General features: G+C 34.4%; 2 protein-coding genes and 1 pseudogene across 2 annotated transcripts; all 3 read right to left on the bottom strand.

Annotated features, from left to right (window-relative positions):
• Positions 1-34,371: 34,371 nt before the first annotated feature.
• On the bottom strand, positions 34,372-40,760 carry LOC134281059 (uncharacterized; annotated as a pseudogene).
• A 10,665-nt stretch (positions 40,761-51,425) lies between these two features.
• On the bottom strand, positions 51,426-54,497 carry LOC134280111 (uncharacterized). Its single transcript, XM_062762844.1, has 4 exons — positions 54,350-54,497; positions 53,917-54,247; positions 53,078-53,758; positions 51,426-51,639 (listed from the first exon to the last, which is right to left on the bottom strand). Exons 2-4 carry the CDS (start codon positions 54,230-54,232, stop codon positions 51,518-51,520), a joined length of 1,119 nt encoding a protein of 372 aa, XP_062618828.1. The 5' UTR covers positions 54,233-54,247; positions 54,350-54,497; the 3' UTR covers positions 51,426-51,517.
• A 26-nt stretch (positions 54,498-54,523) lies between these two features.
• Positions 54,524-58,963, bottom strand: LOC134282046 (uncharacterized). Its single transcript, XM_062764775.1, has 4 exons — positions 58,408-58,963; positions 57,118-57,295; positions 56,415-56,491; positions 54,524-55,146 (listed from the first exon to the last, which is right to left on the bottom strand). The coding sequence occupies exons 1-4, from the start codon at positions 58,961-58,963 to the stop codon at positions 54,863-54,865; spliced, it is 1,095 nt and encodes a 364-aa protein (XP_062620759.1). The 3' UTR covers positions 54,524-54,862.
• Between the last annotated feature and the right edge of the window lie 13,126 nt (positions 58,964-72,089).

The raw sequence follows: 72,089 nt of genomic DNA, 5'->3' as shown, positions 1-72,089 counted from the left end.
GATTGCAACTTAAAAACCGCCGGATATAATTGCAACTAAAATACCGCCGGATGTAGTATTTTCCATTGAGTGTGAAATTTTCATGTATGTTACAAATAAATGGTAAATATTATCTGAGTCGTCAGTTTGATCTCAGTGAGCCATATATCGAATTTTGAAACAAACTCTTTAATTCACTGTAGTTCAGTCTATTTTTAATTCCACACACATTTAGGAATAGGAATCTAAGACCATTGTTCTGTTCTCCAACGTGTCTCTTATTTGATTCCCGTGCTTACAGTGGCTTGCGATCATTCGGCGTCCTATTTATCCAGCCAGGGGTGCTGTTGTCACTGATCCACTCAGCTGTAGGAGCGGTGGCGAAATCCTAATCATTAATTGATTCGCGCATTTAGCGCTCGCGCGCACTGTCAAGAATCATTTAGACGGTGATGTAATGGCTGGTCAGACGGATGTAGTGGATATCGATTTTCTTGATGCATTGGACAAGGACATTGCCGATCTTACACTCTCTCAAATATGTGAAACTCTAGAGAATGAAAATTTGGCATTTAAAGGAATATGTGATTTATCGCTGAGTATGAAAGAAGAATATTTTTTGGAATGGTTAGGGCGCTTTAGATGTAAATATGGACACTAACCCTACCGTCAAGACTGAGCTTCAAGCGGAAGAAACTACATGTATTCGCTTTAGGACACCTGTAACGGATGAAGAGCTTAATATGCTATGTCCGAGCAAGAGAATGCGAAGACAAAAAGCAATACTAAATGGGCAATGAATGTATTCGAGAAATGGCGCGAGAAACGGACTGAAAACAGTCCGTTTCTTCACGTTATGGACTCAAAAGAAATTGTTTACTGGCTTGAAATATTCGTGATAGAAAGGAGAAAAAAGGACGGGACGGAGTGCCCACCGAAATCAATTTTATCTGATATGCAGACAGTTAAGGTAGGACCTTTATTTTATCGTAGGGGTTATCATTTACCAGCCGTGTCTTTTATCAAAAACCACAGGCAGCGGTGTCCTCTGACACCCTTGGGCGATGGTTAAAAAATGTTCTACGGCAGAGTGACGTGGACACGAATGTGTACTCTGTGCATAGTACAAGGGTTGCCGCCATGTCTGCTGCAGCCGTTAATGGGTGTCCTATAGACGATATAATGTTCAAAGTCGTTGGGACAAATGAAAAGATATTTGTGAGATTTTATTGTAAACTTTTAAACATTAAACAGTTAGATGTGAAAGTATTAGAAAATTTACAAAATTAGTATTGTATGAAGTAGCATATAGAGCTTGGTGTATTTAGATAAACATTGGGAAATATCTTGTTACTTGAAATTCTGTTGCATTTTCATTATCAACTGAAGATGCAATGGAATAAAAAAGTCTCAGAGCTTTAAAGTCATATGGTTCTGGAATGACCTTGATAGTGATGAAATGCAGTTGAAAATTAAACGAGACTTACCTGGAAGTTAAAGTTTGATTGTAATTCTAGGAATCACTGGAAAGGAATGGAGGAATCACATGCCCGACCCGATACTTTTGATTTCCGTACTCTTGTTATTAATTTTCTTCTTTATCGGCCATTAAATGGTTTTTAAACCATTCCGGCCAGATAAGCTAGCGCTATTACATGTGAATCCTCCATTCATTTCCAGTGATTCGTAGAATTAAAATCAATCTTCAACTTCCAGGTAAATCTCCTTTAATTTTCAATTTTCCATTATTTAACACTGGATAGAAAATAAAATGGTTATAAAAGAAAGTTTTTCATCATGCTCACCCTTCTATCCATTTTGTACATTGCTGAATGTTGTTACAATTGAGTGCTCAAAATTTCAAGTCATTTTGCTAGTAGTTTAAAAGTTCGATCAAGATTAATATAAGCAAGTCATAACGTAAGCTGATTAAGAAGGCTGTTTTTATCCCTACCCCCCTTGCATATGATTTTTGGGGAGTATATCTGAATTAACAAGTGATGTCCAGCTGTCCGTAGATATGATTATTACTGTTTGAATTCTATTTGAAATTTTCAATAACTAGACTGTAGTTAAATTGGATTTTTTGACATTTCGAGAGCTCTAAGGAGTCTCAAGGTATTTCCTCCTCCTCGTATGATGTCAGTGATTTTTGCAAAAAAAGTATTAATTTAAATGTATACCCAATAGAACAATATCTTTTGTAAGAATGTAAGAATATTGTTAAGTTAAAGAATTTAAAAGATGTATAATTTCTTTATATAATCAATTTTAATCTTTAAAAATGTTGAAAAGGGCAATAACTCCTTCTAAGGTATCTTCATTGTTCTTCTAATGTAAAATAGTTTCCCTGATATTCACAATTCAAAGTGTATAATAAGTAGCAAGTACCGGTATTTTGAAAATTTCAGCATCAGATTTATGCATGTGAACCAGTTTGTACATGATTTTTATAATACTGTTAGCAAATATTATACGATTTTTTATGATGACATATATTTCTGTATACATATGTCTCCCATCGTAAATAATATGGCAACCTATACTTTTTCTGCAACAATTGGTAAAATTAAACTACATTAAATGAAAATAAATGCAGTTCTTTTACTTTAAACCATTAAAATTATGAGGGTGGAAAGACCTTAAGAATTACTTTTCTTCTGACAATAATTCTTATTCTATATAACTTTATGAATACTACTTAAATATTTTTGAAAGGTTCCTCTGCGATAAAACCAGAAAAAAGTTACAACAAAAAGACAAGTTGCCACCAAAGATATACAACCAGCCTCAAAGAAAGACTCTTTGCATAAAGCCATCAAAGATTCCGACTTAGAAGGTAAGGCATATAAAAATATGTGTCTGAATGTTTTGTTTGCTGTAGAAAGTGAACATTATGCTAGATACACTGAAAGTATAATTAGTGATTTCTCCTTTTATTTATTTTTTTTTTTGCTTTGTTCATTCATTTTCTAGTAAACCCTGAATTTCAGTGTCTGGACAAGTTGCTACCAAAGATATACAACCAGCCTCAAAGAAAGACACTTTGAATGAAGCCACCATAGATTTAGACTTACAGGGTAAGGTATATAAAAATATGTATCTATGTTTTGTTTGCTGTAGGGAATGAAAATTATGCTAGATACACTGAAAGTAAAATTATTGATTGAAAGAAGAGGTGTTTCGTTTTTTTCTGTGTTCATTTGTTCTCTAATAAATATTGAATTCCAGTGTCTGGACAAGTTGCCAGTAAAGATATACATTGTCAACCACCCTCAAAGAAAGACTCTTTGCATGAAGCTAACAAAGATTCAGACTTAGAAGGTAAGGCATATAAATGTTATTTCTTGAAGATATATTATTTATTCTTTCTCTGTTCAATCTTCAATCCATTTTTGCCTTTAAGGTTTCGTCAAAGGTCAACGTGTGTAAAAAATTATTTTTCCAATTGCTCCAAAACTATGTGAGGTAAAATGTTAAACCTTTAACAGTTTATAAATATATCATGAATTATTAGATAGAAAGTATCACTTGAAAACAAATATTGTAAAAAAGATAGTTTTGAGAAAAATTGAATTAAAAAATGTGCATATTTTAAGAAAAACGCAAATTCATAATTCTGTCCTTTTTGTAAAAACCATCATTGCAGAAATAATATATGTTTATCAATGAAGGGCAAGTTGGACGTGAATGGTCTCGGGAGTTGTTACTGAAAGAATGACATCAATAAACACAGGACCCCTATAGAATCCGCCATTTGCAATGTACTTTCGCTTTAAGTATTAATATTTGGACAAAGTTAACACAGAAAACTACTTTACAGAGGCTATCCAAGTCTAACTTGTCCTTCATTGATAATTATTTTAATTTAGTTTCTGCAATGATGGCTTTCACTAAAAGCACGGAAATAATTAGGTGTATTTTTCAAAACTAAATGCATTTTTAAGAAGAATTTTTCTACATAAATATTTTGTTGTAAGTTTTTTTTATCAAGTGATACTTTCTATCTGTTAGTAAATGATATATTGATAAACTGTAAAAGTTTTAAATACATAGCTCACGTAGTTTTGGAGCTATTGTAAAAAAGATGTTTTGGAAATGTTCATTTTGACGAAGATTTCTCTCATGGTCACTTGAATGGCAAGTCCATTTTTTCATGGTGATCACTTGGTTCTACTCAATTAAACGGATATTACTTTGTTAGTATTGATCTAGTCTGAATTCTTTTCTTCACTCTGGTTGAGAGATTTTGGATTGTGTCTTGCAAAAATAACTCTGATTAAGAAGGATAATAGTCTAGGAGCCAGTTATGCTTTGGATGAAGAAGAATGTGTCATTGGAAGGTAATTAAAATGTGCATATTTGGGACAAAATTAAAATTTTGTTTGTTTGCCCTTAGCCGACCGACCCGTGAAAATTAGCCCGACTCAAAATATTTTATTCTACTATTCTTTTACATTTTTTTTTATTTATTTCTTTCCGTTTTGGGGGGCTACATGATTTTTCTTTTTCTCAGTCGCCTGTTGATGATTGAGATTAGGTACTGAATGAAATTGCAGTAAGAAAAAACATTCGCAGAGATAAATGTACTTGATCTTGTTGATGAATGCGCTGACTACCACGTTCATTAAGTTAAGATAATTGGCGGTCGTTGTGAGCTCTCGATGCTACTAATCGATTTCAAAATAAATGTCGCCGGCATCGTTGACAAAAAGTAAAATTGTCATACTTTAATTTTATTACCAAATCTAAGTGGAAAGAGCACAAAAGTAGTTATAAATGTTGAAAACGTCAAAGGACTCCATGCCTTCAGCCTCGTTAATATTTTGACCGCCATAATTAAACGTGGCGTCAGACTAATAACAGGAAACGGTCAATATTGCGACGTTTTACTATACTAAGGAAAATATTTTTCGTCTAGACAATGCGGAAACGTAATTTAAATAAGAAACACAAGTCTTATTTTTAAATAAGAACTTTAAAAAATGTGTAATCCCATGAACAAATACATTGAATGGAGGGTGGGACTTATATCAGTATTACACCCATTGGAATGGAATGGAATTAAAAAAAAATAAATTCCCACTGTTTCCTCATAATGTTTAAAGTAAACAAAATATTTTACAATTTTAGCTCATCTGAGCCGAAGGCTCAAGTGAGCTTTTCTGATCACATTTTGTCCGGCGTCCGTCTGTCTGTCTGTCTGTAAACTTTTCATTTTCGACTTCTTCTCAAGAACCGCTGGGCCAATTTCAACCAAACTTGCCACAAAGTATCCTTGGGTAAAGGGGATTCAAGTTTGTTCAAATGAGGGGCCACGCCCTCATTCAAGGGGAGATAATTGGGAATTAATGAAAATTTGGTGGCATATTTTAAAAATCTTCTTCCCAAGAACCACTGTGCCAGGAAAGATGAAACTTATGGGGAAACATCCTCAGGTAGTGTAGATTCAAGTTTGTTCAAATCATGACCCCCGGGGGTAGGGCGGGGCCAAAATGGCCGACCACAGTTTTACATAGAAATATATAGGAAAATTCTTTAAAAATCTTCTTCTCAAGAATGACAAAGCCATAATTCATCATATTTATATGGAAGCATGCTCAAGTAGTGTAGATTCAAATTTGTTTAAATCATGAACCCCAGAGGTACGGCGGGGCCAAGATGGCCGACCAAAGTTTTTAAAGATATATATAGGAAAATTTTTTAAAAGTCATTTTCTACAAAATAGCAAATCTATGATTGGTCATGGGACTACTTTTGGATTTAAACTTTACAATAAAAAGCCATTTTCTACTTTTTCCTACCCTTAGTGCTCAGGTGAGCAATGTGGCCCATGGGCCTCTTGTTTAAAAGAATCAAAGTACTGAGAGTACTGATAAGCGGAAGCATGATTGCAAGTTCTCATGTGCAAAACTTGAATGACACGTATATTTGAACCATAATCTTTTTTAAAGGTGGGGGGGGTGATAAATATTCTAATGGATTGTAGTATTGAAACCAAGGAACATGAATAAACAATATGACTCCCTTTTGAAGCGGAGACATGAGAATAAGTGAACTCAATAGCAATATGAACATTTTAACACTTATTATACCCCCCGCTTTAGAAGTTGGAGGGTATACTTTAATCGGTATGTCCGTCCGTCCGTCTGTACGTCTAGCAGTCCGTCCGTTTGTTACGCTTTGGGGTACGCATCTCTTATCCGCAACTCCTCTTATACCACTGAGTGAAATTTAATGAAACATTTACAGAATCTTTATTACATATTGTCATTGTTTACCTCCTATTTAACTTTTTGATCCGACACATATTTTAGGTTTCCCGGGCACAGCAATACATGGACTTTTCCATTATAATCATATGGGGGGCGGGGTATCATTTAGTGAGCTATTGCTCAAAGTACCTCTAGTTTTTGTCAAGTATAACAAGTTCAAATTGAAATGCAAGTTGCAATACATAAAATTTGTAAGATGTGGTTTTGGGGAACAAGAAATGGATACTTATAAAATTTCACACAATAATGAGTACTAATGAGTAAAAGAAAACAATAAATATTACAACTGCGTTTGGGTTTTTATTTTGTATTAAGTTTTAGTACCAATGAAACAAAGTCTTGTTATAAAACAGCAAATTATATAAGGATGCAGCAAACATAGAAGACCTTGCATAGATTTACAATCAGCTTGTGGTTCTATGAATTGTTTTCATTCAATGCATGTATGGCCCAGGTAAAACAAATCACACAAGTCTCTAATGCTGATGACAGGTGAACCCTGTGTCATGATGTCCACAATAAATGGAATATGTTTTCAGGAGAGCTTCTACCATGGCAGGCCCTTGAACGCCAGAAAATTTTATTTTTATTCCTGTGAAAAATTTGTCTTTGATGATTGTAAAATATTGGTACATACATCCCAATATCCGTGGTGATTTCTTATCTGGAGATTATCTGCACCATCCCCCTCATTACTGTCTCTTGGCAGAATTTTCTACAAAGTGTATAATTGAAAAAAAAGAATATCTGATAATGTTTATTTAACAAAAATTATTTTACAATGTATCCGACTTTCAATAAATGAAAGCAAGGACTTCAAATAACCTTTTATGATATATTTTAATACATTTTCTAGGGAAGTCAACTTTACCGAGTACTCGATCCAAGGTCCAAGTATAGAATTGTAAAAATAGGTACTCGGTTACTCGGATGTATATTATTTCTTATTTCAAGGTACACATCTCTTTCTCTTATCTCTCTTTGCCAATGCATTTTTATACAAAGTTAAGGAATCTACCCCACCGCCCCAGCTCCAAACCAGGGACAAAGAGAAACAAACATAGCATCAGAATATGTCTTTCTGCATATTGAACTACCATACCAAATTTGATTTTAATTGGACAACCATAAAAAAGTTATTAGAAAAAACAGAAAAAATGTGGACGGAAGAATGGCAGACGGACAGAGAGATAGACGGACAGACAGAGTGATTACTATAGGGCACCCGCAAATCCTTGCGGGGCCCTAATAATGCTGATTGACGCATTGACTGTTCAATACAATATACAAGCATACTTACAGGTTGCACATCTGCGGAATGTTGTTCTTATATTGGGCACTGTCTGGCCTGGTATTAATGGCGGGGAAAATAAGACCGCGACCTCGCATCTGCGTACATAAACTTCAGTCACAGGGTCATGATCATGGGGCCCTGTATGTATCCAAACACAATTTCGTCTTGCCTCTAGGCAATTAGCCACATTGCCAAAGATTCGACAATTGTCACATTGTGCATTTACTACAGACATGACATACATAATCATTGTCAGTAAACATGGTAAAATACATGTGCATGACGCGCGTGGCCTCTTCCTCTCACTCTTGCATTTGCTAGACCTACTAAAAGCGCGCCGAATGACTTTTAAAAAATACCCATTTTGATTTTTTTATTTCCGGATTTGAAATATGAAAACGCAGTTATTAATAATAATAATTATAATAATACTTTATTTAGAGAAGGTAACCCGATTAGTGCGAACACTAGTCTTCCTCGGGGCCTTCTTTAAGAACACATATACAATGCATATATACAATAAATAAATTTACAATAATGAGACAATAAAAAATCAATCAGTATGTTACAAACAAATAAAAACATCAGCATTTCAGTATAGAGAGAAAGAAAAAAAATCACACAGAATCATTGCGTTTTATAAGCAGAAAATTTTCAACACTTTTTAAATATTGCAGGGGATTGGGAATTTCTGATATTAATTGGTAACTCATTCCAGATAATAACCCCTGAATATTGTAAAGAATTTTTAAATAAGTTTGTTTTATATTTTGGTAGTCGAAGTTCGGAATTTGTTTCTGAGCGTAAAGTGTATGATCCAGAACTTTGAGATTCAAAAAGATCATGCATATAATCGGGAGACATTCCATGAAATATTTTGTACATTAAAGTGCTTTTCTGTAAATATAAAAGTTCATAAACTGTTAGCCAACCTAAAGTGTTAAATAAAGGCATTGAAGGTGTGTCATATTTTTCATTTAAAATAATCCTAGCTGCTTTTTTTGCAATCTGTAGATTCTGTCCATGTGCGTTTGAGGACAATTGCCCCAAATGGATAGACAATATAAAATCGATGGCAGGATAAAAGCATTATAAAATAGTTTTCTAGTACGCATTGGAAGAAACTTTTTGAATTTTCGTAAAGTAAATAATTTATATGTAAGAGTTTTGCAAACTGCATCTACATGACAAGTAAATTGAGGTTATGATCAATGTGAACACCTAATAATTTTTGCATTTCTACATTTTCAAGGGGATGATCGGAAAGTTGTAAATGAAAATTAACGTTTTCTAATTTAGATTTCTTTTGGTGTGTTCCCATTAACATACACTTTGTTTTATCAGTATTTATAATCATCTGATTTTGTTGACACCATTTTTGTATTTGACAGAGTTCATGATTAAGAGTGGTTTCAATACGCGAAATACTATTATCATGAAGATGCATCGTAGTGTCATCAGCAAACATATCAATATTACAATGTTCAACAGACAATGGTAAATCATTAATATACAATAGAAACAACAAAGGACCTAAAATAGAGCCCTGAGGCACACCTGCTGTGACTGGCAGTGATTCAGATGTGTAAGCACCAATTTTAACACTTTGAGTTCGATTATATAAGTATGATTTAAACCATTTAATTGATATTGGATCAAAGTGATAGCATTCAAGCTTTTTAATTAGTATATCATGATTAACAAGATCAAATGCTTTGCTAAAATCCAGATATGTAATACCTACAAAATTTCCTTGATCTATTGCATGCAACCAATCATCAGTTAGTTTTGTGAGAGCTGTCTGGCATGAGTGAAGTTCTCGAAATCCAGATTGTGCTTTCATTAGTAAGTCAAAGTGAGAAGTAAAGATACGTATATTTTCTGCTACATGCTTCTCTAAAACTTTCGATATAGTTGGTAAAATCGAGATTGGACGATAGTTTCCTGGGTCTGATTTATCGCCCTTTTTAAACAAGGGAGTTACTTTTGCGACCTTTAACTGTGAAGGAAAAGATACATTGATTATGCTAGAATTTATTAAGTGTGTTAAAGGTTTGGATATTATACTAGCTGACAGTTTAAGCAATCTAGGTCCAAGAAAGTCTATACCAGCAGATTTGTTTACATCAAGTCTTTTTAACATTTCCAATACCTTTTCTTCATTAATCAAAGGGATTTCAAAAAAGTCTTGATCTCCAAGTTTTGTCTCCGTGTATCTTTTCAATTTTTAGGTCACCTGAGTAAACTCAGGTGACCTATTGCTATCTGTTTGCGTCCGTCGTCGTGCGTCGTCGTGCGTCGTCCGTCGTGCGCCGTGCGTTAACAATTGAACATTTTCAGCTTCTTCTCTGCAACCACTCAACCAATTTCAACCAAATTTGGCACAAAGCATCTATGGGTGAAGGGGAACAAAAATTGTGAATTTCATGGTCCCTGCCCCCCTGGGGCCTGAGGGGTGGGGCAAAAACCTGTTAAATTAATGAAATCTTTAAAAATCTTCTTCTTTACTCCTGGACATCAAGCAGTCAAACTGTTTGCATGTCTGTAATCAGTATTGAGTCCTCTACCAAAATTGTGAAATTCATGGCCCCAGGTTCAGGGGTTCTAGTGCTAGGGCGGGGCTAAATGGATTATATGGTGAAAATGCATAAATTCTTTGAGAATCTTCTTCTCTGCTCCTGGGCATTCAATAAACTAACCAAGTACATAGTTATGTTGAATAAGGTGGCCTCTACCAAAATTGTGAAATTCATGGCCCCAGGGTCAGGGGTTCTAGTGCTAGGGTGGGGCTTTATTGATTATATAGTGAAAATACATTAATTCTTTAAAAATCTTCTTCTCTACTCCTGGGTATTAAATAAACTAACCAAGTCCATAGTTATGTTGAATAAGACTGCCTCTTCCCAATTTGTGAATTTCAGGGCCCCTGGGTCAAGGGTTCTTGTTTTAGGGTGGGGCTCCAATGATTATATAGTGAAATGCATGAATTCTTTGAACATCTTATCCTTTGCTCCTGGTTAATATGCCAATGATCTTATTACATATTCAAGGCCAGGATTTATTTTATTTTCAGGTTTACAAACCGACCGCATTTTCAGAAAAAAATTTAAAAAACCATTTTTTTCTTACTGATGTCAAATTTGAGTCAGGATCGAGATTTCAAATTTACGAACTCCTACTTCCGGTTTTAAAACAAACTTGGCGGGTAACAAAGCTAGATCTGAAAAGATAGCTTGGTTTATTGTAAAATTCATCGATAAGAGTGCCATTCAAAACGTTTCAAGCGTTCAAAGAACAAATAAAATGCTGACGACTTTGTTGCACAGTGACTAGTTAGAATAATCTAACTGTGTCTCCGTACAAGCCCTCACCACAGTTAGAATACGTCCCATATACTTGCAATGTAGCAAATCGGAGTGGAGCCGCTCCGAAACGATTTTGAAGAATATAAAATGATTTGCACTGGAAATAACTACCAAATTTATCAAACCAAACCTTTTTGAGATTGCTTATGCCTTTTATCTAAAAAAATAATCCATATAAAGACGAAAATCCAATTAATTTTCTTAACGTTTTTCTTTTGCTTCAAATTTACCTGCCATGTTTACATTCGGAACTCTCTAGATTGTTCCTAGTAAATGCACTAGTACGACTTTTCTTCGAGTTATCGCCCGTGTTTCTTTTGCTACACGAACCAATTTTAATTATTTGAAAGTTGTTACACGATACTCAGGTGACCTATAAGGCCCGTGGGCCTCTTGTTCTGATTTAAAGGCAGTAAACGAAAGATTGTCTATTAATTTTTTTGGAATTTAGGCAAAATGCTATATAAATGCATTTGCAATATCTTGTAGATTATCAAGATCTAAACCGTTTTATGTTATATTGGAAGGAGACGAGTTTTTGTCTGATTTTGAGGCTAACTGATTTAAGTGGCCCCACATTTACTTTGAAGTAGAACTATTTTCAATTACTTAATTACTTATGGAATGTGTTTTAATCAATATATAAATAGATTCCTGGTTAAATGATTTTTAACGTTACATATATTTTACATGAATCCCCTTTCCCCTTTGAATTATATTCAACAAGGAACAAGCTCGAGAAACCAACAAAATCATCGTGTTACATTTGGCGTCGCCTGTAGGATCCATTTGGCTGAGATTTTCCTGCAGTAGGGTTCCAGGTTCCAGAAAGAAAGAGTACTAGTTGACAGTGTGCATTGTGTTTGTAACAGTATTCTATGACCAGCTCTATATTCAGTCTATTCACAACAATGGAACAGGAAATCAAAGATTTACAGGAACACATCAAGAAGTTAGAAGCTAAACCATATCTCCTGTCATTTACTTGAAATCGGAAAGAAAATTTCCTAAGTTTGGAGGTCGACCAGTTAAGGATGGAGACCCAGATGTTTACGATTGGACCTCGGACATGAGAGAACATATACAGTCCAAAGACGATTTCGTAAATTTCATCATGGACCATTTAACTGGATCCGCAAAATCAGAAGTCAAACTTCGTCCTCACATAGAGAGAAAAACAGGAAAGCAAATATTCTCGACATCTTGGAGGCTGTGTTTGAAATCAAAGAAACCACTACCCAACTTCTCCACAAATTTTATCAACGAGACCACAAGCAGGATGAAACATTAGAAAAAAATTCTCTTGTATTAACTGAGATGGCACAGAAAATCAACAAGAAAGAGCAAGTGACTGATGTTAAACTTACTGAGCGATTTATTGATGGAATCAGAGATCAGAACATCCGACAAGAACTGAGAAAAGTTGTATTAGACTCTGGCAACGTACCATTTTTTGAATTCAGACTTAAAATGTTCAGATGGATAGAAGACAAACCTGGTGTGAATCTCAGTGTGAGGAAAACATCATGTGTACCTACTCCAAATACAGAACTGAGTTAATTAATGACTCTCGTAAAGAAACAACAAGAGATGTTGGATAGACAACAACAGATAGATTGACCAGGATGTCAGACAGAAAGTTTTATAGACAATCAAGTTTTCAACAAGAAGAACGAGGGAGATCAAGACAAAGATTCGGACCAAGGTTTGATAGAGGACGAAATGGAAGACAAGGAAATTCGACAGTTGGTAGAGGAAGGCAGTGTTGTAATTGTGGTGGCATGGGACATGTGTCTTCCAATTGTCCATCTGAAAAAGGATCAAGCACTACATTTCATCCCACATCTGTAAACCCAAACTGGAAACCTTTTCAGTGAGGAGTCGAAGTGCGAGGGAAGATAACCACGACTCAACAGAAACATTACATCAGAAAATCAATCGTGCATCTGCAAAGTGTCCAGAAACTTGTATAGAACTAAATGGAGTGAAAGATAAATGTTTATTAGACACTGGTGCAAAGATTCTACGATATCGGAACATTTTTATAAAAAAATACTTGTCTTCGTCAAAACTCAGTGATACTTCCAAAATTTTAAAACTATCTGCAGCCAACAAGCTGAATATTCCGTATCTTGGATATGTTGAAGTTACTTTGAAAATACAGGACACTGTGTATACAAATGTAGGGATGAATGTGGAAAGTGCGACTAGCAGTAGTGACCCAGTACAAGTTTTTCTAGGAAGCAACGTTCTCCAGTGTGTTAGGAAACATTCACGTGAGAAACCCTTGCCAACAAAAGAAACTGTTTGGAATGATGTAATGTCTATCTTAGACTTAGATGAGGAAACCAAACAGATTGGATTTGTGAAACTGTCAGCACAACACCCAGTGAAAATTCCAGCAAATTCGATGAAAGTGGTACTTGGTTAAACGAGAAGAAGCAAAACATCTGTTCCGCATACTGCAGTACATCAAGCAATATCAAGTGAAAACGGTTCTCTACCTAAGAATATATTAATGGTGGACACATTTATTGAAATGAAAGAAGGGACAGTACCAGTGAAATTGATGAATATTGGACATGAGGATGTGTGGTTGACACCAAAGACTAGATTAGGTGTAATGCCCAGTGCAGAGTTACTTCATTCATCAGAAGATGAGTACAAAGTTATACCAGATACTGAACTTGTGATAAGACGCATTGTGAAACAAAATGGACATGATCAGAATATTAAGAGTTAGAATCAGACTGCAGACTCTTCATTTCCAGTAAAATTCGATGTGACTGATGTAGAATTTTCAGAGGAGTAACAAAGAAAGTGGCAAAATTTACTACAGAAACACAAGGATGTATTCGCAGTTAGAGTGATGATGACCTTGGTTATTCAACAACAATCACTCATACCATAAACCTTACAGATGATGTACCAGTAAGGATTCCTCATCGTCGTTTTCCACCAAAATTAGATAGAGGAGGTTAGACAACATATCCAGAAATTACTCAATCAAGGCATTATTAGGAGAAGTCACAGTCCATATGCAGCTCCCATAGTGATCGTGAGAAAGAAGGATGGAAGTTTACGCTTATGTCTGGACTATCGTGCCTTGAATTCTAAAACTATAAAAGATGCTTACCCCTACCCCGGATCGAGGAGACCCTGGACTTGCTAAACGGAGCCAAATATTTTAGCACAATTGATCTTGCTCAGGGTACCATCAAGTTGCTGTCGACAAAAAAAGGACATACATAAAACATCATTCCGTGTTGGATCTGGTGGGCTATACGAATTTCTAAACATGCCGTTCGGACTATGTAGTAGTCCAGCAACTTTTCAACGTAGAAGAGAGATTCAGAACAGGAATACAAAAGAGGCACCAATCAAAATTGGCACAACAGTATTATTGCGAAATCGTGTGTTAGGGAGAAACAAAATTCAGGACACGTGGTCATCCATACCCTACAAGGTGGTTGCAAGGCCAGGAGAAAATGTACATACGATCCAACTTGCAGACGGGAATGGACCAACGAGAAACGTAACAAGGGCCGAGATTTTGGATACAGGTGATGAAGTAGACGACAAGTCAGATAGCGATTTTGATGATGTGATTGTTGACCAGCCTATGGACATCATAGCACAACTAGAAACCCCTCCGATAGGAGAAATTTTTCAATCTGACACCTCAAGAGGTCGGAGTGAAGAAAAATGAAGATGAAGTGAAACAGACTGTACCTAGACATTCAGCGCATTCAACAGCAGGGAAGCACTTCAATCCATTTCACTTACCGAAAAGTGCCCTTGTTTCGCGTAAGAAAGTTCGTGTTTCTTCAGTGAATGATAAAAACTTTAGTGAACTCAGTGATGCCATTGCTAATTCAAGTGCATCTTTAGGAAAGTCTTTGAGTGTAACATTAAGCCAATCATGGGCTAATGTACATGGACAGATAAGGTTGTTTTTAATATTTGATATTGGAAACTTGAATTTATTGATGGAAATTGTACAGAGAGAATTTTACATGTAATTTTTTTTTGGTTGAGTGCTCAACATGTTAATCACTGTTCAATAGATGTTTTTTTTACATTGCTGTCCCCAGCAAAGGGGGAGATATGTCAGAGGTAGAAATATTAGGCCATTCCAAGTTTTTTCCTATGTTAAGCGTCCGCGTGCGCCTTGGTTTTTGACACCCCATAAGAGAAAAAACACACAACAACAACAGGAGCCCTGAAATTGATAAATTTAGTCGAAATTCTTTCATTTTGTAAATTTCTCCAAATAATTCTGTACAGTAACTTATTTTGGGTGTATTGTAAGCATTTAATACGTTGCTTTTGCTTAAGAATAGATATTTCTTCTATTAAAGCAGTTTAGTTAGATCAAATCATTTGAAGGACGTCATTTTTATGACTTTTAAGCTTGTGTTTTATGTTTTGGCTTGTGTGTTTTTTGCGAATAGGTAGGTAGGTTTTTGAAAGATGAGTGGACGTTAAACAGAGAAAAACTTGGTATGGCCTTATGTTGAATATTTTATTATCTTCATAAATAGAATAAAGAACATTGAACACAATCATCGTGTAACACGTATACAAAGACTCAATTTCTTTTCCGTTTATCCTTTAGACTCCGAGTCATTCTTTAGTCTGTTAAAAGTTGTTTGTAAAAAGTTACCTTTAACTGCAGAGACAAATTCGATTTTGAAAATTGAAGTTTGAGTATTTCTACTTACCCCGGCACTGTCCACAGCAGAAAAAATGATAGAGGCTCAATATACATGCGTAAGTTTTATTATAATTTTGTTACTTAAAATATTTTATTATAGGTATGAATGTATTTTTAGTTATGCAATCTAAAACTTTACATGTAATTTTTTTTCACACCCCCTCACTGAATTAATCAGTTCAAAGAGAATGCATCAGTGTAATTGTTTTTTAATATATTTAAATATATAAGTATTTTTTTCAAAAAAAATTTTAATAGCTGAGAAAAATTTATGCATCAAAATCTTGTACGATGCCTACGTTGAGAAAGATGCTTGAGCAACCGACTCAACAACAACAGCCCCACCACCAACAACTATTATTGGCGGAAAAACAACAAGAGACAGAAAAGGCATTAAAACAAAGCATAGAAAAATTTGGAGATTTCTAATCGAAGAGGAATGATTTAAAAGATCAATTACATCTGGACGATTTTGAACCTGGGTAGGTACATTTTAAATCAAATTTTAAACTGATATAACAACTACACAAATGTTATTGTTATTAAACATTAAATTAAGAACCCTCTCTACAGTTCTGATTGTAAGGAATTTTTCTGCAGCTAGAGTGATCTGTCCTTAGATCTTAATTCAAAAAAATAGAAAATTACAATATATTGATTTCAAGTAGTTTTAATATTTTTAATGACCAAGATGAATTAAGTGATCGTGTTATTTACATGTATTTTCTCTACTGAAGTTAATAACAGTGTTTTCTACTCATTGATACTGTGTTGCCTTTGAACATTTTTCCCGGGTGTAAATGCCACGCAACGTACAGTGTAAATTAAATAAATAAGTTTTAACGTTTTATCTAGTCCTTGACTTTCACACGAGTTATATTCTTACAGATTTTCGCCTTTAATTCCTTTGAAGTGGAGGAATTACTTGAGAAAAGTAATATGGGAGCACCTGTTCTGATGTAGGAGAAATGTAAATGCTTAATTTATATGGTTTAATTCAATTTCCTTGAAAATAGATGAATTTTGTAATTTTAAAGGTTATTTGCATTGGGACTTAGACAAAAACGGTTAACATTCCTTTTAATTTAATTTATTCACCACTTAAGGTCCCTTGAGAGGCATATACAATTAAAAACAATAGAATCATGATATAACAGCATTAACAGCGTATAGTTACTTTGCACAATTTTTTTCATTATTGTTTCTGTTCATTTTTACTGATGTTCTCTGAAGGCAATCAGAGATGGCTATTTAGTAGCCAATTCTTCATCACCAATGAAAAAACATACATATAGGGAGACGATAACCGCACAACCTAAGGCTGAGCATCCACAACAACTGAGGTCTTGGGATCCCCAAATGTTGCAATCAACCAGTAACAACACCGGCTACAGGGACACTTCAACAAGTTCAACTGATCTGGCAACTTTTGTGGAGGCGGAGGACTCCATAATAACAGAATTCACGTACTGATCTTTTTTTCTTTAATTTAATCATGGGATTAGAAACAATTCTCTTTGTTAAATTTTCTTCTCACATGAAATAAAAGGCACATAATCAGTTTCTTACAAAAATAATGATATAACTGAATTCAACCCACTTTATAAAATATCTTTACATTTTTTTTTTATAAACCAGACTTACTTATTTAATATCATTACCAAATACCAAATGATCATTCTAAAAATGTATCTAATTTTCTTTAAACAGAAGACGACGCGCTCTAAATAGAAGAATGGTAAAAAAACGGCACCCCCTCCGTACCCCTTGTACAAGGAACTGGAGGCACTAAGGGAGCTTGAAGTAACAATGCGGCGCAATTTGGAACAAGTTAAAATTATAATAGATTACATTAACAAGTACTATCCGGGTTCGCTCGGGGTCAGCCCTAGCGGACCCCGAAGCAGACCTAGAGAGCGGAACCCGGGTTCGCTTTCTGTTAGGTCGTGTCCGGTCAGTACTGTAGGCATTAAAAACTGAATACATTGTAGCTAATGAAACATTATAAAACTTTCTGGGGTTCTTTTAGAATTTGACAGTTATGATAGCTATTTGTTTTCATTGGATATGGATTAATAATTGGCTAGCTGCAAAATGTTATAATTTATCAATATTCATCTATAAATGTGTGTTTTCATCTATATTTTTTTTTAAAGTGATTTTTTTCTTTGGACCATGTTGACACAATATAAGGTATATTGCTGATGTTTAGCTATAGCTAAATGCAGTTGAATCAAATTCATATACAAGAAATCCTATAGGAATTTAAAATTTCCTACAGGATATTTTTCTCCCTTAGGAGCAAGTAATAATTCAAAATTGAAAAAATTTCCTACAGGAATTTCTGACCAAAAAAGAGAATCCTACAGTAATTTCAGCAATCCTATGGGATATATTTTTTCTACGGGATTTTTTTCTCTCTCTTATAGGAAATTGTATTCCAACAAAAGATTAAATTCTCCCATAGTAATTTAATTTCATGTTTGATTTCTTAAATATCCCACATGAAATTAAGAAATCCTGCAGGATTTTTATAATATCCCTCAGGAATTTCATTTTTCCCATAGGAACTTTATTTTTCCCATGGGAATTTTTTGTTCATAGGTGATTATTTCACCTGACAGGTGAGATTTACCTGTAACAAAGGTAGTGATGAAGTCTGTAAGTGATGGTCTACCACTTGGTATACATGGTTTTTCTGTGAAAGGAGATTTTGGCGGGCGCCAAAATGCCACTTTTGAAGGGTCATAATTATCCGGCACAGTGTTTAAACAACTTTTTTGTAGAATTGAAAATGGTAAACTTCGATTGAAAAGAAATCATAAGTACTACTATCAAGTGCAAATGCAGCTTGGAAATTGTAAAAAAAAAATGTTTGTGATTTTATTGTGTGGTCACCTATGTCTGTCTAGCGTGTAAACTTTGATCCAACTTTCTGGAAAAACACATTTCCTAAGTTGGAGGCATTTCATAAAGAATACTTGGTACCTGAATACTTTCTTCTGAGAATACCACTGAAATTAGAAATTTGTAAATTGTCACATATTATAAATAAAATCAATTAGTGAAAATTTGTTTCAAGCTTGATTTATTACATACACATTTCAATAAATTCATTTTAATACAACAGGCTTTGAAAAATTAACCAGACAAGCTACAATAAATACTTTTTGTGAAAATGTGGTAAGATTGTTTAATGGTACAATTTTTAAAAAAATATTTTAAATTTCTTCATTCGCTCTTTAAGGCGCTCAACACGGATCCTCAACTTGGTAATAGTTCTTGTCTGTGCTTCTTCTTGTGGCGTTAAGTTTGCCCTGTCTCCAAGAAATGGAGGAATAACTGTATCTGCACCTTTTTCAGCAGCAAGTCCCTTATGTTAAAGCCGCGATCCACCATGACGAGATCTCCCTCATTTAATTTGTTTTAAAATCCCACTTTTTAAAAAAATATATCTTTGTCAGATATCGCACCCACATATACATCTGAAATAAAAGAGATGGCTCCAGATGGTGTAATCCCGACTAAGACTTTGCATGTGCGTTGATTCTTGTATGAAGAATATAAATTCCCTTGTTGTTCATAATTTCTTGGAGCTTGGTTAAGAATTCTGTGGCATCCAAGATGACTAACATTTTGGAATTTTTTGAAACTTTTAGGAAGGTGCTTTTTGAATTTTCTTTCGAGAGGGAAACATGATGTTTTTAAGTCTGTTGAAATTGTATCCATGTTGTGACAATATTATTAACAATTGATACTGAAATACTAAATCTGTAAGCTAAATTTTCACGAAGAAGGCCCAATCTCAATCGTATCAAAGTTAAAAGTAATTTGTCCTGTGGTGTGAGCTTTCGCTTTGGCCCCTTGCCTTTGTTAGCGTTACTTCATGTTTTCTTGGATAACTCACCCTTGAAATATTTCTCGTGTTTGGTCCTAGAAAATACCAAAGCAAAGGAAAAGGGAATATGAAAGTCCAGTGCTTTATTTTGCACAACTTTGAATATTGAAGAGTAAACATACCCATGTGTTCACAATGTACAGTACGTAACGAAAGTAATTCTCAATCTTGCTAATTTGCATATTTTTTTCTTTCAAATCTTATAGAACTTCAGAATTTATAATACAGGAATTGTAGTAAAGATATTTATGTATAAAATCAGGAAAAATAACTCATGTATAGTACGCATGGATTATATTGTTACTTCATTCTTTTTTGTTGTCAATCTCATCGATATCACATGTTGGAATCTTTGGATTAAAATTTAGAATCCGTGTGAATATGACTTTTTTACTGGTGTAAACTTGGAAGGCTACATTATTGACAAATTTGGACTGAATCATCAGAAGGACCAGGATGGCTGACAAACAGGATCCAGAAACTAAGGAGAGCCAAAGCAGGAGATCGGTCAGCAGCACGAGAAACAGGAGAAAGGGAACATTGAGGAGACTCACAGTGAAAATGGGGCTCGAGTTAGAAAACTCACTGAAAAAGGACGAATTTATAGTAAGCAACAAATCAAGAAATCCTTCAGTAGTCTTACAATGTATGTCACTATGTACAAAAATAACGGGAATGGTGAATAATCGGGAACCAGAAAAGATTATAAGACAGAAGTATAGAGATTGGATGGACTCCTACGATGATTTTCTCGATCGTCATTATGACCATTCAATGAAGTTAAATCAAACCGACTTATCTGAATATCGGAAAAGATACCACGAAAGAGAAACATTTTTACAGAACTTTAAGACTTCGCTTCAAGAATATTTTGCCTCGCAAGCAAAGATCAAGGACCAAGAAAGTAAATTAATACATGAAGATGGTCAAGACAACAGATCTTTTGGTCATGGACAATTTTCTTCTGTTAGTGCTGTATCTTCTCGTAAGTTGTCAGAAGAAGAAAAAAGGGCTGAGCTTGAATCAAAGAAAGAATCCTTAAAGAAAGAGATAGAGTTAGCGAAAGTGACACTCAAGATGGAAGAAGAAGAGCTCGAAATAGAAACAAACATTGCGATGGCTAAGGCAAAAACTAAAGTGTTTGATAAATTTGAACAAAGTGAATTTGATCATGTACACACAGATACAAGAGGATATAGAGCACCAGAACCATTCAGATATCTCGAGACAGACACACATAGAGGAGAAAACCACCAGAACGATTTAGATACCGAGATACAGACATACCCACACTTGGACCATTAAGACTCAACCCAAATGCAGAAACATTTTTCCCATGATTATGAAAGGGGAGAATTTCCAAGTTCATCTGCATCAGTTCTAGCTGTGGTGAAACATTTGAGAAAACCAACACCAGAAATAAAGAAGTTTGGTGGCAATCCTCTGGATTATTAGCTCACCTGAGCCGAAGGCTCAAGTGAGCTTTTCTGATTAAAATTTGTCCGTTGTCCTTGTTGTTGTTGTCGTCGTTGTCGTCGTTGTTGTAAACTTTTCACATTTTCATCTTCTTCTCAAGAACCACTGGCCCAATTTCAACCAAACTTGGCACAAAGTATCCTTGGGTGAAGGGGATATAATAATGAATTACAAAAAAAATTATGGTATTTTTAAAAAATCTTCTTCTCAAGAACCACTGGGCCAGGAAAGATGAAACTCATGTAGAATTATCCTCAGGTAGTGTAGATTCAAGTTTGTTCAAATCATGATCCCCAGTGGTAGGGTGGGGCCAAAATGGCCGATCAAAGTTTTACATAGGAATATATAGGGAAAATCTTTAAAAACCTTATTCTCAAGAACCACTGGGCCAAGAAAAATGAAGCTCATGTGGAATCATCCTCAGGTAGTGTAGATTCAAATTTGTTCAAATCATGACCCCCGGGGGTTGGGTGGGGCCAGAATGGTCGATCAAAGTTTTACATAGGAGTATATAGGAAGAATCTTTTAAAATCTTCTTCTCAAGAACCACTGGGCCAGGAAAAATGAAACTCATGTAGAATTATCCTCAGGTAGTGTAGATTCAAGTTTGTTCAAATCATGACCCTTAGGTGTAGGATGGGGCCAAAATGGTCGATCAAAGTTTTACATAGGAATATACAGGAAAAATCTTTAAAAATCTTCTTCTCGAGAACCTTTGAGACAGGAAAGATAAAACTCAAGTAAAATCAACCTCAGGTTGTGTATATTCAAATTTGTTCAAATCATGATCTCTGGGGCTAGTGTGGGGTCATAATGGCCGATCATGTTTAACATACAATTATATAGGAAAATCTTTCAAAATCTTCTTCTCAAGAACCACTGGGCCTGGAAAAATGAAACTCATATGGAATCATTCTCTTGTAGTTTAGAAGATTCAAATCATGACTCCCGGGGATAGGGTTGGGCCAAAATGGCTGATCAAAGGAACATATAGGAAAAATCTTTTTCTCAGGAACCATTGAGACAGGAAAGATTAAACTCATGTGAAATTATCCTCAGGTAGTGTATATTCAAATTTGTTCATATCATGACTCCCAGGTCTGGGGTGGGGCCAAAATGGCCGCCCAAAGTTTTACATAAGAATATATAGAGAAACCTTTCAAAATATTTTTAAGTACTTCAAAGGCATGATTAGTGATATTTATATGGAATCATCCTTATGTAGTGTAGATTCTAGGTTGTTCAAGTCATGACCCCATGGGGGTTTAAAATTCTTGTCCCCCCAAGCCTCAGAAAACTTTCAGTTCTGATCTGATATGCGCTTTTTCGTAACAGATGTGCTCAGGTGAGCGCTGTGGCCCCTGGGCCTCTTGTAGGAAATTCTTACGTCAGTTTATGCAAAGTTTGTGATAAACTGTAATAACGATGACGAGAAAATGAACTATTAAGAGCAACTAACTTTTAGTGAAGCTGATAAAGTGGTCTCTGGATACAGTCATCTATTTGGAGAAAGAGCATTTGAAGCAGCCATGAGACAGTTGAAAGAGCGTTATGGATACACCGATGTCATAGCAACAGCCTTTAATCGGAAAGCTTTGGAATGGCCTTCTATTCGACCTGGAGACGTAAGATCCTTGGATAAGTTTGCTCTCTTTCTTGTTGAATGATGCAGAGAGTATTGACGCAGGAAGAGTCTTGGAATATTCTGAAAACATTAAGAGACTTATGAGCAAATTACCAGTACATTTACATGACCACTGGAGAAACGTAGTGTTACGAATAAAAGATGCTCATAGGACAGTTAAGTTTAAAGACTTTGTGGACTATGTAAAGGCGGACGCTAAGTTTGATTGATTGTATATTGTTTAACGTCCCTCTCCAGAATGTTTCACTGATACGGAGACGTCACCTTCGCCGGTGAAGGGCTGCAAAGAATGAATCCTCTTAACACTACAATCTCGCCCCTTCTTAAATGCAGAGTTTTACCTTTTTAGATAAGAACATTGTTATCTTATAGCTAAAGTCTTAAAGTATAGTCTGTATAGATACTAATAAAGGATTTTTTAGGAAAGAGACTTTCAGTATATACATGATATCGATTAAATAAAATCGCATATTTCACTGTAAAACTTCGCCATTACGGCTATATATAGGCAATTGTAGTACTAGCATTTGAATGAGAAGGCGGGGCGTCTATCAAGCGTGCGATTAGTTTGAATACATTAGCGTGTGTTCGAAGTGTACTACGTTTTATGATGAAGTGACATCTAAAAACCCCCTTTTTAGTGCAAGTGACCGAACACATAAGCATCCCTTTTTTTTAATTGTCAGGCTTATTTTTTTCTGCTTAACTTACGAGTTATTTTTAAATTATTTATTAGAAATTCGTCAAATTATTTATACATAAATACACACAATGGAATTTGTGAATAAAACGTATAATGCAGTATTGACTCTTTCTCATACAAAATTAAAACTTTATTTTTATAGAGATGATAATCCTTCCATTAAAGCTTATAATAAATTAGCTTATTACATTCACGTTAATAATTATTTCATATCATGTACATATATAATTTTGCGAAATTGGTGTGCTACAACAAATACGGTTGAATTGTGATATAAAACTTCACCCAGTGTATGAAAAATAAATTTGCAAGAAAGTGAAAATTAAACGTTAGTTTAACGTCAAAATCATCGTTGCTGGATATTAAAAAGAAACATCAGTGTTAGACAAGTGTACTTTGCACAGTCCAGATTGCATTGTTTAAAAAAATCTCGTCCTCTAGTGAGATAAACAATAAACCATTTTTTTTTAAATTCGCCCCTTTTCTTTCGACTTTTTGTTACATACTGATATTTATATGTAAATCTTTCATTGTTTTTAGATTTTGTGCCGACGTAAAAAGTTATAACATTTGTAGTGTCGTCAGATGAAACCCGGAGTTTCCCTCTATTTAATAACATGTAGGGCTTCATTCTGTGCAATGTGTTTCATCCGATATATAAATCTTTTTAATGCCTCACACTTCAATTTCTTTTCCGTAATGTCTCTTTAATTGGAATTACGCATTTGTAACAAACGGTTTATTTTCTATAGATATGATAAATTGGTATTTTTTCAAATAACTATCGTAATTTTTTTTAATTCTTCTAAGAGTTAATGAACATAACGCTGATGTCATGTACATGTATACTTAGGCAGAAAGGCAAATTGATAATATATATACTCTCAATTTTTTTTTTCAAATTCTGTATAAATGAGATACAAGCAGTAAGTGCAAGCTTTGGACTACAAGCCTCCAAAATATATTGATAAATACCGAAAAAAAATCAAACAAATTTGACTGAAATAACAAATGAATTAAAAATGTTAACAAGTCTTAAATATACCGTTTTAAACAAATTTTATCCCAGGGTACATTAAATTCTACTTATCCATTTGAAAAGGATTTGACTATCGATAGCTCGCAACACTGGACACGATGTCGCATTGATCTGCTCAAAGCATGAAAGTGAATAGATTTGAGTCACGTGTTCAATGCTTTGTTATTCATGAGGTCAAAGGCGGGTTGATATTTGTAAACAAGGTGCCTTTACAATAGCGACAGGTATCCGTGATTTTGCACCTTTTTGGAAAATAACATGTGAGCGCACAACTGTTTCAATTTCTTTCATGAACTAAAATGACAAGTTTAACTCTTTACATTGACCCTATTTACCACAACTTGAAACATCTATGCGCTCATATAAAAATTGGGCTTTCAAAGTGTGTGGGGGGGGGGTGGCCTAAGGTCTATGAGAAATCGATGTAAACAACGTACCCCTGCTATATTAATCAGATAAATACCCAATTACAGTGCAAGTAAGTGAAAATTGAAAATGAAATTAATAAATTACAATGTTTGATGAAAAGATTGAGACAAAAATATGTAGGAAATCTTCAAACTTATTTTTGTAAATTATCGGGGGGCCAAATGTGGACGTTTAAACGATTCATTCTTTGGGCCTATGCTTGGCACTTACGGCCTTTGAGCAGAGAGGGATCTTTATCATGCCACACCTGCTGTGACACGGGGCCTCGATTTATACGGTCTCATCCGAAGGACCGCCCCATTTAGTCGCCTTTTACGACAAGCAAGGGGGTACTGAGGACCTATTCTAACCCGGATCCCCACGGGGCCGGAAGCTAAGAAGATGAGTGATCCAACATATGGATTACAGCAAGTAAGAGGCTCGAGCTCACAACAGAAACCAAAAGGAGTATCTTTTGAAGTAACCACGTTATACCCTACGCAGAAATGTGTTTATTGCAATAGTATTACGAACACGATAGACAAATGTAGAAAGATTATAGAACTAAACAGGGATGATAGAATTGTGTACCTTAGAAGAAAAGGACTGTGTTTTTGATTTAAAGCAAGGACACCTTAGTAGTCAGTGTAGGCAAAGGCTTAAGTGTACATAGTGTTCGCGACAACATCCAACTATCCTCTGCTTGCAAGAGACCTGCTTCCTGGACAAAGACAACGAGAGTCCCTTGAAAATTTGCCCATTCAAACAGCTGACAGTATGTCGGAATATATTCCGGTTGTATCCGCCAAAAAGAAGAAGGTTAATGTTAAACTTTTCATGAAAGAAAAAAGCTCAAAAAAAGGAAAAGAAAGGGGGAAAAAATCAAACAAAGAATAAATTTCAACAAAATCAATTAAAGCTGAACAACTTAACAGAAAAATTATACTAAAGAAAACATGGATTGGTTTATATTTTTGAATGCATAGGGCCTAGCTATATTGTTCGTTCTTTTATGCAAAAATCCAATTTTCAATTTTTGAAATATTAAGATAATGTTACTTTCTATGATGATCAAAATTCTTTCATTTTGCCACCATTCTTGTATATATTTTAGTAATAATTACTTTCAGGAAATCACGTATCTTTTCTCAAATGAAAATATTTAAATAGACTTATACGTGTATTTTTGTATATGTAACACAAAAAATGTAAAATGTCAATTTTTTTTTTATCAGAGTACCTCATTTCATTGGTTAAAGAAATGCACAATATTTTCTTTTTGATCTTCAAAACCCAGGTTAACTCAAATTGTATGAAGAGGAGTACATTTAAAAAAAAAACATTTTTACTTTATTATAGTGTATTTTGAACTCAATTAGCCTTAAGTATGTTTTACATGTAGGTATATATCTTAACAGTTTCTTTTTTACATTTGAATGTACATATTATTATTATTTTTAGATATTGGTTGTGTCCTGTGTATGTTTATGTCCTATACCGGTTTATAAATTTTTTTTTTGTAAATATTTTTCCATCCTCAGTCACGGTTGTGTCCTATACTGGTGTAAATTTGTATGTTTTTGTTCACATTTTTCCAACTTCAGGTCATGGTTGTGTCCTTATCCGGTGTACATGGTGTATGTTTTTTGTACACATTTTTTCCATCCTCAGCTCAGGTTGTGTTCTATAATGGTATATTTTTTTAATGTACAATATTTTTTTTTATTAAAATGTTTATATAATCTTCTCTCCTTGTGCTTTTAATTTTATTTTTAGGCATAGAGTCTTTGATTAAGTTCACCCAGTGGAAGACAATCTTCTAATATATGCATTGCAGCCTCAAAATGTTGTCTTTTTATATAAACAACATAAAAACATTTCAATTCTGCTCCACCCCCAGGTTGGTCATGCCTTTCATTTCCTCTTCTTCTTCTGTATTGTTGGTGAAGATGAGGTCTTGTTGACTGGATTACTTCTCCAGAACATTTGCACACAATTGATGTTACATGTCCCCTCTCTAACATCAGGCGAAATGCCCGACAAAGGTTTGCTGGGCATCTCCGTATCTGTTTTCCTGAAGTAAAAACAGTAATGTTTTACACAGCATTTTTATACAGCAATGTTGTATATGTAAAATACACGTACATTTATAAAAATAACTGTGTTTTAGTGAAATTCCCTTTTTAATTTTTTTTACAAAAAAAAAAAAAAAAAAAAACAATTGTTCTTACCTGCTATATGCCTTACCCTCTGTAGAGGGTTATCCTGAGTAACTGCATTATGCAGATGTTGAGGAATTTGCTGAAGTGTTGGAAAACACACTTTCATGGCATTCGGATCATATGGATTGTTATCCTCTAACTCCACATTCATATGTATCTCAGGATGTGGCCTTATTCTAAAGGCATGGTAACCCTTAACACTCCAGTCAAACTTTACAGGTCTGATAGGACAGACCCTGAAATTATTACCTCTCATAATTGTATCATATTCTAACATGGAGGCCATGTTACAATTTACTTAAACTAAATGATTAAGTTATGGGTAACCAAAACTTATTTAATGATAAAAGGTTATGGTCAACCATAACAAAACTTGGTGTTGGATACCCATAACTTTTGAAAAAATGAAAGTTTGGGTAACCCATAACTTCTTGTAGGTTATGGCTAGCCATGAATTCCCAGACTGACAACCTGTTTGTCCGAAACTGATGTGGCTGCTGTGCGGTGCATGATGGGTTAATCTATTTTGAGCTTTGAGGCTAGGTTACCGACCGTTGCTATTTCGTTTTTTTATTTAAACTTCTCTCGTTTAAATTCTTAAATTTCTCTTCATATCAGTGCTTGACTAATAACTCTCATCGTGCGTATACATGTACTTCCAATATTCTGGTCAGAAGCCATCAGCGCAAACAAGTAATTGGGGCAAATACCAAATATGTCGTTGTCTGTGTTGGCACGGAAACGACTGCTTGATGTCCGTAAGCGCCGATTACAGGACTAAGTTTGCAGCTCTCCACCGGCAAGTGTTGGCGTCTCGATATGAGTGAAAATTTTTCCTGAGGGAATAAAAACAACGTACAAACAAAATCATTTCTAAAACTCAGATGACTTTAGGATGAGTTATATGGCGTACGGTTTAACTATGAACTGCCACTAGAAGAATCTACGCGAGTAAACAACGAATAATTCGAACGTCCATAATATATCAATGTCCAATAGTCAGTCTGAATCATAATATCAGTTTTTACGCTTTTCTAAGTTCGTAAACATAATATGGTGTTAAATGTGCTGTGCTTGTCTGGACATTCCTGTGTCCGTGTACTGTAACCGTCATAATCAAGGACGGACTTGACAGATCGTAATTAAAGTTGTTTACATACGTGTGTAGGAGTTGTAATTCACACTTTAAAATATTTTCCTTTTTTACCCAGGTTCGTTCCGAAATATAATTTCCCGTCAGTGAGTAGACACGCAACTGAGAATATAAAAGGTTTGTCATGATTTAAATAGCCAGAAGAATAAAAAAGTGAAAGTGATCAATAGATACTTTTTATGCTTGACTGACAATTGACTACCGATAGCCAAATATATCTCTAGATAGAGCTGTATTAATCTAAATACCTTTAATTTTATGGAAAGCCAAAAGTGAAATATACTACACTCCTCCCCCCCCCCCCAATTTCTAGGAAATGTTTACATTTACTATTAAATATCGACTCAAGACACCTATCAATTATATAATTTATAATCTTTATAAATATAAGTATACAGGTGTCTCGTTATATCGCGCTACATAAATCTTTTGCATAAAAAACTGTAATTTGATTTTTACCGAAGGCTCAAGTGAGCTTTTCTGATCACATTGTGTCCGTCGTCCGTCCGTAAACCTTTCACATTTTCGACTTCTTCTCAAGAACCACTGGGCCAATTTTGACCTAACTTGGTACAAAGCATGCTTGGGTGAAGGGGAATTTAAATTGTTAAAATGAAGGGCCAAATCCCCTCACAAGGGGAGATAATCTAGAAAAGACAAAAATAGGGTGAGGTCATTAAAAAATGTTCTGCTCAAGAACTACTGGGCCAGAAAAGCTGAAACTTATGTGGAAGCATCCTGGGGTAGTGTAGATTCTAAATTGTTCAAATCATGACCCCCGGGGATTGGGCGGGGCCACAATGGGGAATCAAAGTTTTAGATAGAAATATATAGGAAAAATCTTTAAAAATCTTCTTCTCAAGAACCACTGGGCCAGAAAAGCTGAAACTTATGTGGAAGCATCCTGGGGTAGTGTAGATTCTAAATTATTCAAATCATGACCCCCGGGGATTGGGCGGGGCCACAATGGGTAATCAAAGTTTTTCATAGAAATATATATATAGGACAATTCTATAAAAATATTCTTCTAAATAACCACTGGGCCAGAAAAGCTGAAACTTATTTGAAAGCATCCTTGGGTAGTGTAGATTCTAAATTGTACAAATCATGACCCCCGGGGATTGGGCGGGGCCACAATGGGAAATCAAAGTTTTACATAGAAATATATAGGAAGCATCTTTGAAAAAATCTTCTTCTTAATAACCAACCATCTTCTTCTTAATAACCACTGGGCCAGAAAAACTGAAACTTATGTGAAAGCATTCTTGGGTAGTGGAGATTCTAAATTGTTCAAATCATGACCCCAGGGGATTGGGCGGGGCCACAATGGGGAATCAAAGTTTTCCATAGAAATATATAGGACAAATCTTTAAAGAACCACTGGGCCAGAAAAGCTGAAACTTATGTGGAAGCATCCTGGGGTAGTGTGATTTCAAATTGTCTAAATAATGATCAGTGGGGTAGGGTGGGGTCACAATATGTATTACAAGGGGGAAATCTAGTAAAGAACAGAATGGTCAAAGCTTCTCAGGTTAGCGATGTGGCCCATGGGCCTCTTGTTAGCTTAGAAAAATTATTGGCATTTTTAAAAAATCTTCTTCTCAAGAACCACTGGGCCAGGAAAGATGAAACTCATGTGGAATCATCCTCAGGTAGTGTAGTTTTAAGTTTGTTCAAGTCATGACCCCCGGAGGTAAGGCGGGGCCAAAATGGCCGATCAAAGTTTTACATAGGAATATATAGGAAAAATCTTTTAAAATCTTCTCAAGAACCACTTGGCCAGGAAAGATGAAACTCATGTGGAATCATCCTCAGGTAGTGTAGATTTAAGTTTGTTCATGTTATGACCCCCGGGGGTAGGGCTGGGCCAAAACGGCCGATCAAAGTCTTACATAGGAATATATAGGAAAAATCCTTAAATCTTCTTCTCAAGAACCATTGAAACAGGAAAGATGAAACTCATGTGAAATTATCCTCAGGTAGTGTAGATTCAAGTTTGTTCAAGTCATGACCCCGGGGTAAGGGTGTGGCAAAAATCGCCGACCACAGTTTTACATAGAAATATATAGGGAAACCTTTTTAAATCTTCTTTTCAAGTACTTCAAAGCCAGGATTAGTAATATTCATATGAAATCATCCTCAGGTAATGTAGATTCTAGTTCGTTCAAATTATGATCCCCTTGGTGGTTATGATTCAAGCCCCCCCCCCCCCCCCAGTAAACTTTCAGTTCTGATCTGATATGTGTTTTTTCCAAGCTGATGTGCTCAGGTGAGCGCTGTGGCCCCTGGGCCTCTTGTTTAAATTTAACTGTCATCAAATGATATTAATAAAGCAAACTATGGCCTAACTTTTTAGTATCAAATTATTTCCAAAGCTTGCATCGTTTAATTTGTAGTCTATTTTTAAATCAGGAAGTCTTATTTACCTCCTAAATTGGAGAGTCTCATAGTATCGCGGTATGGGAAAACATGGAAACTTGAGGTTGACATGGACTTCAATTCTTATTTTTTATTTTATCATTTAATTCTACATAAGAAAATAAACAATTATAAAAACTAAAGACTTTCAAAACATGAACTTTTTATGGATTTTACTAGATTATAAACTCAGTGAGCTAAAAATAATAAAAACGGAGATGGATTTCTGTAAAATTACGTTTTATTTGAATATTTTTTTCTCCGACGCATTTTCCATACTTTTTAATCATCACAAAAATTTACATTCACATGACAGACTGATATTTTTTTCAACAAAAAGCATATGAGCTATGTATCTGATTTTTTGAAATATACCGCGATACGATGAAACCCGCGATGTAATGAGAATCGAGTATATATATTATATTTGAAAAAAAAATTAAATAAATATGATTCCAAAAAAATTTTAAGAATTAATAAATAATATCAACAATATTAAAGTATATACTTATAAATATACAATTAGCAAAATAAACATGTTCAAAAATATAATTTGTTATATACAAAAAAAAACATGACTTGCTCCACCTGTAAAGAGGGTTTACATAGTTTTTACTAGAATTAAATTTCAAAGTTTTCAGCTGTGAAGTTATAGGTAATCAAAAGTTTTTCTCTCTGTCGATAGTAATTTCTTTTCAACCTCAGTTGGGCATTGCCACTCGCATCAAATTCTACAACCTCATCCCTGGAATTGGTGTTGCACTCCTCCTCAGATAATATGTTCCTCCAGTTCAATTTGTTTTCGGCTACTTGTTGCTCTGTCTTCCTTTTTTCGGCTAATTTCCTATCAGCGATACTTTGTTGTTGATCTACTTTGTCGTTGTTTTCTTTGTTATCAAAATTCCTCCAGAATATTGGTGGTAGTATGTCTTTAGGACTTGGGTACTTTGGATTTCTAACATTAACACGAGTGGCCTTAGCTGCCATCTCTTTGCTTGCGGCCAGATGTAGATTATGGTCTCCTTGTATATGCTGCGTGAGAAAGTATAATTTCTCGAATCTCCGAAGACACAACTCACACTCCATTCTTCATGAATTTTTTGACAGTGGCGCATAAATTTACGAAGAGTGGGATATACGTATTGTTCGCAGTCGTTTACTTCACAGACCATGCCCTGGGAAGGCCAGTGTGTCCTACAATAATTTTGGTGGAATTGGTCCAACTCTTCCTCCTTGACATGTAAATCATCGACTTCTATGATACTGAAATATATATCAATAATTATAAAGGGGTTATTTTTTAATATCAATAAAATAATATGTAAATCTCTGTTACAGTAAGTAATAGTTAAAGTAATCATAAAATATTCCTACAAATGCAAACAATAACTCAAAGTTTACGTTCTCTTGAACTAAAATTCTCTAAAACTACTGATATGTACAACGCTGTATGAGGGACTATTACATGTCTAGGCTTAATGGGTCTTCCACAACGAGTTCTACGGGGAGAGAAATCAGATGTTGGGTTTACAATGAGATATCCCTATCATCTAAAGACAATTCAGTCTCTTATTCTGAGCTAATTTGTGTATCTGATAGTAACCAATTTTCAAGGGAATTCCTGCGTCTATCACTGCACGAAAAGTTGCGTTTAATTCAAAATCAAGTTCCATTTATAACCCAATTAAACATCAGATTTAGACATATAATACGAATTTAATATGGATTTATACTAGAGATTTAATTAGAATTTACCTAGGAGTATAATATTTTGTAAACTCCTAAATTTAATTGGAATTAAACTTCAATAAAATTTTAAATAAAGATCACATAAAAATCTTTTTATTCACCAAGCTTAATATTTTATGTGGAGTTTCATGTATAAATCTATTATTTTATTTCACTTTTTCATGACATTTAATATTTTTATACACCAAGTTTAGGATTTTATGTGGAATATCACATATAATTAACTATTTTATTTCACTTTTTCATGACATATAATAGTTTTATACATCAAACTTAATATTTGATGTGGAGTTTCATGTATAAATTTATTATTTTATTTCACTTTTTCATGGCATGTATTATTTCTTTATACACCAAGTTTAAGATTTTATGTGGAATTTCACACAAAGTACACTTATTTTATTTCATGTTTTCATGACAATTATTTTAATATTCATTAAATGATTTTGTTAGAAGTTTCATGTATAATGCTCACTTTTTATTCAATGTTACATGGTGCTAAATGCAGCATTATTTCACTTTTAAGTCCATTCCATTATGAAGTACTCATTTTAAACCCATTTTAAATATGGGACACCATATTCATCAAGTGTACATTCCTTTGAGCAAATGAATGGCAAACAAGACACTTATGATATTAAGAGTGCATAGAGACTAACCTAACATCATTTATTAATATAAAGAACAAATAAAAAGTTTCAAGGCAAAATCATGTAATAATTTGACAAGTAAAATCACATTGCAGGTCTGTATTGCTTAATCAACAATTTCTTACAATGTTCAACATTTAAACTACCAACTAGCATTACAAACACATTTAATTGGTTACTTTTACCCCGATTAGTGTCATTTTAGTTGTGCAAGTTGTTTCCATAAACTGATGACCTTCAAGACAATATATAACACTAAGGCATTTTGATTATGCAGCATTAGTGATTTGCCCTCTAGCTAATTACTCAATTTCATAACAATTCAAACTTGTACATTCATTAGATCAAAATAAAATTATTGATCACTTAATTTGCATTTTCATATTCCTGTAAGCAAAACTGATTTTGATTCATGATAAAATTTCTGTCTTTAAACATTTTTCATGTATTAAATACTCTACATTTAGCTTTTGTCTGCATCTGTTTTCAAAACAAATCTAAATTCTTTTCCTACAGTTCACAAGATTTAATTTTCTCAATGGCCAACAAACATTTTCATTAGTGTTAAGACGATCCTTAAAAAATAAAATGTTCTTTTTTTAAAAAAAACATTTATAGAATTGATTAAACTTAAGTTGCAAACAAAAATCAATGAACATGATATACACTGTACATGATATAACATTTCATATACAGCAGATAAATGCTACTTCTGAATATAGTTAATGACATCATAAAAATGATATAACATATAATATACAGCAGATAAATGCTTTTTCTGAATGGTTAAGTGTATTTAAAACATCATTAACTTCTCCATCCAGTGAATAGGGAAGAAAATTAAACAGGTTTTCATTATTTAACAAAATAAATTATTAATTCTTAAATGAAAGAAACATATGTTGAAAGAGCATATGTCAAAATTGCAGTCTTGAATAAAAAATCTGCAGATACATCAATATCATTAAAACAGTAACTTGATCTGAAGCGTCGTTTATCACGTTGAGTCGAAGGGCGCAGTTTTATCAAATCTAACGAGACGCGAATCTTATCCATAAAACAAAGCAAAACAACAAGGGATTTTTGACATCATGTTTCTGCTTACTATGTCATCGGTTTCAGAGAGTGGTGATATGGATTCAGAAAACCAGTGTGGTGATCCGGAAAGTCAGATCACCTCATGTGATAGCATAAAATCAACAGTAATTTTAATAAAGTAATACACATAAGATACACACTAAAAAGGGTTAAAACAGATGTTCCTTTGTTAAGGCAATCATTATTATACAACTTAAAAGCAGTATGAATTATGCAACTAATTTTTAAGATAAATATAAACAGTGTGAAAAAATTATTTAAAAATACAAGTGAAATAAAGCAAACAAATGCAATAAAATTGACAAGAAAACTGATAAAGAAAATTTTAAGATACATAAAGCCGATCCCCCCCCCCAATTACATCATGACCACACAATCAATGAGCAAACACCCACTCATGTTCCTTTGGAACAGGAGTTGGTTTTTGCCTTACAGATGGAACATTTCCTTTAACACTTTTCATCATCTGCCGCCGTGAACGCTTCGACATGGTTCGTTCGTATTTACTGTCCAATTCATCAAGGATTCTGATGAATTCATAGGACCTCCAAGGGAGGGGCTTTGTTCTCAAAAAGCTGTCGTCATCAGAGTTGTGCTCCTCCTCTGATGACATGTAGCTCAATTCAAGAGCACTCGAGACTCGCTGTTTTTGCCTCATCCCAACCCGACTTCTTCTCCACCATACTCCTTCTCCAATGCAATTTCTATAAGCATACATAAATCAATATTACATAAACATCATATAGCAATTTTTGTTTTGTATACATATTTTTAATTTGTTGAAAATTCATATGGAATATTCTGTTAATACAAGATATGTACCCTCTTTTTCCTGCTGTAGTGGAGCATTTTGTTCTTATGTTGCTCCACTTTTCCAGTTTTTTCTTTATGTATTTTTTGAGCCATAGACTCAAAATATCGAGCAACTGCAGGTGTAAGAATAAGATAAATTTGTACATTTACCTGAAAGTATTAGTGAGGACAATAAAATCATTACATATATGCAAATAGATTCGCAGTTATGATAAGGCTGTCCGAAGGCTTAAAATGTCTTAAGAATACACATTTTATTTGAAGGTAGATTTAAATTTCAATATGTTATCCTTGTTTGAAATTGCAGTCAACTTGAGATAACAGTTTAATGAGGTATTATATTAAAGCATCTCTGTGATGTCAGATGACTGTGTTGATCACGTGACGGACATTTTTGATATTCTTAAATGTTGCACAAAAATTGCATCGGCACAAGTGCATAACACAATTATTGCGCAAAGCTTTTTACATTGATCAATTCATCCTGATCCATGGTACTTAAAAAGTGCTGGGGGCAGGTTTAATTTTCTTTTCTTAAGAAAATATTTTACGATAAATTAAAACAACCAACGTAAGAAGGGGTATTTTCCACTCTTTATCGCGATTAATACAAATATGGATAAACTACATACGATCCCCAAGCAAAATTCAGTTAGAAGACATACTTCTCTTTTAGATTCACGCAGAATATCTTCAATTTATCCTTGTCTTTCACTTGTGCCAGTCCCATATAAACAAGTTTTATAAATTCTAACACTGTCTACGGAAGTGAAAGGGGAGCGTTTCAAACATAATATTTGGCTATTGCTTGAATATATGCATATCGGACATGCAAAAGGAATAGAGATATTTAAATATCAAATGTTAAACATTATAACATAACACACAAGCTTAAAAAACAAACCTTACTCTTGAATTAAACACAAATCCCCATGATAAATCTACATGTCGTGTAATAATTATGACACTTTCCCCGTCATGTCAGCTCAAGTATGCAGTGACTTGACGTCATATTCTATTATGACGTCATATCTAGGTAGTTCAGAGAAGTTACTACATTTGTACTGTGAATACAATTAGGTTGCCATTCAAGGCTTGTGTGTTTACATTTATTTGATTTTGATTAATCATCCTTGAAAAGAAAGACATATTGGTTAAAAAAGTAGGGCATTATTTACACTTTTCAAATAATTTTCAGTTTTAATATTCAACTATGGTTAAAAAAAACACAAAACAAAACATAAAGCTACAAGAAATCTCAATTTAAAGTTTATTCTTTTAATAGATTTGTCAAAGAAAACATTGAAATTTTAGCCCTTGTCATGACTTCTCTCAACTTTTAATAGCAACAATTTCATAGTTGTAAAATGTACTGTATTCCAGAGTCATAACTTTTCCTGGCAGTTGTACGTTATGAAGAAAATAAAAAATAAAATGGCATATATATTTTTTTTTCATGTGTGCAGCCATTGTTTTGTTGTGCTTCTACATAAATATTGCATCTTTGCAATTAAATGCAATGACTATTAATTTACTTTTTAAATGATGAGACAGGTTCTCAATGGAGAAAAATAGAAAGTTATGGTTGAAAGAGGTGACCTTTACAAATTAAAAAGTACGTAAGGGTTGCCCGCAACCCTGTGTCTCGCCTGCTGTCGCTGTGGTTAGTAAGAAATGGTACTGATATTGTTGGTTACCCATGATGTGTAGACTGACAAATTATCATGCCACTATAAGTTATAGTTGCTGAGATATGGACCTCCACCATAAATTTATGCAAAGTCACTCATGCGGAAAAATGTAGGTCAAGATGACCTAATTCTGGTACAGGCGTTTGTGGTTACCCATGATGTATCCACTGACAAATTATCATGCCACTATAAGTTATAGTTGCTGAGATATGGACCTCCACCATAAATTTATGCAAAGTCACTCATGCGGAAAAATGTAGGTCAAGATGACCTAATTCTGGTACAGGCGTTTGTGGTTACCCATGATGTATCCACTGACTAACTATCATGCCACTATAAGTTATAGTTGCTGAAATATGAACCTCCATTATCAATTTAACCAAAGTCATTCATGCAGAAAAATGTAGGTCAAAATGACCTAATTCTGGTACTGATGTTGTTGGTTACTTATAACCTGTACAATGACAAATCATCATGCCATTATAAGTTATAGATGCTGAGATATGGACCTCCACCAAAAATTTAACCAAAGTCACTCATGCAGAAAAATGTAGGTCAAGATGACCTAATTCTGGTACTGACGTTTGTGGTTACCCATGATGTATCCACTGACTAATTATCATATCCCTATAACTTATAGTTGCTGGAATATAGGTCTTCACCATAAATTATCATGAAAAAACTAAGTCCAACTTAAGGAAAAAATACGGAAAAATTTGAATTTTTTTTTTCAAAATCATACTTGGGATATAAATTTTTATCCATACTGAATATTGTGTCCAAATTTCAAGAAGACTGAATAAAATTTGAGAAAGTTATTGCAGTTTATAAAACTTTGACATTTGGGTTAACCAAAAGTTGGACGCCGACGACGACGACGACGACGACGGAATCTATGGTCGCTATGTCTCGCTTCGCGACATTCGTCGCAGGCGAGACAAAAATGTAGTTCACTGCTATCTCACACTAGTCCAGTTGTACACAACTTCTGAAGTTCTGGTTGACTTACCATTCTTTACATCAAACTTAAATGGCAGCTAAAAGGCCTATACTTTACTTAACTAGTGCCAGATGCGCCATAAGCATTCACCAAGTCTACGGAAACTTACCCTGTAAGATTCCCTCCTGCACATCTTGATATAGCCCTTTTACGAACTGTTTCACAGCCTGTGTGGTGGCCTTGTTCACTTCGGATGATACTCTAAAAATGTGAAACTATAAATTTTATATTGTCTCAAAGGCATATATTTAAGTTTTTTAGATATTTTTTTCATAAGATTTTATTAAATGCAGCATTCCAGTACCAGTTTTAAACACTCAAGTCGAAATATAAAAAAAAATTACTTTGGTAAGTTGGTAAGTACATGTAATTGCTATTAAAATCAATCAAAGCAAAATCAAATACTTCAGCTTAACCCTAACAAAAAAATACTATAGTTAACTATAGTTAACTATAGTTTACTATAGTTAACTATAGTAAATCAAAGTGTCAAAGTTTTCGTCAAAGTTTTTCAAAGTGTCAAAGTTTTTCAAAGTGTCAAAGTTTTCGCCAAAGTTTTTCAAAGTGTCAAAGTTTTCGCCAAAGTTTTTCAAAGTGTCAAAGTTTTCGCCAAAGTTTTTCAAAGTGTCAAAGTTTTCGCCAAAGTTTTTCAAAGTGTCAAAGTTTTCGCCAAAGTTCTTCAAAGTGTCAAAGTTTTCGCCAAAGTTTTTCAAAGTGTCAAAGTTTTCGCCAAAGTTTTTCAAAGTGTCAAAGTTTTCGCCAAAGTTTTTCCAAGTGTCAAAGTTTTCGCCAAAGTTTTTCAAAGTGTCAAAGTTTTCACCAAAATTTTTCAAAGTGTCAAAGTTGTCGCCAAAGTTTTTCAAAGTATCCAAGTTTTTGATAAAGTTTTTTAAATTTTCAAAGTTTATGATAAAGTTTTTTAAATTTTCAAAGTTCTCGATGAAGTTTTTAAAGTGTCAAAGTTATTTATAAAGTTTTTCGAAGTGTTTAAGTATCCAAGTTTTCAACAAAGTTTTTCAAAGTGTTTAATTTTTTCGATAAAGTTTTTCAAAGTATCCAAGTTTTCGAATAAGTTTTAAAAAGTATCAAAGACTTCGATAATGTTTTTCAAAGTGTCAAAGTTTTCGATAAAGTTTCTCAAAGAATCAAAGTTTTCGATAAGTTTTTTAAAGTGTCAAAGTTTTCAATAAAATTTTTCAAAGTTTTTAAGCATCCAAGTTTTCAATAAAGTTTTTCAAAGTATCAAAGTTTTCGATAAAGTTTTTCAAAGTGTCAAAGTTTTCGCCAAAGTTTTTCAAAGCGTCAAAGTTTTCGTCAAAGTTTTTCAAAGTTTCAAAGTTTTCGCCAAAGTTTTTCAAAGTGTCAAAGTTTTCGTCAAAGTTTTTCAAAGTGTCAAAGTTTTCGCCAAAGTTTTTCAAAGTGTCAAAGTTTTCGCCAAAGTTTTTCAAAGTATCAAAGTTTTCGTCAAAGTTTTTCAAAGTGTCAAAGTTTTTCAAAGTGTCAAAGTTTTCGTCAAAGTTTTTCAAAGTGTCAAAGTTATCACTATAGTAAATCAAAGTTTTTCAAAGTGTCAAAGTTATCACTATAGTTAACTACAGTTAACTATAGTTAACTATAGTATTTTTTTGTAAGGGAAGGTCTCCAATCTTGGTTTGCCAAGCAGCATAGCCATCCTCTTCAACAAGCTGCCTATATGCATCATGTACAGCTGTCTACATTAAAGAAAAGTAACATAATTCAGGGTCTGGGGTTTGATTCCTCAGTTGAAACTTCAGTTCTCTGTACTTTAAAAATAAAAAATGGTGCATATTAAAAATGAATAAATTTACTTTCCCAAACTGCTGTTTTATCACAAACATAGAGATATGGGGTCAGTTACTGTGAATTACATGTATATTCAAAACACATATGATCACTGATCAGCGTTGTGTTGTATTATTAATTTTTTTAATACTGAAGTATTAAAAACCCAATTGCAAAAGATCCTTGTATTTCAGATATAATCTTTTGTAATTGTATCTTTCAAAAATTATCAGCAGCATTCAAATTTTTAAAAAATGTTGATTGAAACTTATAAACATGTCTTAAACGTACTCTAATTTTTGGAGGAACATCAAAATGCTGTTCTTCTTTCCTTTTCCCCTTCTCTTTCATTCCCTCTTCCCTCAGAGATTTCACTTCATCTTGAAGTGTATCAATCTTTTTTTCTATTGTTTTTAGATAACACAGAATAGCCTAAATAAAATAAAATGAAAGAAATGAAGGGTGCTCAATGTAGGCTAAGTGTATATTTATTTCTGAATACAAATATGACAGTATGATGCATGAAGAAATATATAATTTATACAAGTCATTAGACTGATATTAAGTTCATAACAGCATTCAGTCACTATCAGTTGCATCTTACTAACTACTCTACTGACTTAATGAAGCCCTTTATATATATCTGTTAAATAAACTTTAATCCGTATCAAAATGTTTAACAATAACCAAAATTCTTCAAAAAAGGCACATGCACATGTTGATTTCCACATACCTCTTCTCCTTGGGAGAAATTGGGACTTGAACTTGGACCAGCCTGAGGTAGAGATTCAAAGGATGGCATTCTAGGAAGCTGGAGGAAATAAATTATTTATCATTATATGACCTATATGTTTAAGCAGAGAAGGGGGGGGGGGTATATAGCCAGGGACCTACATATTTGTGTATACAGTAAGAGTATAGGTCCCTGGTAGAGCCCACCCGACCTCTCCTTCCTTTCTCATTAATTTAATTTTAATGTGTAATATATAGATAATGGGTATCAATTAATGAATCATGTATCAATTTCACTGTACATGTAGGCTACAGCTATAAATGTATCAATTTTAACATGTTCAAGGCAAGAATGCATGTGCATATAAGTACTTACTGATCTACTTAGTCTACGACTGACAGAGTTTTTTGGCGTAGAAGTGAATATGGTCGAGGGTGGTGAAGATGATCTCTTCTTGGAGTTAGGCCTAGCGTTTTTCTGGGAAATTCTTGGCCTACGTCCCGTCAAGGTGCTAGGCACATCAGAGTCATCACTACTATGTTCATTCCCATCTGGGCGATAACTTTCTTCTGAGTCCACCATGTCCACGTAAGGGGAATTTTCATCAGAGGACATAGTGAAATTTAATCACTGTTCTAAGGGTGCGGCAGCGCGGAATAATTGAAATCGAACTTTCCGCCAATTTTAATGTTAATTGTTATTTTCGCATCTTCACAACCAAGGAATTTCTTCAAGTCTATTTAACTGTTTAAACATATATTGCTTAAACAAAAAATATCAAAATAATTAACCTCGTTTGAATTATTGAATTGTATCCTGTCGTTCCCCTTGATTTACTTTAATATAAATTAAGAAAATGTACAAGGATGAATTCCATCATTTTCATCCAATCAGCAGCAGCAGTTTCCGCGGCACTAACTTTACTCCTAGCCGGTGTAAACATGTGTGAAAAGAAATTGGTGAATATTTAGAGTTCTGAGGTTTAAGAAGATAAGTTACAGGTATGTGTTTAAAAGATATACTACTCAAAATTACATGATGTCATTGTGATGTCATTTGACAGTACCCTATATTACAGTCGGTATAAAAAGTACAATTTACAAAGTTTTAGTTGACCTGTGTCGGCCTCAATATTGGGCGCGATGCCGCCATCTTTTACAATCTAGAATTACAAACAAAAGGAATTGTCTTAGAGTACAGGCCAGTTTCTTATATCCTTTTCAGCAGATCAGTAACAGCTGAGTGACAGTAGTAGTTTCATGAATTATTCCAGTCCCATCAGAAATACATATTTTATGTCTTCTAGTTCCATGCACATGCATGTGTACTATAAATAGTTTACCAATGTTGGCCAACACTACACCTAACATACAAGGAAATCTCATTTTACGGTATGATATCATCTTTTTTAATTATCTGTACAAAGAGGGGAGTATCCATGTCATATTCGAGTACTGCATGATTAAAAATAGACAAGGATTTCACACTACCCAAGGTATAACCAAACTCCGTCCTCATTCACAGGTGCTAAGGCCCCCTTTCCCACCAAAAAAATTCCTGCTTTTCTCCCCAAACAAAATTTTATCGGGATCGGAATACGCTAAAACAAACTTGTATAAACAAAAGCATCCCAGGTTGGAAATGATAAGTTATTTAACGATTTCAACATAGAGCGACATGATTCTGATATGAGCTTGAAAGAGTTGTTTTGGTAGGTTTTGAGGATAAGAGTAAAAGTTATTAAGGTAAAGAATTAATATGTTTAAATCCATGTTATATCATGTTTATATCAATATGCAATTATCGGTGCCAAGTTGCCAACACAAATTTCCTCAAGAACTAAGGAATAAGTGTATGGCATTCACTGACACGTTTTGAAATAAAAAAAAACAATGAAAAAAAGACAGAGCAAAATTAAAATGATATATAGGATTCACTATTTCAAGAGAAATAAACATGTTACATAGTAAATAACCATAATTTGTTAACTTCATGAAAAATTAATCCATTGAAGTTTATCCATTTCCTGAAAATGATTTAGCTGTTAGTAAAAATTAAGTTTGACAATTTATTATGCCCCCCTTCGAAGAAGGGAGGGCATATTGCTTTCCTGCTGTCCGTCGGTCTGTCGGTCCACTTAGTTTCCGTTCATTTTCTTCACAACCGTTGCACATACTGAAATGAAATTTGGTATACAGATTTATCAGATGTATACCTAGGCCAAGTTCTGTTTTGGGTACGATCGTGTCATTTTTTACAGAGTTATGCCATTTGGACCTAGAAAAAATCCAATTATAATCTAAACATTTGTCCTTAAGGAGATATGAGTGGACATGTATCCAGTTAAAGATAATTATGAGCTTAGTGTGGGAAGTTGGGCATCTCTGATCATGTGTTATCTTTATCTCCTGAGAATTCGATAAAAGAAGGAAAGATCTCTCTTCTCTAATTCTCTTAATTGTAATTTATTGCTTGTCAAAACATTTACATGTATTTACCAGCCTTTTTATGCCCCCCTTCAAAGAAGGGAGGGCATATATTGCTTTGCTGTTGTCTGTTGGTCCATAAGTCTTTTAAATTTAAAATTTCATAATCCTAAAAAATGTAAAAATATAGTTGTATCCTTATTCAAAAAATGTTAAATTAAGTAAAAACTTATTTTTTCATAATCATATACTTTACAGCAATCTGTAACAAATGTTAACGTTTTGAGAGGAATTCAGTTTGTCCCATGGGCATAATTATCAAGCACTGGTCAAGAAGAATTTTGATAGCAGAAATTTGCAGGTCAAATCAGAGAAATTAATTAGTTTATTGTCAGGAGCTAATTGGTAGTCTAAAACAAGAGCATCTCTAGATATGATCATCTTAATGTATCTCTTGGGAGTTGGGTAAAAAGAAATGGCCTCATAGTTGCTTGTGTTAATTAAGAGTTCTTGATGGCTATAGTTCAGATAAAGATCTTTCAATTGGTGTAGTGTAATTAAAACAAATTGATGTTTTAGTGTATGATTAAAACTAAATTATTATTGTATAATATAATGAAAACTAATTATGCCCTCCTTTGAAGGAGGGAGGGCATATTGCTTTGCTGCTGTCTGTTGGTATGTTGGTCTGTCGATCCACTTAGTTTCCAGTCAATTTCTTTGCAACCATTGCAAATACTGAAATGAAATTTGATATACAGATATATCACATGAAAATCTAGATCAACTTCTGTTTTGGGTATGATCGCACCATTTTTTACAGAGTTATGTTCCTTAGACTTAGAAAAATTCCTGTTATTTGTAGTTTCTGTTCATTTTCTTTGCAACCGTTGCGCATACTGATATGAAATTAAGCATACAGATTTATCATAGATATGTAGGTCAAGTTCTGTTTTGGGTACGATTGCACCATTTTTGACAGAGTTATGCCCCTTGGACTTTGAAAAAATTTCAAATTATTTGCAGTTTCCTTTCATTTTCTTTGCAGAGGTTGCACATACTGAAATGAAATTTGGTTTACAAATGTATCAGATAAATATTTTGGTCAAGTTCTGTTTTGTGTATGATCGTGCCATTTTTGACAGAGTTATGCCCTTTGGACTTGTAAAAATTCCAATTTGGGGAGAGGGGGGCATAAGTGTTTTACAAACATCTCTTGTAGATTTTGATTTTGCTCGTTTAAATTATTAAATCGGATACAAGATAGTTTTTGTCATAAGTATGCATTCATATTAGTACATATCAGATGCGTGATTTAACTAATGAATTATTTTGTAAGAATTTTAAAACATATAATAACTGTCTAGAGTAAAATTTAAAAAAGAACCGTATTAGACTATCACATTAATTATGCCCCTCTTCGAAGAAGGGAGGGCGTATTGTTTTGCTGCTGTCTGTCTGTCGGTCCGTCTGTCGGTCCACTTAGTTTCCTTTCATTTTCTTTGCAAGCATTGCACATACTGAAATGAAATTTGGTATACAGATATATCAAATAGATATAAGTCAAGTTCTGTTTTGGATATGATCGCACCATTTTTGACAGAATTATGCCTCTTGGACTTAGAAAAATTTCAAGTGTTTGCAGTTTCTGTTCATTTTCTTTGCAACCGTTGCACACACTGAATTGAAATTTGGTATACAGATATATCACATGAATATCAAGGCAAGTTGTGTTTTTGGTATTATGGCACCATTTTTGACAGAGTTATGACTTTAAAAAATTCGAATTTATGGGGGAGGGGGGCACAAGTGTTTTACAAACATCTCTTGTTTCATTTTTCAGGTCATTGGGTTACCATACTGAGATTGGTTAGTTGGCAATATAGAAGAAGACAGGAGCATTGATAGAAATATATGCACCGAGTAAGGAAGTTTATTTCAAATGGTTCATGCTATTAATTTTAAAATTATTTTGGACAACACATTTTACAAGATTTTTTTATTGTCAACCAAAGGTATGTTTAACATTGTTTTTCACGTGGTTGCACACACTGAATTGAAATTTGGTACATATAGATTTAACAAAAGAATATCTTCAAATATCTGTTGTTGATATTATCATTAATTTTATTATAGATGAAATGGGAAAACACTCGCTAGAAAATAAGAGGAGGAAGAGGCAAGAAAAAAGGAAGAAACACAGAATGGAAAAGGCAAGGCTACTAAATGAATTCTTAATAGATGAAAGAAAATGTGGATTGCATGGTTGATTGAAACCAGTGACCAATGAAATGCAACATGCAATATAGAGAGTATTCTTTTCCAATTAAGGGCCCAAGGAGAGGCATGGAAGATAAATGAGTAGATAAAGTCAGTGCATTATCAATTAAGATAATAGATATGAATTTAAAATTGTGCGAAATTAAAATAAATAAAAAACAAGTTGTGCTTTACAGTTTACAATATCATTTTAAATGATTAGAGAGTTATTGTCCAAGTTGAAGTAAGAAATTATTATAATTTTTACATAGAGAAAGGAATAATGATTTAATTTATTTTAATGTCTGTAGTGAAGACATCCATGATCAAAGGGAAAATATAACCCATTTTAAAAGGGGGGCATCAATTAAAAAAGGGTATAAATTCCAACTATTTGCATCACCATGATTTACTTTTGCAAACAGACGGGGGTAGCAATGAATGAACAATCTCGACCGCAAAATATAATATCTGAAAAAAGGGGGACAGTAGCATGTTTAACGTATTTCTTCGACAAAATTGCTGATCATTTGTCATAAAATATAGTTTTCCTTAAACCCTAATTATACTTGAAACTCCGGGTTTAATGGCGTTTAATCATTTTTAAAGTTGAGATTTAATTACCATTAAACTTAGATGTATAATTTAATATTAAATTCGAATTAAACTTGAAAGTTCATGTAAAATGTAAATTTAAGTTTAATTTTATTAAACGCAACTTTTCATGCAGTGTATATACGGTTTGGGATGGTCAACATGCACTTTTAATGATGGGGATGTTTCATTTTTCTGAATTTTGTATGTTATGCCTGAAATTTTTTCCAAAATGAGATAAGATCCCGTCCATTCTATACCAAGCTCTTGTCCTGCACTAGCTATAGGAGGATAATATTTCCAAACCAAATTTCCAGGAGTGAATTGTCTGGTTTTAGCATTAATATCATGATCTAGTTTTTGACTCTGGAGAGCAGACTGAAGATGGGTATGTGAAAAATTGAAAGCATTTCTCATAGTATCCTTAGCTATTCTATGTACATAACAGGACATTTGTCATCTGGAGTATTAGAAGGCAAACCCATCATAATGTCAACAGGAAGGGACAATTCTCGACCCAACATTAATAGATTTGGGCTACAATGTGTACTTTTGTGCAGTGTTGCACGATACCCCATCATAACATTAGACAAATGGTCGTCCCAAGCATCATGATTCTCGTTGACAAAAGCTGAGAGTATATTTTGCAAAGTTCTATTAAACCTCTCTATACCTGCTCGTCAAAACCCACCCTAGCACCAGAACCCCTGACCCTTGGGTCGTGAATTTCACCAACAGTTTGACTCATGACGTCCAGGCGTAAAAAAGATTTTTAAAGATTGCATGAATTTTTAGTCGGACGGTTTTTGCCCCTCCCCTCAAGCCCCAGAAGAGGTATACATGTATTTACAATGAAGTTAAATTTTGTTTCCCTTCACCCATAGATGTTTTAATTAATATGCCAAAATTGGTTTAGCGGTTTCAGAGAAGAAATAGAAAATGTGCAAATGTTAAAGGACGACAAACGACGCACAGCGACGAAAACAGAGTAATTCGGGCAACCTTGATAAACCACGAAGGGAGTTGAAAAAGCAAAGTTGCTCAGGTGAGCGATGTAGCCCATGGACATCCATTCTTATTTATTGCTTTCATTTTCCGTAAAAAAATATTGTTTAATTATTACATGTTTGCGGTATTATACTGACAATTAATATTTCATAGGACTAAATAAAATTACTTTAAAAAAAGTTTTATTTTTCATATTAGGCATACTTTAAATATCCTCTAGAAGAATAATTCTTGAAACCAGCGAAGGGCTAATGTTGAGGTGGTGGTGGTGAAAGCGGGAGTAGGGGTGTGAATGGTAGCGACATGTCCATCATCACTCAAAGGGACAATATTGGAATACTAAATATGAGACCATCCTTTTCCCATACCAACAAGTTTATAAATAACTCGATTCATAATTTTAGAAAGAATTTTTAAAATATCCTATCCATCGTAAAATGTAAAAATATTTCTGTAACTGTTTTACAAATATGCATAAGTGTACCTTAGTGACTCCAACTTAATAAAAACAAGAGGTCCATGGGGCACATCGCTCACATGAGCACACATTGACTAGGGAAAAAAAAAAGAAAAATCACTTCAGTTTTGGGAAGTTTTACAGGGGAGGGGGGGTTAGACTTTTAAACTTCCTGATGATGCTTCCACATCAATATAACAAATGACTTAGCTGGTTTTGAGCAAATGATTTTTCCTATTTATTCATTTGACCCCGCCCCATTGTGGCCCATCCCTATCCCTAAGGGCCCTCATTTGAACAAGTATGAATTTGTACTACCTGAGGATGCCTCCATATCAATATGATTGAACATAGTTTTTCTGTTCTTGGGGAAAAAGTTTTTTTGATATTTCTAGGTAAAACTTTGATTCCCAATTGTGGCCCACCCTACCCATCTTTTACTACAAACTTGAATCAACACTACACTAGGATGCTTCTGTAAAGATATGACCAATCATGGATTCCTATGGAAAACTTTAATCATCCATTGTTGCCCAACCCTACCCCCGGGGGTCATAATTTGAAAAAACTTTTAATCTACACTAGCTGAGAGTGTTTTCACATAAGTTTCATCTTTCCTAGCCAAAAATTTTAAAAGAATAAAATAAAGTGACTGCATGACTGCATGACGGTTATATTTATTATGAATGCATGTAATGAATTGTCTATATAAAATATTTCTAAAAAGTTAAGGAACCGGGGATACTCTTGTTGAAGTATAAGTTTTTCTTAAATAAAACTCAGATTCTCAGGTCAAGGACATCATGTGCCGACATCGTCAGGCGCAGTAACTCTACTTGGTCCTCCAGCTGTTTGATACATTGTCGATATTCTTCTACAAATAAATACATTATAAATCTTAAACACACACAAACAGAGAGAGAGGGAATGTCGGAGTACCTAAATTATTTCTGTTTATTCCACTGGAATTACCTTCGATGTCATCCAAGAATCTTGCAAAAGCTGTCGGACATTGAACTGAAAAAGATTATAAAAAGTGTAAGTTATACTTAAAGAATATAGAATTTAAAAAAAAAGTTTAAAATTAAAAAAAAAATATACACGTTTTATTAATGCTAATTGCAAAAAATACATATACATACCAAAAGGGTATCAGAACATCCATATAACTCTTTCTTCTCTGATTCTCCCCTTTTATCTATTTAACACCCCCAAAAAATAACAAGAGACCCATGGGCCACATCGCTCACCTGAGCACTAAGGGTAGGAAAAAGTAGAAATGGCTTCTTCTTGTAAAGTTTAAATCCAAAAGTAGTCCCATGACCAATCATGGATTTGCTATTTTTTAGAAAAAGATTTTAAAGAATTTTCCTATATATATCTTTTAAAACTTTGGTTGGCCATTTTAGCCCAGCCCTACCCCCCGGGGGGGGGGGTGTCATGATTTGAACAAACTTGAATCTACACTACCTGAGCATGCTTCCACATAGATATGAGGAATTACGGCTTTGTCATTCTTGTAAAGAAGATTTTTAAAGAATTTTCCTATATATTTCTATGTTAAACTTTGGTCGGCCATTTTGGCCCCGCCCTACCCCGGGGGTCATGATTTGAACAAACTTGAATCTACACTACCTGAACATGCTTCCATACAAATATGAGGAATTATGGCTTTGTCATTCTTGAGAAGAAGATTTGTAAATAAACACTACCTGAGAATGTTTCCCCATAAGTTTCATCTTTCCGGGCACAGTGGTTCTTGAGAAGATTTTTAAAATATGCCACTAAATTTTCATTAATTCCCAATTATTTCCCCTTGAATGCGGGCGTGGCCCTTCATTTGAACAAACTTGAATCCCCTTTACCCAAGGATACTTTGTGGCAAGTTTGGTAGAAATTGGCCCAGCGGTACTTGAGAAGAAGTCGAAAATGTGAAAAGTTTACAGACAGACAGACGGACGCCGGACAAAATGTGATCAGAAAAGCTCACTTGAGCTTTCAGCTCAGGTGAGCTAAAGAGCATTAAATCAATTGGTCTTAGGTATAAAAGTTACGAGTTACCATTAAATGTAATACAAGAGGCCCATAGGCCACATCGCTCACCTGAGCACTGTGGCTAGGAAAAAGTAGAAATTGGTTTATTATTGAAAAGTTTAAATCCAAAAGTAGTCCCATCACCAATCATGCCGTTGCTATTCTTGAGAAGATGATTTTTACAGAATTTTCCTATATATATCTATGTAAAACTTTGATTGGCTATTGTGGCTCCGCCCTACCCTCAGGGGTCATGATTTGAACAAATTTGAATCTACACTACCTGAGGATGCTTCCATATAAATATGATCAATTATGGCTTTACTATTCTTGAGAAGATGATTTTTAAAGACATTTATTACATATTTCTATGTAACTCTTAGGTCAGCCATTGTGGTCAGGCCCTACCCCGGAGGTCATGATTTGAACAAATTTGAATCTACACTACCTGAGGATATTTCCCCATAAGTTTCATCTTTTCTGGCACAGTGGTTCTTGAGAAGAAGATTTTTAAATCTTACCACCAAATTTTCATTAATTCCCAAATATCTCCCCTTGAATGAGAGCGTGACCCTTCATTCGAACAAACCCAAAAATGCTTTGTGGAAAGTTTGGTTGAAATTGGCCGAGCGGTTCTTGAGAAGAAGTCAAAAATGTGAAAAGTTCACAGACGGACAAACAGACGGACGCCGGAGAAAAATGTAATCAGAAAAACTCACTTGAGCCTTTGGCTCAGGTGAGCTAAAAACCTACAACTAGATCTGACATACCGCCAGGAAAATTTACTTAAACCAGTTCTAAATACATCCTTAACAGAATTCATATAGTCGTGAAACAACATCCAGGTCTATTATTGTTGAAAGACGGGGTGAGCAATATACTGTCTTTGAATTTAAATTCAACCCAAACTGTAAAAATGGATGCTAACTTTTCTAGCTCGAGAGGATTAATGCTTTTAAATCTGTCTTTAAACAAAAGCAATGAAAAGAGAAAAGAAGTGACCAAAAAAATATCAGAAAAATTTACACACATTGAAATACAAGGGCCATATGTCTCCAAATTGATCACTCCTTCTAATGACTCTTCAGAGGATTCATCAGACAACGATGATTTTAATGATAGTGTTAGTGACCCTTCATGGATACCCAAAACACGGTGTAGTACCTAAACGGTTGCTATCAGAAAAAATTGCGCGTTCATTACTGCTATCTGAAAATTGAGCGGTTGCTAGTGGAAAAAAATGGACGAAATTGTAAGTATTTTTCTTCGCTGGCTCAACAAAATGATCAATAATTCAATTATTAAAGTTTAGCCGCTTGGTATTTCACCCTTACGGAACGTTACATATATTTTGAAACTAACATGTATATTTAGAATTTTAATGAGTTGAAGGATTGCTGATATATATGACGAAAACTGTAGAAAGTGTTGGACACATTTATATGCACGTAAGAAATATATTAAATTTGCAAAAGTTTTAGATATTTGCTAAAAATGAATCGACAGTTCGTTGTGTATTTGTAAATATTATTGATTATTTTTTATCATTGTCCGTTTTAAGGGGATTGGCAACGTTTCTGGTTTATGGACAGAATTATACAGTCATCATTCATGGGTTTCCACTGTGCATTAAAAGACAATAAATGACTCTATCAACACACCTTTCCATGCTCAAAATTTAAAAAATGCTCAAAATTAACATTTGTCATTTAATATTGGTTCCAATGTAAAATGAGAAATATCTTAAAATCATTATTTCTAATGGAGCAAATTTTGAAAAATTAAGATATTTAATTAACAATTATATGATACATTTTCTTGTATGTTAATTTTATATGATTTCCAGATAAAAATGAAGTATTTACCAATATTTATACTGATAATGTACCTCTTTATGCTTCTATTATCTATTTAGGAGTTACTGTCCTTTGTCCCACTTTATTCTACTATTAAAAAATTAACAAAGGCAGTTGTAAATTGCACATTTAATTATACCCCTGCTCCAAAGGAGAGGAGGGTATACTGTTTTACCCTTGTGTGTCTGTCTAGCTGTCTGTCTGTAACAATTTTTTGTCACAGCTTTCTCAGCAACTACTCATCATAGATGCTTGAAATTTCAACACAATCTTTTCAGAGGTATGCCATAGGATGGAATTCATTTTTGTTCAAATCCAATGTCAACTTCCTGTTTATCCATGCTTCTGTACGTTTCATACACAACAAATTTTTGACGCAGTTTTCTCAGCAGCTACTCATCATGGATGCTTGAAATCTTAACACAATCTTTTCTGAGGTATGCCATATGCTGGGATTAATTTTTGTTGGAATCCGATGTCAACTTCCTGTTTATCCATGCGTCTGTCTGTTTCATACATAACAAATTTTTGACGCAGTTTTCTCAGCAGCTACTCATCATAGATGCTTGAAATTCTAGCACATACTTTGTCGAGGCATGCCATATGGTTGGATTTACTTTTATATGAATCTGATGCCAACCTCCTATTTATCTGTGCATCTGCCTGTAATTAAACTTGTGTATATTAACATGATAGTGTATATTCACATCAGAGTGGGGGTATTATTACTTAGTATTGGCTCACAGACTTCTTGTTAGTCACGCATGTTTTTAAGGAATATACATATGTTTCCAATTATTTTCTTATTAGGAGTCACCCTTGCCTTGCCTTCATGTGTTCTCCCAGAGAGCAACTGAAACACCCCATTTTCAGAGTCTCTTTTTAGGTCACCTGAGTAAACTCAGGTGACCTATTGCTATCCGTTTTTGTCTGTCGTCGTCCGTCGTGCGTCGTGCGTTAACATTTAAACATTTTCAGCTTCTTCTCTGAAACCACTGGACCAATTTCAACCAAATTTGGCATATAGCATCTATGGGTGAAGGGGAACACAAATTGTGAATTTCGTGGTCCTCGCCCCCCTGGGGCCTGGGGGTGGGGCAAAAACCACTAAAAATAGTGCAATCTTTAAAAATCTTCTTCTTTACTCCCCGACATCAAGCAGTCAAACTGTTGGTATGATTGTAATCAGCATTGAGTCCTCTACCAAAATTGTAAAATTCATGGACCCAGGATCAGGGGTTCCGGTGTTAGGGTGGGGCTCTATTGATTATGTAGTGAAAATGCAGTAAGTCTTTAAAATTCTTCTTCTCTGCTCCTGGGTATTAAATAAACAAATTAAGTTCATAGTTATGATGAGCAAGAGTGGCTCTACCAAAATTATGAAACTCGTGGCCCCAGGGTCAGGGGTTCTGTTGTTAGGGCGGGGCTCTATTGATTATATAGTGAAAATGCATTATTTCTTTGAAAATCTTCTCTGTTCCTGAGTATTAAATAAACTAATTAAGCACATAGTTATGATGAGCAAGAGTGTCTCTTCATAAATTTTGAATTTTATGGCCCCAGGGTCAGGGGTTCTGGTGTTAGGGCGGGGTTCTATATTGATTATATAATGAAAATGCATTAAATCTTTGAAAATCTTCTTCTCTGCTCCTAGGTATTAAATACACTAATTCAGTAAATAATTATGATGAGCAAAAGTGCCTCTACCAGAATTGTGAAACTCATGGCCCCAGGGGGGTCAGGGGTTCTGGTGTTAGGACAGGGCTCTATTGTTTATATAGTGAAAATGTATTAAATCTTTGAAAATCTTCTTCACTGCTCCTAGGTTTTAAATAAACTAAGTAAGTAAATAGTTATGTGAACAAGAGTGCCTCTACCAAAATTGTGAAACTCATGGCCCCAGGGTCAGGGGTTCTGGTGTTAGGGCGGGGCTCTATTGATTATATAGTGAATATGCATTAAATCTTTGAAAATCTTCTTTTCTGCTCCTAGGTTTTAAATAAACTAACTAAGTACAAAGTTATGATGAGCAAGAGTGCCTCTACCAAAATTGTGAATTTTATTGCCCCAGGGTCAGTGGTTCTGGTGTTAGGGCGGGGCTCTATTGATTATATAGTGAAAATGCATTAAATCTTTGAAAATCTTCTTCTCTGCTCCTAGGTTTTAAATAAACTAACTAAGTACATAGTTACGATGAGCAAGAGTGTCTCTTCCAAAATTGTGAATGCCTTAGCATCTAGCTTAAAACATGAAACAAATTCAATCATTTGAAAGTTGTTGCATGATGCTCAGGTGACCTATAAGGCCCGTGGGCCTCTTGTATTAGCTAGTAGAAGATGTGATAAGGACAGTCCAGACTTGGCGATACGAGTCATCATCATTTTCGAAATAACTTTATTTTCCACTAAGCATATTAGTGATGAATTGTTTTTCTGCATTTTCTCATGATACTGAATAATACTGATGTATGAGTCAAGTGAAAAACTGTGTTGTAGAAGGAGGTCCTCTGAGAAGGCCTGAGAATTTACAAGTTGACGAAGAGATCTTGCATCAGATGTTGCATCATGTGCACAGTAGTATGTTTGAAGGAGACTTTTAACCAAATCAGTCTGCTTGTAGGAGGAGAGTCCAGGCACACTTTTCCTAAATAGTGGAAGAGTATCGACAAATCCTTGAATAATTTTCCCAGCATCATCCTGTAGTTTGTTTCCTACCAATGCACGGCAAAAGACATTTGCATCAAATCTAGCATTATGAGCCATCAACACTACTGGCTTGTGAATTGAAGACAACCATTGTAAAAAGTTCCCAAGTCCTTCACATGGGGGTGCTGCTTGAATTGGTTGACCTTCTTTATACATCTGGTTCCCAGCAACAGTAAGACCAGTCAGAGCAATAGCACTCGTCGAAATTCGTTTGGAAGGTAGAAGATACTCGCTGAAACTGCATTCGTCTGTGTATGTTGCCCCAATTTGAGTAATTTCACAATCTTGACCTGTGAAATACAATGAGATAAAAAATATTTTACACATCAAACTATTGATATGCCATGCATATTTTTAAATTTGCTTTGAGAAAATTAATTCAAAAATCAAATTAAGATTCTATTATTTCTAAAACCTTCAAACGCAATATTTTTATTACAAAACGTACCAAGTCCAGTAGTTTCCAAATCAAATGCCACATAAGCATAATCCATTCCAGGTTTTATCACTTTGCAGGTTGGTTCAGTTATAGGTGGTGGTATTTCACAGACATCCTCACTGCATATATTGTTATTCATGTCTACACCAGTTTCATAAGATACTCCTTCTCTCACTTCGCATGTTTTCTGATGTTTACTTTGTTGCTCCTTTTTCTCTCTCCTTCTCTTTTTGAACTCAACTGTGCTTTCTCTTTCTCTTGCCTTCTCTCTCTGTTGGTCATAATCCTTTGAAATCTTTTTGGTAATTTCTCCAGGAGATAACATCACAGATTGACACACCTGCAATTAATATATACATATTCAATGGAATTTTCAAGAAAAAAAACAAATGCGAATGTCATGTAATTGTGGATCTATTTTAATTCATTTTAAAATACTTACTTCAGAAACGTATCCATAACCCAAGTTTTTTTGGGCAATGGCGGCTGCAACTCGATAGTCATTGCTCTGTGACCCAGAGTAGAAGTTGGATTTAGGAGCCTTGCTGGATACTGTATTGTTCAGACTCTCGTTAGGCTGAGAACTACCTAAATGGGTTAACTTTTAAGCTTCACTTGCGTATTTGTTCAGCAAATCCATAACGGATGTCTTTAAATTTTCATCACAAAGGTACCTGCTGTAGGGAAGGTTTTTGGGTTTGTACTTTAGTGGGTTCTGCAAATATCCACACCATGAACCACAATAAGAATGGTCTCCAAATACATGTTTACCCAGTGCCAATAAATTTTTCTTCATTTCATCCGCATCTTCCTGATGTTGTGATACACAGTATCGAAAACATTTCGATAAGTGTGAAATTGTTTTTGGTGTGAGCTCCTTGAAATTCTTTGCTTTCCTGAGATCATATAGTTTATTGGTAAAGTCCTTGAGCAGGTGATTTCTGTCACATTGCTTTTATAGATCAGGCTTCACTTCTGCACGGGCTCTGGAAATCGTTGTTGAGTCGTTGTCCATTATAATTGTTCCAACACTTACATCGTTTCTTTCCAGATTTTTCAACATGGAAATACACATATCTGCTTCAATAGCCTTTGAACTACCTTCCCAGTTCTTTCTACAACCATGGTCTTCCGCACTGCATCCCTTCTTTGTTGCAAGGTCACACTTTCGGCAGTATTTATTCCTAGTTGAAAACGCAATGCATTTCCCAGTTTTCTTTCCAATGAAAGAAGCATGACCTGAAAAATAAATAAAAATAAAAATTGACCATCAAATTCTATTAACCCTAAGAATAACAGAGAAAAAATATGTCTGATTCAATTAATTACTACTTCATTTTTTTTAACAAGTGAAAATGCTAGAAAACTTTATAAACATACTCAGATATTCTATACTACTTAAAAAAAACCACATGTATATGTTTACATTTTTTTTAAACAAATCCTTTTCCTCATGAACTCAAATAATGAACATGAATACCTCATGACTTAAAAAATTTAATGAAATCAATTTTAAATTATAATTCAAAATCATATAATCTGTAATTTGTCATCAGATAAATAATATAAACACAATAAATTAGTCTATAATATTTGAAAAGTCATGAGGTACATGAACTACAATACTTCATGTTTGCACATATTTATAATGAAGCATGAACACACTTCATTTAATATACAATTATAGCCTTTTGATGAGGTCAATTCCTCAATATATAGACCTTAGAGAAAGCATATCGACCGAGTACAAAGTGCGAGGTCGATATGCTTTCTCTTAAGTTCTATATATCGAGGGATTGTACCAAATCAAAAGGCTATAATTGTATAATAAAATGCTTTCTTTGGTTATTAGTACATGATTTAATGTTGCAGATATTGCAGAAAAAAAATTACACCGCTTACGCGGGTTATGTATTTTTTCTGCAAGAGCTGCGACATTAATTCCCATACATTATTTTTCTTGTGTATTAAAGTGTTCATTGGAAAAATACTCTCTTTAATGAATTAAAAATATTTAACTGCCAACAAAAATTTCCTTTGATTATGCTTGCTAATTGTAGGGGGTATATAATATATTTATCATTTTAACAGCAACTTGATCCGAAGAGCTGTATCACATTTCATTAACAGGTGCTTCAAGTCTTGTTAACTCTGATCATTTGCCCCTGTCAATTTGACTTGATACGACTCTTCTGATTACGTTACTTTTATAATAATAAATATTCATCCAGAAACAGATTACTGTATACAGGGTTATTTTCGGCCCGTCTTATTTTCACCCTTTCACACTTACAAACAATTTTGCCCCATTTTAAATTCGCCCAATCATAGTTTTATTTAAGAAATTAGACTGTATTCTTTGAATTCGCCCCGTTTTAAATTCGCCCAAATGAGAGGAGGGCGAAAGGGACGAAAATAAAATGGGGGCAAAAATTTCTCTGTATACAGTATTATATTTCATAGAGTGAAATTATAAATATGAAGTTCTTTATTTTGCAAAAAATTACCAGAAAGACTACTGTAAGATTTCCCTGATCCCCGTTTTTGCCAGCCACCATCAAATGATGCAGATACAGGAGATTCTCTAAAATACAAAAAATAATGTAATATAAGGTAGACAGTGTACAAATCTATATCTTGTCAGTGTAAAAGAAACTTCTTTTTTTCTACAACTGTTTATTACATGTAAAGAAAAAGCTTTCTTCCATTATGTTCTAATTCGTTTCACTCAAACGAACATAAATTATTTACAATAATAACAACACACTTGTTTAGGAAGAGAAGCGCTAATCTGCCATTTATTACACGTACAATATACATAATAATTCCGTGAATCTCATCACTTCTTTCTGAAATAGAGAAAATACACATTAGACTTATGACTATATACAGAAAACCGTATACATTAACTTAAACAGTTCTTGTCATACCCTGAAAATTAAATCCTAACTTACACTAAGGGTGGGTGGGGGGGGGGTGTAACGTTGGCGAAGAAAAGCCTTCGAATGAGTAAATTTCGTGCTTAACTTGAATACCTGTTCGACAGGTATTGTTAAAAATAGAAACCAATGGCTATCGACTTTTAATATAGGACCATACAAATAACACGTGTTCTAGTACATACGATAAATAAATTTATTTACATGATATCTGAATAAGTATACATTTCCCTTTATATGAATTTATTAAAATTATTTTTTTTTGTCTTACTCTGTCAATTCTCTTTCTCTAACAGCAGCATCAGAACAACTGGAATGAGCAATTTCCTCAACAGCCTGTCCTATTTCCCTCTCTCTTTTCTTGAGTGTTGTTTTGGAACAAGGGGGTATGTTCAGTGTAGACAATAGGTTGGCTACTTTCCTTTCTCCTATACCACTGTGAAGCATACCTGAATTGCAAAAACAAGTATGAACAAGAAACATATATTGACGCAAGCGTCAAAAATCGGCCGCAAACCAATTAATTGTTCCATTGATAAAGTAATAAGAAAATAAAATTTGCGTGACCTGTTTTTAAAATTTCTTATATTTATCTATTAAAATATCCTCGTGACATGAAACACTTGCATGCGACATTGCCGATTTTTTTCATGCATAATGCATGTACAATATTATATGTATAAGCAAACTGTCCATAGACCTAGGCGTCGAACCGTTCTGGTGGAAGTTTGATGCTAAAGTAGTTTTTACATAAAAGTACAGAACTAAAATTTAAACTAAGCTTTAGTTTTACTTTAATAAAAACGCAACAAATATGAAATATGTGGGGCTCCTCGCTCTTTCTTAGAGATTATTAACTTCCCCCAACTCCCTCTAGATCCACCACAACATTTCTTCTCTTTCTGTTTTGGTGTTGAGATGTGGCGGTAAAAAGCATGGCACATTGTAAAACGCGCTTTATCCTAGTTTCTTGGACCAAAATGTTTTAAGATTCTGTGCTTTTAAGAAATAAATATTTCATTAAATTTTTGATAATTTTCCATAGAAAATGTATAAATATACACGTCATTTCAAAATAAATACAACAAATCCCGTTTAGGCTATTTAAAAAGAGAAACTAAAATTGTTGATTTACAACGCGGTCTTTGTTTTAGACTATGCCTACATATAACTTCGCCGCACTTCAATCATGTCGGAGTATGTCTATCAGGATTGGATGAAACACTTACCCCTATTATTTATATCATTTTAATTTTATGATTATTGTGCTTTTTGTTAAACATTTAAAAATATCTTTGTTTAATATTCTATAATATGAACGTTAAATATTTTTATTGAAATTGTTCAAACTCCGCAGAAACGCAGGTCGACTTCATACTTTCATATCAATTAACCGACCGCCTCCTGGCGGCCGGTAAAAAAGATTCTTGAGTACTTTTATAAAACATTTGCCATTAATGGTATTTAAAATATATGATTTCATGATGTGTCAAACTTACATCTACATTGATATTTTTTTTTTTATATTTCTTGAACAATATTGTTATATATTATACTGCACCTAAAGCTAACTTAGTGTTCACATCCCACGTTTTTCTTCCCCACGGCGATTCCTTTGGCGACCTATGTCTTTTGGCCGTTGGCACAACTGTCATTCCATCACACAGTTGACATCTGATAGTCAATAAGCTGCCTAAACCATAACGTATCTCATGCACTATATTTGTAATGTTTAAAGGTATAGATGAATGGCACACTGCACATCCTTCACAGAGTTTGTCCACAAGAAACCCCAACTCTACAATTCGCCTACCCTGCCTCCAATTTGAATTTGTCTCTGTTTCATAGTCATAATCCACCTCCTCTCCTTCCAGTTCATCACTGCATAAATTGTTACTATTTTCTGTACTATTATTTTGTGACATACTAGTATTTCCATCATCGTTTTCTAATAATGACACTGGCTCACTGACATACTCACACTGACTTGCAGGTCTGAAAGAATAAGAATGGTCATTCACAATCTTCCTAACATTGTTTTCTATAAAGCAGTCGATTCTTCTTTTCTTTGATTCTGATATATATCTACCTGTTGAAACAGAACGGTATCGCTTCATCGTTTAACTGTATAGATATGAAACTTCAATCCCGAATGTTTCAGCTGTTTTTAACCGGAAACAAACATTTTTACTCTCCGCAACGCTGAAGATTTCGAATCACGGGACATCACTCTCGATTGAAACAATTCATGAACGATAACTCTAAATCATGTGTACAAAAGAGAAAATGCAAGTCCGGAATTTCTAAACCCGGAATGCTTCGTTGCCAAGGTCCTTAATGCGTTTCTTACAAGCTAGAGTGTTTTTATTAGCAGAATCTTGTGATACGGCTACTATTAGACAACGGCACCGGTTACTATTTGAATAGGTTTGTTTTCAAATTTCATAAATTAAAATCACATCCTCAATTTACATATTTATGCAATTAATATAGTTCCTTAAGAAAACTATATATACACCTTACATTCTTTCTTAATGATTGACTTGTCATGTATGTTACTTTCCATCATATAATGACAAATTAATCGTATATTTATATGTATGTTGTAAATAGTAGAGTTTGTACATATGTATGACATGTACATGTACATGTACCCCTGTACACATTGGCTTTGGAACAGGGGGAGGCTAAGCCTTCACACATTTTTTGCGAAGACACAGACATATACTGACACGCAAAAGAAACGCAACTAGCAGTAATTTACAAATGTTTGTTTTTTATCTTTTGATTTTCAAAAATGAATAAAGTAAGGCTCAATTCACTTTTCAGAACATCGGAGATTTGATAAAAATGTTAAATATTTATCTGTTTACTTTACTAAGTAAAATATGACTGTTAAAACACCCCCCTCTCAGCCATTCAAGTTAAACGTGCAAGACTGCCCTAAACAACATTTGCAGCTTAATTTCTACGATACAGTAGGTTCATTGATATCGAGATCTCAGCGAAGGAATTATTCTTTGATATTTTTAAATGCCCGTTTTCAGATAATTAGGTCGAATTTTCTCTAACTTAGAGCAGTGTAGCCATCCTTGGACTTCCGGTACAAGGACTGTCCTTAATGAATATGATACGTAAGACCCTGTTCAGGCGTAATGTTGTGAATTTTTGCATCAGCAACTCTCCATCACCTTTACATTGAAATTTTCCAGCTAGAGCAATGGAAATGCCTACATAAGCTATTTTCAAGTAGCCTTAGCATTGTTTCGGGAATCGAAAGTGGATTTTATTTTTTGAAATATTGCTGCATTACTTATGATGAACAGTAAAAAACCCTTAAAACTCCATAATATTGCCAAATGTTTTTTTAACTTGCAATTTTTGATTTCTGTTAAGCAGACTAAAACTTGACTTCTGGTTATGGTATGGAAATCGTTCAACCGTTAATTTACTGATGTTTCCCAAATTGAAGATATTCATAATTTTAAAATACAAAATTCTTTACTTTACATATTTTTTCCCCTAAAAAGGGTGTTGCGTTTCTTTTGCGTGTCAGTATAATATAGGCACTGAAAACTTGGGCTAATCTTTTTTTTATTGGACCAGGTGTAGCCCCCCCCCCATCTTTCAAATTGCTTCCGACGTCTATGACATATGCACACACACACCCACACCTGTTCTGTGTAAGCCATTAAATCATGTGACCACCCAATTTATTATATTCCAGCTATGTTTTTTTGCCAGATTGGTTAAATTTACGATTTGGAATTTTAAACCAGAAGTCTCTGTCGAGACTGAAGCTCTACTGATTTGTACTTATAGCAAAGGAAGAGAAAAGTACTTAAGCAGTTGGAAATTTCTATTTTTAGTAACAACAGCAACACTGCTCATCGAAATCAAAAACCCATACACAGAATTATGTATCTTAGTGTATTCTACTTTTGTGCCAAGTTATATTGAAATCAGATCAACACTGTAGAAGTAGCATTTTGAAAGAATTTCACTAGAAATTTCTATTTTTAGTAACCATGGCAACACCCTTCATCGAAATCAAAAACCAATAAACACAATTATGTATCTTAGTTTAGTCTACTTTGAAAAATTGTTTACAGACAGACAGACGGACAGACAGACAGACGGAGGACGACGGACGCATTACTATCGCATAAGCTCTTCTGGTCTCTGACCAGTAGAGCTAAAAATCATAATTATCGATACACAAACCACGAGAGATTATTTGTTTCAAATATTTACGCAACCCACCTCTACAAATCCAAACATAAACCTACAAATTAGCAATCTCTATATCTGATTTAAAAAAAATATGAATTGAAAAATGAATAAAGCTCACATAAAGTTATAAAGTTTTGCTGGAAGAGAAAAGTACTTAAGCAGTTGGAAATTTCTATTTTTAGTAACAACAGCAACACTGCTCATCGAAATCAAAAACCCATACACAGAATTATGTATCTTAGTGTATTCTACTTTTGTGCCAAGTTATATTGAAATCAGATCAACACTGTAGAAGAAGCATTTTGAAAGAATTTCACTAGAAATTTCTATTTTTAGTAACCATGGCAACACCCTTCATCGAAATCAAAAACCAATAAACACAATTATGTATCTTAGTTTAGTCTACTTGTGTGCCAAGTTATATTGAAATCAAACCAAAACTGTAGGAGAAGTAGCATTTTGAAAGAATTTCACAGAAATTTCTATTTTTGGTAACCACGGCATCACCGTTCATCGAAATCAAAAACCGATACACAGAATTATGTATCTTAGTGTAGTCTACTTCTGAAATCAGACCAAAACTGTAGGAGGAGTAGTATTTTGAATGATTCTCACAGAAATTTCTATTTCTAGTAACCACGGCAACACCGTTCATCGATTTCAAAAACCAATACACAGAATCATGTATCTTAGTGTAGTCTACTTGTGTGCCAAGTTATATTGAAATCAAACCAAAACTGTAGGAGGAGTAGCATTTTGAATGATTTTTACAGAAATTTCTATTTTTAGTGACCACGGCAACACCGTTCATCGAAATCAAAAACCGATACACAGAATTATGTATCTTAGTGTATTCTACTTCTGTGCCAAGTTATATTGAAATCAGACCAAATCTGTAGGAGGAGTAGCATTTTGAATTATTTTCACAGAAATTTCTATTTTTATTAACCACGGCAACATCGTTCATCGAAATCAAAAATCGATACACAGAATTATGTATGTTAGTGTAGTCTACTTGTGTGCCAAGTTATATTGAAATCAAACCAAACTGTAGGAGGAGTAGCATTTTGAATGATTTTCACAGAAATTTTTATTTTTAGTAACAACAGCAACACTGCTCATCGAAATCAAAAACCGATACACAGAATTATGTATCTTAGTGTAGTCTACTTGTGTGCCAAGTTATATTGAAATCAAACCAAAACTGTAGGAGGAGTAGCATTTTGAAAAATTGTTTACAGACAGACAGACGGACAGACAGACAGACGGAGGACGACGGACGCATTACTATCGCATAAGCTCTTCTGGTCTCTGACCAGTAGAGCTAAAAATCATAATTATCGATACACAAACCAAGAGAGATTATTTGTTTCAAATATTTACGCAACCCACCTCTACAAATCCAAACATAAACCTACAAATTAGCAATCTCTATATCTGATTTAAAAAAAATATGAATTGAAAAATGAATAAAGCTCACATAAAGTTATAAAGTTTTGCTGTCCAACGTCGATATTTACTCAGGTACAAATTTTAATGAAAATATATTAGTCAATTTACAAGAAATTCGACAGTAAAAAGAAGTGGAAAACATTAATATAAAAACCACGTTTTATTTTCGTGGCGGGGGGGGGGGGGGGGGGGGGCTTGTCTTTCTTACCTATATATATAATTTAAAGAACTCTTAAAAGCCTAATGGGGAGAGGGGGGGTGATGTTTTGAATATTGCATGTTAGTCGTTCAACGAACCAATGCATCACCGTACTTCGAAAAAGAAATATGGAATTAGAAATATTTGACCAAGTTTATGCACTGTACTATATAACTTTACTAGATATTATACATGTTTAAGTATACATGTAGGCTACAAAAATCCCCAAAAACTCTAACTTAAGAAAAGTTTTAAAGAAATGATTGTATAAATTGATTGTAAATATATATTATATGCTATTTCAAATTGATTTACGGGTCATTTCGTGAAGCTTTCTTTTTATTTGAGTAGCAATCCTTTTCGAAGATCAGCTCTACTTTGCAAAAATACGATACATTCGAGTTACAGACGCCCCCCACCCCACCCCCCTCCCCTCCACATTTTGTTCCAAGCATAACCTTTACTTTCTAAAATGTTCATTGAAAGGCCTGTTGACTTTATTCCAAGCATAACTTTTACTATATTGAAAATTTTCATTGAAGCCCCCCTTTTTTATTGCAGCATAGTCAATCAGGGGTAGGTGGTTGCGCGTGAGAAAAAATGTTACTGATGTTTGACAATTTTCCTTTTTTCCATGTCAGCCTTTTTAAAAATAGATTTGAATTTTTCTACCCACCCCCCCCCCATTTCAAAATCGAAGTTACACCATTGAGTTAAGATGGTAAAAGTCAACTGCATACTGTATATAGACATCTTATTTCACAGGCAATTTGGGATATTAAAATGTAGATTTTAGACATTTGCTGCCATAAGTTTGTTTCATATCTCTGTAAATAAGGAAAATTTTCAAATAGCAGCCGGTGCGATGTTTTCAGTTATTAACCGGTGCAATATTTGCTAAGACCCTGATAGCAACCGTAACTTTAAAAAATCGTGTTTTATCCAAAAATCTCTTTTAAAATTCACTTTTCAATTTTTTAAAATTATTTCTAAGTATTATTATAGATTATAGATTGACGCATCTTTAAATACCAAAATACCCACAATCTTAATAATAGATGATTTACAAAAGCATGAAAACTGGGTATTTATTGACTTGAGATTTGGTTCAGGCTTCGGAAATTTTACTATTACTAAATAATTAGAGGGCTATTCTGCAAATTACACATGACAACATCTATAGAAATATCTTACTTGTTCCGTGCACCCGGACTTTTCAGAGACTATCTTGATTTGGGGTCTTAATTTCACTGTTTTACAACTTGTTCTAAGAGTTTTCAACATATTTATTTCTGCTAGCAGCCGTAAAATTTTCGAATAGCAACAATGAACGCAGTTTTCTTCTGATAGCAGCCGTTTAGGTACTACACCGTGTAAAAGGAAGGAACTTCTCCAAAGCAGTTCAGATAGTGAAAGTGAATCGGAAAATAGAAAGAGAAAGAAGAAAAATAGGGTTGTAGAAAATTCAAAGAGGAAGAAAACGGTCACTGATATAATCCAGAACAGAGTTGTGAATGAACCTAAATTAAGGTGCTACGACGAAATTCCTGTCGAAAAAGAAATTGAAGTTGAAAGCGTAAATGAACAATCAATACAAGAAAATGTGACAGGTATGAAAACTATTGAAAGGAGTCTAGAAAGTGGATGCAGTGTTAACAAATCAACAGTAGGTAATAAAGATCTTGTAGAGGAAATACATGATGATATGGGTGGAGATCAGAGTGACATTGAAGATGAAACTGCAGCACATGAGTTATCCGTTCGAAAGAGAAATAAAAAGGCCGATCCATCCAATTGGAACCGTAATAAGCAGAAAAAATTGAGAATGAAAGGTATGGCGTATAAAGAGCTGTCTAAAAGCGGTGGCAAGAACGAATTTTCCATTGAACGAGAAGAAAGATTGATGAAGGAAAGGACATGCAAGGACAAATGGAACATTAGCGAAGATGAAATGAGAACTTTTGAACAGTTTTGGGGCAATATGGATTGGAACCAGAAAAGGGCTTATGTTTTGTCACTTGTAGACGTACTAGATGTCAAAGAGAGAAAACAAGGCAAAGACGTCAGCAGACGAGGTCGATCGTTTGGATACCACCTTAAAAAGAATGGTGAAAGGGTTCCCGTATTCAAAGACCATGTTCCTAAATACTATTGGTATAGGTGAACTAACTGTGTATTCCTGGATTGATCACACAGAAAATGGAATCCCTCGGAAACCTACAGAACGTCAAAAGGCAGCTCATGATCCAGCAAAAAGGGAATCCGCGTTAGAATTCTTGCAAAGTTTGCCCAAAATGCCCTCCCATTATTGCCGTTCAACATCAACAAAGGAGTATTTGGAACCTACGTTCAATTCATTTGCAGAACTGTATAGAGAATACTAGATATATTATGGTCAAAATAACAAAACAACAGGTGTCGAGCCCACTGTTCGTCTCAATCTTTGAAAGCGCAAATCTCTCCTTATTTCAGCCAAAGAAGGATCAATGTGACGTATGCTGTGGCCATGAGACTAGTAATGTATCCGAGGAGGACTACGCACACCATGTCAATATGAAAGGAGCTGCGAGAAACGCGAAAGCATCGGACAAAGAAAGGTCTTTGACCGAGAAGAAATTGAAAGTTCTTACATTTGATCTTCAAGCACTGCTCCTGTCTCCATTACTCAAGGCCAGCTCAATGTACTATAAGACAAATTAGGGTGCCATAATTTTACAATTTATGACTTATGTACGAAGGATGTCACTTGCTACTTCTGGCACGATGCTGAAGGAGAATTAACGGCAAATATCTTTGCATCTTGCATTGTAGATTACATAGGGCAACTTGATTCAATTGAAGAAGTTGTACTATACAGCGATGGTTGTACATACCAGAACAGAAATGCTGTACTTGCCAATGCTTTGCTACAAGTTGCGTGTGACAAAAACATCCTGATTGTTCAAAAAATCTTAGAAAAGGGACATACACAGATGGAAGTTGATAGTGTGCACAGTGTTATCGAGCGAAAAATTAAGAACAAGCCCATTTACAGCCCACAAAGCTATGTTGATGCCATGAGAGAATGCCGCCCTTCTCAACCGTACAACGTGAGGTACTTGTCCCATGAATTCTTCAAGGACTATTCATCTCTAAATTACTACCTATCTAAAGCCTGGCATTAAACCTTGTGACCACACAGTGACAAACCTCAGAGTTCTGCAATATCATCCACTGGGCTCAATCTCATACAAACTTCACCATGATGATGAGCAGCAGTTCACTGAACTTCCAAGACGGGGAAAACCAAAGAAGCCCGTAAAAAGAATGGCTGTACCTAAACTCTATAATAAACAAATTCACATCAAACCTGCGAAGTCTACTCACCTCCAGGAGCTAAAGAAAGTCATTCCAGTGGATTTTCATGCGTTTTACTAATCTTTGTCCCATTGAACAATTTACAATGCATTAGAGACTAGTCATTTCATCACAATTTTAGCGGTACATGTGCATTTTTAAAATTACACTCTGAATTTCGTATTGTTTTAGTTTTGTAATCCTCACACAAGGAAAATTTTCAGAAACAGTGCCTGTGGATAATAGATTCATTTCTGTTAGAACTAAGTAGAACATTAGTTGATCATTTACCTAATTAATGTTTATGCAAGTTATAGTTTCATTGTTTATGTTCTTGCTACATGTAGTTTTTGTTATTTGCAGAAGTACTGACAAGTTGCAGTTTACATGTTTTATTTACTTTCAATGAATTTACTTATTGAAACAAAAATAAAAATTCTTGCAAGTAGTATGAATTGTTTATATCCGGTTAACTGATCCTCTGATACAACGCATAACATTGCAGTTCTACTCTGTTTTTTTAAACCTCTGTTCATTGCAATACACTGATAAAATGTGTTCATTGCAATACACTGAAAAAATGTTTACATCTGACAAAATCAAAAAGTCGTAAGTCGCTATTTATTACCAAAACTCAGAAACAAAATGTCGTATGTCCGTCTGGCCTCTTGTCAAACCCAATATCATCAAATGTTGCTCAAAATATCATGAAAGACTCCAATGTAAATTGTTTTCCCTTATGCATGTCGTTCTGCTTTAGGAATAAAGATGTTTTTGTCTCTCCTGAAAAGTTGGGATTTTTGACTTAAAACAATTTGATATTACAGCGACGATTTATTTCTTTATTCCGTCTTTGCTTTTTTCCTCTTTTCCCTTTCTCTCTCTTTGAATTTTTCATCAACCCTTTTTTCTTTATGATTTTTTTTTCTTTTTAGGTCACTCAGGTGACCTATTGCTATCCGTTTTCGTCCGTCGTTCGTCGTGTGTCGTGTATCGTGTGTTAACATTTGAACATTTTCAGCTTCTTCTCTGAAACCACCAAACCAATTTCAACCAAATTTGGTATACAGCATCTATGGGTGAAGGGGAACAAAAATTGTGAATTTCATGGTCCCGACCCCCCCTGGGGCCTGAGGGGTGGGGCCAAAACCACTAAAATTAGTGCAATCTTTAAAAATCTTCTTCTTTACTCCTGGACATCAAGCAGGCTAACTGTTGACATGAATGTAATAAGCATTGAGTCCTCTACCAAAATTGTCAAGTTTTTGGTATCCAATGAAAGGTCTTTGTACGAGAATTTCATATGTGAAATGTGAAAGCCCTAGCCCTGACCGTTCAAAAGTTATGGTAAAGGTTCACGTTTTTCATAAGGTCATATAGAATGCATATGTGAAAGTCAAAGTTTTTACCATTTAAAAGATATGAAGATTAAGACCAAAGTAAAAATTTCTAACGTTTGTGCAAAAGTGGGTCAAACTCCAAGGTCAAATTTGGTGGTACCCATAAGAAAGGTCTTGTCACAAGGAATCCACATGTGAAATATAAGTCATTGCTCCATTAAATTATGGGCAAGTTTAAAAGTTTTTGGGACGGACTGCCAGACGAATGAGATTTAATGTCCCTCGTTTTCGCGAAAGCGGGAGACAATTATCGAACACTTAAGTATGTTAATGTACATGGTTGTTTATGGCACTAGAAGGCTTAGAACAAATATTTCCAGTTTTAGCTTGATTTACTGAAGATTTACTGAAGAATACGTATGCCAAAGAGATTTTTATGCTTAAATTTCATACTTAAATTTTTCATGTTATGAGTGTCTTCATTACTCAGGTGTCGTTGTTTTGTAGGCCCAAATATGCCACACAAAAAAAGAAAAAGACCAAGGAGTACCACACTTGGCAGCATGCCTTCCTCTGATACTCCGAATACAACAAAAGGTCGGAAGCAGACAGCATCAGCCTCATGATCTGATAATGCCGAGCAGGTAAACAATATGCGATTCAGCTAGCCCTGCCGAAAATCACACAACCAGTACTTTCGGCAATGAAGAATAAAAGCGAGAAGTACACAGATCAAGCTACAGTGGTTTCTCAGGAACTACCAAGAACGTCCACGGAACGTTTCCCAGGCTACCAAAATTGATTGTAAGAATTTTTTGATAATACCTGTGGGATTGACACAAAAACAAAAGCAAAATTTGGGCAAATGAATTTGTAAAGTTTGGATCGTTACTCAATCCATTTTTAAAAAACGTAACATTTTATATAAAAGAAAAATATGAAGGGCTTGCTTTTAAGGAAAAGGGTCCATGCAAAATTGAATCCATCTCACAGTGGATGGAAGCCTTTAACATATTTGTCAACATTTTTCTGTGAGAAACATGGAAACGAGTTAACAAAATTCATAAAATATGCCACCATTGTCCAAAAGCTGGCTGACCAATCAACTACGTTGGAAGCCATCTATTATGATACTACTTTTAGACAATGCAGAAAATTCTCTTAGGGAACTTCAATGGGTCGCGTTAACCTAAAATTGTATTTGGCGGCCTTTTTAAGATTAATGAAAAACTTTGTCTGCAACTGCTGTTTGTTTTGAAGTTAAGGTCAAGCCTTCATGATACATGTATTTGCATTCATTGAAGACTGGCATTTTATATAACACAAACACAAACTTCATTATTGTTTAATATATACATTCAATGTTAGGTTGTTCTTAACTGCCAGTGCCTAATGTAAATATACAAGGATATTATTTACAGGTTTTTGGATATTCAGGAATTATGTTGAAAATTTTAAGAATACAGTTGCTGTTGCTTATTTCTTCATATATTTTTTAATAATTCCATAAGCTGCATCCTTGTAATTCCACCCCATGGCGGGGCCCTTGCTGACTGGTCAGTTTTCTAGGAGCAGAGAAGAAGATTTTCAAAGAATTCATGTATTTTCATTATATCATCAATAGAGCCCCGCCCTAACACCCGAACCCTGACCCTGGGGCCATAAAATTTAAAATTTTGGTAGAGGCACTCTTGCACATCATAACTATGTACTTAGTTAGTTTATTTAATTCCCAGGAGCAGAGAAGAAGATTTTCATATATTATCACTATATAATCAATAGAGTCCCGCCCTAACACCAGAACCCCTGACCCAGGGGCCATAAACTTCAAAATTTTGGTAGAGGCAGTCTTGCTCATCATAACTTTGCACTTAGTTAGTTTATTTAATACCCAGGAGCAGAGAAAAAGATTTTCAAAAACCGAATTCATGAATTTTCACTATATAATCTATAGAGCCCCGCCCTAACACCAGAAGCCCTGTCCCTGGGGCCATAAAATTCACAATTTTGGTAGATGCACTCTTGCTCATCATAACTATGCACTTAGTTTATTTAATACCCAGGAGCAGAGAAGATTTTCAAAGAAATACTGCATTTTCACTATATACTTATTTAGCCCCGCCCTAGCACTAGAACCCCTGACCCTGGGGCCATGAATTTCACAATTTTGGTAGAGGACTCAATGCTGATTACAATAATGCAAACAGTTTGACTGCTTGATGTCCAGGAGTAAAGAAGATTTTTAAAGATTGCATTTATTTTAGTGGTTTTTGCCCCACCCCTCTGGCCCCAGGGGGGCAGGAACCATGAAATTCACAATTTTTGTTCCCCTTCACCCATAGATGCTTTGTGTCAAATTTGGTTGAAATTGGTTCAGTGGTTGCAGAGAAGAAGCTGAAAATGTTCAAATGTTAACGGACAACGCACGACGCACACCGCACGACGACGGACGAAAACAGATAGCAATAGGTCACCTGAGTTTACTCAGGTGACCTAAAAAAACATCACCTACATTTGTGTGAAGATAATGAAATACTAGTTATCAAGAAAATATTTCATTCACGCTCATTACAGATGGAGCCCCAGTTTTAATCTAATTGGCCTATTTATTCAATTATTAATGAAGTTCAAAAGTAAAATAAAAACAATTATAAAAGTAAGTCAATTAAAAGTTAATCAACCTGATCATTTGCTGACACATCTATAAGACGCAGTTGATAATTCTAGCTTATCTGCATATTTATTTACACAGACAACTTTCGTCTACGTTTATTATATAAATATTACACTTTCTTCGCTTGAAAAAGAACTAAAATTAACAACTAAAATGGACGATTTACCTTGAGAATGAAGAGTTGAGAAGAAAGTTGAAAACAACTCAACGGAAAATGCAAAGGCTGCAAAGAAAAAAGACATAGAACCACAACACCAAGGAGAAAAACAAATGCACAACTGGGTAATTGTTTTTCACAAAGTGTCCAGGAATTCTTAGTTCGCAGGCAGCTACTGATGTCAAATGTAATATCTGCCGAAACTGCTCAAAGGACAAGTTCAAAAAGCAGGCATTTTAAGAGAAAAATGTATGAAACTGTTGTAGGACACTTTTTCCATCAATACAGATGTGTAACATAGTTCAGCCGATCAGCAAATGTAAACAGAAATTTGCCATCTAAAATAATCAAAGATGAATCAACACCAAAAAAAAAAACAAGCTAATTCAGAGAATTCGTGTCCCCCGCTTAGGGAAAAAGTCGGCTCCTCCTGACTGAATTTGTAGAATAATTAAATGTATACATGTATACTGAAGCAAATAAAATGCATGTATGTCAATATGCATATAAAGATTTGATTGTTTATTCTTTGTTATGTCACTTATGTGTATAGATTTTTTTATATGGCATGTTTATCACACTGTAATGATGATTTTATAACCTCGTAAATTTTTCCTTTCACATGCTGAATACTATCATTTAGTAAAAAATAAAGTATTTTAAAAGAATAGGAAAGAAAGGATCAACCGAGATTCGATCCCGGGACCTCTCACATTTGAAGCGAGAGACATAACCACTAGACTACGGAATCGCTTTACATACTGTGAAGTATATGCAGAAGTGAAGTCACATACATGTATATATTCATGTTTTCATGTTCGGTATTATCAAAATTTTACACAATCCATGGTGTTTGATTTATTTAGCCTTTATTAAACAGTTCTAATAGATGTAACTAGGGCTAATTGTAACGGGGACCGTTACAGATGTTCCCCAAACGCTCCCCATGTCCCTTTTCGTGCCATAGCTTTTCCTGTAAGACCTTTTATAAATATACGAAGTATTTAAGGATTTCATTGAAAGATATAAAAGTTACAATGATATCAACTATATGTCGTTTAACGTTTTGCATGGGCGCACACGTACATGTACATGCATATGCAAGATGATCATGGCATGTTGGTTAAGCGATTAACACATCTTTCTATCCCGCGAATAATAGAAAAAATACAGATATAAAGTTACCACATTTCAAGTATATATCATTTTTTGAAATACCTATTCACTTTTAAATTCTATACTGATTTTAACCTCGGGCTCAAAGTTGGTTTTATTCCGACGACAAGGCAGTGTTAAAGTCGACTAAGGATATCCCGCCGATGGCTAACCAATCAAAATGAACTTAGTCAATATAAGTTCCATGCATAGAAAAGGGATTTTCCTTTAATCTGTTCAGATTTTTATATATATATATATCTCCTCTCTGGTCATTTTGACAACTCTGGTACCTGTGCCTAGTAAATTTTATATACTATGTAAATAAATATATACATGAAAAGGTTTTTGACCGGAACTATTTATTTTTTCCAATGCATAGGAGGCTGGGGATTGCGTAATTCTAAAAAAAAATCAATTAAATTTCAAAGGTTAAATAAACAAAGGATGCTTGGTATTAAAATATTGTTTCAAATCAGTAGAATTGAATGCTAAGAACGACATCCGAATAAATACATGTAAACAAAAGAGGCTTATATACCAATTTTAATTTCAAACACGACAGGATTTGTAATTAATTAAATTAATAATTTCAATATACTTTGGAAACTCATATCAAATATTTTAATACTCTTTCCTCAAGCTCTTTTCAGCAGTTTCCCTGAGATGTTATGTGGGTCCGAGGTGTAATTTGAGC

The sequence above is a fragment of the Saccostrea cucullata genome, unplaced genomic scaffold (genome assembly GCF_032062105.1).
Source record: "Saccostrea cucullata isolate Sc308-1 unplaced genomic scaffold, CSIRO_AGI_Scuc_v1 ctg4789, whole genome shotgun sequence".
NCBI lineage: Eukaryota > Metazoa > Mollusca > Bivalvia > Ostreida > Ostreidae > Saccostrea > Saccostrea cuccullata.
Note: the sequence above shows the minus strand (reverse complement) of the source record. Positions and strands in the feature narration are given on the sequence as shown.

What these genes read in the sequence shown, in the direction of transcription:
- LOC134280111 (XM_062762844.1), bottom strand. Translation starts at nt 54,232, where the DNA reads ATGTTATCTCCTGGAGAAATTACCAAAAAGATTTCAAAGGATTATGAC. An exon ending in TTTGGAAACTACTGGACTTG is followed by an intron (nt 53,759 to 53,916) that starts GTACGTTTTGTA and finishes TGTATTTCACAG; the next exon opens with GTCAAGATTGTGAAATTACT. An exon ending in TCTACTAGCTAATACAAGAG is followed by an intron (nt 51,640 to 53,077) that starts GCCCACGGGCCT and finishes ACCTAAAAAGAG; the next exon opens with ACTCTGAAAATGGGGTGTTT.
- LOC134282046 (XM_062764775.1), bottom strand. Translation starts at nt 58,963, where the DNA reads ATGAAGCGATACCGTTCTGTTTCAACAGGTAGATATATATCAGAATCA. An exon ending in AGAGAAAGAGAATTGACAGA is followed by an intron (nt 56,492 to 57,117) that starts GTAAGACAAAAA and finishes TTTGTATTTTAG; the next exon opens with AGAATCTCCTGTATCTGCAT. An exon ending in ATCTTACAGTAGTCTTTCTG is followed by an intron (nt 55,147 to 56,414) that starts GTAATTTTTTGC and finishes TTTATTTTTCAG; the next exon opens with GTCATGCTTCTTTCATTGGA.